Source organism: Elaeis guineensis, chromosome 15, assembly GCF_000442705.2.
Source record: "Elaeis guineensis isolate ETL-2024a chromosome 15, EG11, whole genome shotgun sequence".
Taxonomy (NCBI): domain Eukaryota; kingdom Viridiplantae; phylum Streptophyta; class Magnoliopsida; order Arecales; family Arecaceae; genus Elaeis; species Elaeis guineensis.
The window spans coordinates 62814958-62887046 of record NC_026007.2 but is presented as its reverse complement, the minus strand read 5'-3'; the positions used below and the strand labels follow the sequence as shown (position 1 = coordinate 62887046).

General features: G+C 36.5%; 1 protein-coding gene across 6 annotated transcripts; it reads left to right on the top strand.

The window, feature by feature from the left end:
* The first annotated feature begins 19456 nt into the window (after positions 1–19456).
* LOC105058187 (conserved oligomeric Golgi complex subunit 3) lies at positions 19457–68289 on the top strand. Of its 6 annotated transcripts, none has more exons than XM_073249173.1 (26): positions 19457–19617; positions 19853–19936; positions 20137–20244; positions 24040–24084; positions 24177–24251; positions 24389–24484; positions 27681–27758; positions 31763–31848; positions 31981–32047; positions 32182–32244; positions 32326–32427; positions 32650–32754; positions 32841–32933; positions 34653–34741; positions 35381–35600; positions 35695–35778; positions 36148–36264; positions 36355–36387; positions 37730–37816; positions 37928–37990; positions 40347–40463; positions 41145–41237; positions 41973–42098; positions 42167–42267; positions 42698–42863; positions 67290–68289. In XM_073249173.1, the coding sequence occupies exons 1-25, from the start codon at positions 19546–19548 to the stop codon at positions 42825–42827; spliced, it is 2334 nt and encodes a 777-aa protein (XP_073105274.1). In that variant the 5' UTR covers positions 19457–19545; the 3' UTR covers positions 42828–42863; positions 67290–68289. The 6 variants fall into 6 exon arrangements, with proteins under 6 accessions (XP_073105274.1, XP_010939337.1, XP_073105275.1 ...); XM_010941035.4 differs by lacking the exon at positions 67290–68289 and adding an exon at positions 62753–63054; XM_073249174.1 differs by lacking the exon at positions 67290–68289 and adding an exon at positions 59687–61012.
* The last annotated feature ends 3800 nt before the right edge of the window (positions 68290–72089 follow it).

Here is a 72089-nt window from a genome sequence, read left to right as displayed (position 1 = left end):
ATTGATTTTAGAGTTTTTTTAAGAAAAATCTTATCGGTTTTTTATTCGACCGCCAAAATCTATTTTGCTTGTGGGCCGGCGATCGTGCCGGTCGGTACCGTATGATGCATGCCAAATGTATCTTATGGGGGTTCGAAGTTCATGAGACCTCAGCATCACAAGGAGTTGAGGCGTCATGATTCATAGGGCCATTCGATTGGATGGATCCGCAACCTATATATTATTCTGTAATTAGTACAAAAATGCTATCGACTTAATTACATGAATGCCCATGTTAATATTTAGGCAACTACGGTCATTAAGTCAATCATTATAACCACAAGCAACACACGTGGATATTTCTTTTCCTTTCCTTCCAGCTACGGCAAGTTTGGCTTTTTTTTTTTTTCCTTGGTTTCGTGGGGGGTGGGGGGGCGGTGGTCTTTAATAAGAGAAAGGATAAGTTTGCTATTTTGAATAACATACTTGAGAATAAAAAAAAATCTGATACTACTTGTTTTTTTTTTTTTTTTGGTAAAAGAGAGAACTTTATTAATAGTAAGTTGAGACATACATCAAGAGCACAAAATTGGAGCTTATTACAAACAGTAAGGTACTCCTATACTTGATTGGAAACTTTACAATTACTGAAACACCACCTAAAAACTGTAACCAAAACAGATGGAAAGTTGTAATATAAAAAGCATACATGGTATGGTAAACCAAAAACCACCTGATATGCTGTAATTTATGCTTCAATAGAGTTAGACTGATCGAGTGCATCAAAGGTTGAGCCAGTAAGATAACCTTGTAATAAAGACCTGCCAAAAATTGAAGATTGAAGAGGAGTGCCTTTGGCTTGGATAGAATAATGGTGATCATCACACTACAACCGAATGATAAGCTGGAAATGATAAGAGTGTCCACCGGGCACATAACTAAGTAACCAGGACGTAGAGCCAGTTAAGTAGAGAGGCAACCAGAGCTTTGTAATATTCATAATATAGCTTATCTCCAACACTTTGCTGTGGGGAGAAGACTGTCTGATTGCATGTGTTGAAATAAGACAACCTGAAGCACTTATTCGAGATCCAAAGAAAAGTATCAAAAAAATTTGATCTCCATGTAGAGATGATATAAAGCACTGCATACGCAATATTACATAATACCAAGTGTGAATCATGCAATCCATAGAAAGAAAATCAGGAACAAGATCAGTGAATTGTAACGGTAAACCCTACATGTAAACAAAGAACAAAATAGTTAGTACTTTGCTCTCATCACTCTTCTTTATTCTTTTATAGATTTCACTCAATTTTTCCCTGCTCAGTTTTTTTTTTTTTTTTTTTGATATTTTTTGTTTTTTTTTCCCTCAAATCTTTTCTGTATCACAAGTTTTTTCCTTCTCTCAAAATTTTTTATCATTTTGTCTTCATTGTTGAGCATAGAAATTTGCATCTGCAGCATCTGCGGTTGTAATAACATTTTTCCACAGCTAACTTTCACCCTCCATATTGAAGACCCATAGAGGATCATATGAGTAGCATAAGCCATATAACCATAAATCTTAAAACAATGAGAGACAATCCCTTCGCCATTTAACCAACTGAAATAATGGATCATCAGAATAGGTAAAAGATTGCCAACTAGATTCACTGCATTTCTTCGAAACTGAAACTGATCAATAGGAGAATCTGTTGAAGAGTTATTGTTTGTCCGCTTCGTTGCTAATTTTCCATGGTTACCATATTTGCAGGAAAACTGTATAAAGATAGAAGCTGCAGTTCTGTGAGTATGAGCTTCGAAGCTGGACTTAGTGTAGAATAGCCCTCCCATCTTGCAGTAAAATCAGTAAAATGAAGCCAACAGTATTAGTGATAGAGACACCTTTAAGGACGGATGCTCTGAATGCTTAGACTATTCTGAAATTGAAGGAGAAGAAACAGCTTTTGATTGTAAGATGAGTGAAGCCGAAGGTTAATTTGAAACTTAGTAATACTCCACTGCATTAAAATTAAGAGCCCCTCAGTGACAGAATGGTTCATGATCATCAACTTTGTGGTTCCACTTTACAATTTTATACTCTCACAGCAATGATCAACTTCTTTAGCCACCTTATTATTTTCTTGATTCAGTCTTAAAACCACTCCTTTGCACTCATGTTTTTGCTGTCGCTTCTTTTTTATCATGAAAACGGCAATATCATAATGGTAGAGGAAGTTAACCACCAAACCACTTAACTGAAACTGATAAGGAAGGTGCACAGTAGGAAAAATATGAGAGATCAGTATATTAGAAAAGCGTGTGTGCGCATAGGAATAAACAGAGGGTTCAAAAATAGATGGACTTCTTGTATGATTTCTGTGTTTGGATGGAAAGGTGAAGTAATTCGGAACAGGCAATTATTGGCAAAAGGATTATCTACTATGATCCACATGTAATCTTTTCCATTAGACCTGCAACATAAAAGCATTAATAGCAAATCGGGGATAACAGCCAGCATACCCCTTGATAAAAGGGTTGGAGTTCCCTTACGAAGGTACTCTTGAGCACCCCATTTAGCTATATCTATAGAAATGAAGGCCATAGGAATCTACATTAAGGAGAAAAATATACGGTAAGTCAACCTGTGTAACGTTATTCCATTGAAAATCTCCTAACCTTGTCTTGGTAGCTAAATGATCAGCAACTTGATTGGCCTCCCTATAAATGTTAGCAGCTTGAAAATCGGAAAGTGGGCTCTTCCATTTCCATAGATCCTATAATAAAGGAATATGCTTTAACTTTGAGGAATTATAAGACTCAATCCAGCGGATAGCGGTGATTGAGTCTCTCTCCAAATGAATGTAGGAAGCATGACACGAGGTTATGGCAGCGTAAACACCTAGCCAGGCAGCTTTGAGCTCAGTACGAGGAACAGAAGTATTATACAATTTCTTACCTCCTGCTAGCAAAAATTGGACATTGTGATCTCTTAGAATTCTGATACTACATATTTGATGACAAACTTTGCGATCACTGAAGAAGTATAGTGCTTCACCGATTCGTCCAGATTATCAAATCTAGGAGCAGAGTGTAGGGGTGCAAATAGGTCGGATCGGATCATGAATGATCTCGATCTGATCCGATCCTTTGATTGGATTCTACTGTTGGATCCAAATTCAATCGAATAAAAGATTAGATTGGGTTGGCTCCGATCTATTGACAAAATTTTTGTCTCAATGAATCATTCGAGTTGAATCGGATTCATGTATAACTTGATCCTAATCTAAAATATTCAGTTTCGGTTTGGATCCGGGTTTATAACCCCAAAACATGCCCTATAAGCTGCTTCTATAAAGCTTAGAAGTTTTAGTTTACTTTTGAAGTACAACTCTGCTCTTTTGCTATAGGAATCAGCATCCCCTTCCAATGAGTTTGTGCATGGATCTCACTCTATCCTCCATCCCTTTTATCGAGTCTACCAAGGTCAAATATTAGCAATGAGAGTGCACACATGTTTGCTATATGAAGCAAAAGTCCACAAGAATTAAAAAGGATAATTGTTGGAAGGTTGGACCTAATTAGAAATGTACTTAAATAAGGATCTTAGGATATTATTCCTTGGCATATTCTTATATTCTCTTTCTATATTTAAATCTACATATCTATATTTATAGGCTCCTTGTATACCCTCTTGATTATTGAAAAATAAATCTTTCTCTCCACATTCATCATGGTATTAGAGCTCTCAAGTTTTGATCCATGAATTTTTTTTTGACACCGGTCCCATGCTCAATTCCTAAACCTAATCCCTAATCTCCCTGCCCTTCCCTTCTCCCTCTCTTGTCTCTGTGCCACCCTCCCCTCCTCTGCCCTTCCCTCCTCTGCTGCCACCCAGCAGTTGACCGTCCACCATCATCCCCCATCGCCCCCATTGCCCACCATCGCCGTCGCCGCCCTCGGCGCCACCGCCGCCCCTCCTTTCTCATCCCCCGCCTCCCATATACCCCTCCCTCATCCACCCCAATCACCAGCAATGCCTCCCCCCCATCCACTTTGATCACCAGCAACAGCCCCTCCCCCCGGCTTCGGACTCGACGCCCCCTGCTTCTTTCCTTGACCAATAGAATTCACCCGTGAACCACGGGATCCAGACAGCCCCTTTCTTCTTTTATAGTTGATTTTCTTATCCAAAATAAAAGTAGAAGAAAAAAAAGTATAATGTTATGGCTGGATGCTTAAAAGTCTATAGTTGAGGAGTATGTGGTGATTGATCGATAGTATGTCGGTGAGATTGTGCGTAATTTTTTTTTTGAAAAAATGTCTAACCCAATTACTGTGCAAGACCTTGAAGGTCTACTGGATCGGTTTATTACAGTAGCCACTTAATCTGATGGTTCATCAAGAGACAGTGGGTCGCTGAATGCTCTTTAGGTGACTTTAAAACTTGATGGCCCAGCGACATATCTGCAATGGGAGAGGAGCACTCGTCTGTTTGTTCAAGGATGAGGCTTGGAAGGATATCTCACCGGCATGAAGAGGAAGCCTACTACTGGTGAGCAGGATGTGGCAATAGAGAATAGAAAACTCTATTGTTCTGGCATTTCTTCTCAATACCATGATACAAAATGTGACCAAGAGTGTGCAGCTATTGGAGATTGCACATGAGGTCTGGGAGATGGTAGCCCAAATATTCTCACAGAAGCAGAATTCCATCCAAGCATTTGAGATACGTTCTCAAATGCGTTAGCTCCGTCAGAAAAATTTATCTATTACAGAGTATGCCATCGAGTTGAAGCGTCTCTAGTCTGAAGCAGATCATTATAGAACTTTTGTTCCACAATGCTCTATTGATGTTGATGGATTCCAGAAGTATTTAGAGAAAGAACAGATTCAGGACTTTCTGTATAGTCTGAATCTAGAATTTAAGTCTATCAGAGTTCAACTTCTAGCCAGAGATACGTCGTCTAGTTTGGGTCAAGTCTTCTCTACTGTTTTGAGCAAGGAGACACAGTGATGAGTGACCTCCGAATCTAGCAGTCCTATAAGATCTACTCCTACTGTGCAGCCATAGTAGTTGGATGAGAAGGTGGAGTTCCTAAAAGGAAATAAGGCTTGTGGGCGAAGGGAGAACCCGCTTGTCCTTCAGAATGGACCCCGTCAACTGGCTGATGCAAATCTTTTAGTGCTTTCCCTTTCATTTAGAGGTTATCCTTGTTTTGTCTCTCTTTACTTAGAACTTTTAGGATGAAGAGAGTGGCCATACAAAAGCAAAAAGGAAAGAGAAGCTATAGCTATAAAAGCAGTAGCAGCAATAGCATTAGGAGTAGGATTCTCATAAAGAGAGAAGAGTAAGTGAATGAATAAGGAGTTCTTCAACTAATGCGAGTGACCCATATCCATAGCCAACAAGGGCTTTCCTCACCACTTCACAAGTCAGTTTCGTCTTTTCTACTCCAAAAACTCTTCTGAGGAAGTATCGATAACTAGAGTATCGAAAATATTGGCGGGTTCTTCTTACCAGAAGCAAGATAAGCGTGGAGAGTCATATTCATATGAACTTCCAATGACTACCGTTCTTATGAAAATGGGAATGAAAAACAAGAGATACTTTTTCTAGAAATATGGACTAATGAAAGTTTAACTCCTAAGGAAACACTTTATGAAGCTTCTCGCAATTTGATTGATTTATTTATTCCTTTTCTACATGCGAAGGAAGAGGACTGCCATTATAAAAAATCTAGACACACCAAAATATTTTGCTGGGATCTCCATGGTCGTCCAAATCAGCCTAGGTGTGGTAGTCGAGGCCATGGTGATAGTGATGGTCGTTGAAGAACTGGAGGTCAGAGTCATAGTCATCGACCTGCCCAAGCCAATCTCTTTGAGAAAACTGAAGGTGCCACACATAGCTTATCTGTAGAGAAGTATCAGACCCTTCGATGAATGATAAAAAAGTACGAGTCATCTTCTCGCACTACATCCTCTGCTCTGGAGCAAGCGGATATCTTGATTCCTCTTTTTTTGTCCAATCAAGTACTCCATATAGTTTAGTCCATGCATTTAATTATGTAGATGGGACATCCAACTCCTGGATAATAGACTCAGGAGCATCCAGTCACATTATAGGTGCATCTAATAGTTTCATTTCATATTCATCATGTTCAGGTCGGGATAAGATCCGTATAGCTAATGAATTCTTTACCTTTATTTCAGGAAAAGGATCCATTGACTGTATCCCTAGTTTGAGATTGTCATCAGTGTTGCATGTCCCATATTTTCCCACAAACTTACTCTCTATTAGCTCTGTTACCAGAGATTTGAATTACTCCGTCATATTTTGGCCTTCTCATTATCTGTTTCAGGAGCTGAAAATAAAAAAAAATACTTGGAGGTGGTAGGCTGCACAATGGACTATGTTACCTAGAAGGTGGTGAGAGTAGTGTGGAGCTTTCTTTGAAGGGGTATGCATTGTCTGCTGAAGGTGTCATTTCAGAACTTGTGTTACACCATCGTAAGCTAGGTCATATTTCTTTTTCTATTCTTAGTTATTTGTTTCCTTCTCTATCGAATAATTGCAATAAAATCTTGTTAGTTTGTGATCATTGTGAGTTGGCTAAACACACTATGGGAGTGTTTCCAATGTCTGGGGTTAAAAGTTCAGAATCTTTTGTTATAATTCACTCTGATGTATGAGATCCGTGTAGCACTACTACTACTATGGGCCATTGATGGTTTGTTACTTTTATTGATTGTTTTAGTCGAATAACTTGGATATATTTGTTGAAGGAGAAGAATGAAGTTTTAAACTACTTCAAGGAGTTTCATAAACTGGTGGATACTTAATTTGGTGCCAAGGTTAAAATTCTGTGTTCTAACAATGGCACCGAATATATTAATTAGTAGTTTTGTGCATACCTTCACACTCATGGAATTCTTCATCAAACCACCTATGTTGATACTCCTTTTCAAAATGAGATTACTGAGCAGAAAAATAAGCACTTATTGAAGGTAGTTCGGTCCTTACTTTTTATCATACAAGTTCTTAAGTTTTTGTGGGGTGAGGTTGTTTTGACCGCTGCATACTTAATCAATCATATGCCCCTCAGAATACTCGAATTTAAGTCTCCTATATAGTGTTTGAAAGAGTCTACCGATTATGTGGGCCCTCATAAAGTGTTTGGATGTGTTTGTTTTGCTCGGGATCATAAACCCTCAGTAAGCAAACTGGATCCACGAGCGATAAAATGTGTCTTTATTGGTTATTCTGCTACTCAAAAAGGGTACAAGTGCTATTACTCTCCTAGTGGTGAATATTCATTACTATGGACTTTACTTTTCGAGAAAATGAAGCCTATTATGAGAGTCGTCCATCAGATAGTGGGACATCAGAATTACTTCTTCTGGAAGAGTTTCTCTGCACTCTTGGATATTCTGGTGTCCAGAGAGAGTATCGTAATGATGATATCCAGGGAAAGCCTGATATTGGGATAGCTGAAGAGTCCAGTGTGCATCCACCAACTGTCCAAGTACCTCTACCGCTTGAAGCTTCTTCTCCAGAGTCTTCTTCTCTAGAGTTTTCAAATCATAATGGTAACACTATTCCAACTACTCCTTCCACTTCTGATCTTAACATTCCTATTACAAAGTAGAAGGGTACTCGCTCAATTGTTTCTTCTGCTCATTACCGTTACGATATAGCTAACTATGTTTCATATAAAAACGATCATCCAGAAAAATTTTTCTGTCACAATGGAAGTATGTACTGGATTTATTTTCTGAGACTGGGATATTGGGGTGTAAGCTTGCTATTACCCCAATAAACCAAAATCATCAGCTAGTAATAGATGGTAGAGCTCTAGTTGATTGAGAGAGGTACCAGCGACTAGTTAGAAGGTTCATATATCTCTCATATACGAGACCCGATATAGCCTATGCTATCAGTGTCATTAGTCAGTACATGCATGATCTATGAGACTCTTATATGGAGGGAGCTTTTAGAGTAGTGCGCTACCTAAAAAAATATCCTAGTCGTGGTTTGTTGTTCTCCTAATACAACACCTTTCAGGTAGAGGGATTCATTAATGCAGATTGGACTGAGTCACTGAATGATAGACAGTCTACTTCTAGGTACTGCACATATATAGGGGGTAATTTAGTTATCTAAATGAGCAAAAAACAGTCAGTGGTGGCTCGATCATTAGCAGAGGCTGAGTACAGAGCAATGGCCCTTGGTATATGTGAGCTTCTCTGGCTATAGAAGCTGCTTCAGGAGTTACAACTCCGAAACAAATTTTTTCTTCGACAGTATTGTGACAGCAAGGTGGTAAATGAGATTGTGAGTAATCTTATACAGTACGATCGTACCAAACATATTGAGATTGACCGCTACTTTATCAAGAAGAAGATTGATCAGGGCCAGATCTGCATTATCTTCATTCGGTCATCCGGTCAGATGGCGGATATTTTAACCAAAGGGCTTAGCCTATCCTCTTTTTCTAGATTGGTTGACAAGATGGGGATTCATGATATCTTCACCTCTTCTTAAGGGAGAGTGTTGGAAGGTTGGACCTAGTTAGAAATGTACCGAAATAATGATCCTAGGATATTACGTACTCCTTGGCATATTCTTGTATTCTCTTTCTATATTTGGGTCTACATATCTGTATTTATAGGCCCCTTATATACCCTCTTGATTATTGAAAAATGAACATTTCTCTCCATATTCATCAATAATCATTTTAATCATACATTTTTTTGGAAAATGTAATCATATACAACTCTAATCACCGATAAAACTATGTTTAACTGCTAGTAAAAGAAAATAATTTTGTAAAAAGGGATTGTGTTAAATAGAACGGTGCATGTAATCCATCAGATAAAAGTAAGTATTATATTTTTCTAGGCAGCCAAGCCTGGACAGGTATGGTTCAGAGCTAAACAGGACCATTAAATTTGCTTCAAAATCTTAAACGCCACTCGTTATGGTACCCGCAAGCTTGATATTTAGAATCAGGATATGTTAATTATAGTCCTCATGCTCGGTAGGGCTTCCAGAAGATTCCTTCTTGGCATTTAAATTGGTGGGCCTTGGAGAATTGGGCCTATCATAGTCTACAAGGACAACCTCAACCTGGAATCCTAGATATGGCAATTTTTTCTGCATGATGAAGTTAGACTTTATGTGAATATTCAGGAAGATAATGTTCAAAAAGGCAGTTATAAACAATGAAATATCAGCAAAAAAAAAAATGTGCATGAAATAAGCTAAATATAATTTTTCAGGTTTGGGTATTCACAGGTTGGGTCAGGTCTCTATTCTCCAGACAGAGGGATTTGGATCCAATATTGAGGTCAAGTTGAGTCGGATTCTTGAGTATAAGGTTCTAATCAAATCATAAAACTAAATAGATTAGATCGGATCAAAATTCAGTATATTCAGATTCCATCTAAAAAATGGAATATGTCCAATTTTAAAATCCCACCACCTTATGGACCCTTTAAGGGATAGGGCAAGGCAGATCATGATTCGGCCCGGCCCATTTGTAGCCTTAGCATAGTGACAAAATGAAGCGTTTGACAACATCCAAGTTGCAGGCCTCTCTTGCATCCGCTCGTTCATTCAAATCTTTCCTCCATCTCGCTGTTTTAATGTTTCTCTCTCGCTTCTTGAGTTTCTTTTGACATAACCATTCCATTTTCTTAGTAAAATTCATTAATAAGTGTCACATATTTATATGGAACACATATAATATATATATATATATATATATATATATATATATATATATATATATATATATATATATTAATGGAGGCTTCTGCATTCACAGCGCCATCATTTGACACATATTCATTTTCATGCATCGTACCTGCTAAATATACACAGCGGAGAATAAGACTGACTGTCATATCCCGAATCCAGCATCCGAATCCGACATGTGATGACCGCACACTTTTTAAGATAATACTTTAAAAAATATGCAAAGCCTATCTTCATATCAATACGTCAATCCAATTCAGACAATGGTAAAAGCAAATTTCTAATTCATTTATTGAATAAAATGATTCACAAAGTTTAAGTAAAGTAAATAAACATTTATTCTAGAAATACAATAAACAAAATGCATTTAGGATCCTACATTTCTCATAGCTCCTCAAGCCCCATAAGTCTTTCTGGATCTATAAAAAACTATAGAATATAAGAGTAAGTTTTACGGGCTCAATAAGTTATCAGAACCTCTAATTTAATAAGTATTTTAGATAAAAAATAATTTTTAAATTACATGATCTTTTCATAAAAATATTCTAACATATATAGAAGCATGCCATATCAATCAACATGAAATTTATAATATGCAAACACTCAAAATAGATTATCCGGATAATCAAAGATCGGCCTTCCACTCTCACTCTTCTACTCCCTCTGATTATGATCATGATCGGCTCGTGACTAACCCTGAAAGAGACTAGTTTTCTGACTACAACATACCGTCCATCGGTCATGTGCTAGCGATCACCTCACTAGATGCCTGGAAGGAAAACTAACTCTGATATTATATGGATAAATATACTCTCATCAATATGTGCCAACGATTAGCTCCGTCTAACTAGGTCCGAAAGAAAAACTAACCCCTGACTATAATATATGGTTCGTCGGTTGTGTCGGTAATCGCCCCCCTGGAAGCCCAAAAGATGACTAGATTCTGAATCTATATGATCATAATTGGACAAGAGAGCAGTGGACCAATACACACAACATATTATAATGCAAATAAATATAATTAATTTTTTACTAAAACATATATATTTGATCAAATATTCTACAAATCATTTTCATGTAAAGCATATAAGATAATTAATAATTAATTTAAACAAAATACCATAGGAACGTACACATCAAATCTTATGCACAATAAAATATATTAGGGTTAGAGGTAACTTACAATTCTTATCCTAAATTCTCGTGAAACTTCACCAATCAGAAAAACCAACCAAAACCTAAAATATTAAAATACCTTATTAAACTTCTAATGTACACCATTGAATTCGATCTAACATCCAGGGATCTCGACTAATCCTAGGATCTAAATATTTAGGTGGAGAGCAAGGTTACCAGTATGTGATGGATTTGATCACGATCATATCTCCAAATCTGTGATTCACTTGATCAATTTAAAAATCCCAAAGTCAAATCTAATTTTATAATTAAAAAATTAGAAATTAAGACTCGATCTGGTTCAAGTAAAATAGAAAGGAGAGAGTGAGAGAGAGATTTGGGTAAGATCAGAGTCAGGGCCTGATCCACCACAATATCCTAAGCATGGATCAGGAAAAGAAGATTAACAAACAAAAAAAATGAATTTATGAAAATTAATTAAACAATAAAGGAAAATGGGAAAATGGGGGAGAAGAAGGAGAGGGAAGGGAAGAGAAAAAGGAGAAGAGAGGGGATCCATGGCCAAGTGGGGTTGTGGTGGCACAATGAGTTCTACTGGGGCGGCGACGATAGTGGCAGCGAGGTGGTCGCCAACCAACGATAGAGGCAGCCTAAAAGTAAAGCCAAAGGAGCAAAAATATGGGGTTCAAAATAGTTTAAAATAATCTAAAAAATATGGTTGAGATCCAAGAAGAATAGAAGAGAAGGGAAGAGAGCTCATCGGCGTTCAACAGATGTGATGATTCTCGATCAATGACGGTGGCTTTTCGGCATTTCAAAAGTCATGAAATTGGGCCAAAACAGAGCAAGATGGAGGAAAAGGGGGGTGTCTTAGTTGGCTGGACAGCCTGGACTTGGGCTACGCCGGCTCATCAATCACTGGAGAGGATGATGGAAGGGAGAGGAGGGAGAGGGCTTGGTGATGGCTCGATCACAAGGGAAGGAAGGATTTAAATAGGGCTCGATCATGGAATAGATAGGGCCGGCCTAACATCGGGCATTCATCGGTTGCACTGGCCCCCAACGATCATCGACCAGTTCACACCGGCTTGGGATTCCTGCACTGGCCACCATTAGGTAGTCTTAACCACTTAGCAATGGAGATCAGTCAGAGGATTAGAATCTCCTATTTCGATCCTAAATTTTTTTTTTGAAAAATCATGATGGAAGTCGGAAGTGGATTTGCCAATTTTAGAAGAAAAATGGCCCAAGCGAGCTGGTTTTCACATTCTCCCCTTTTTAAAAAAAAAATTTATCCTCAAAATTTGAGAAATTTAGGCCTTTCAAAGTTAAAACTGAATATATTATCATACTACTCAAATATTTACAAGCAATCTAATCGCTCAGATCAAAAATAATGCTCATATGCATTTCTATACTAAAGCACAGACTTCTTAAGATTGTTTCACAACTCAAAATCTTTATGCCAACTCAAAAATTTTGCCCCTTAAATAATATATAGCTCAAGATCTTATCCATCTTTCATTAAAATCAGTGCGATAGCCCTAATTGGATCAATTATCAAAAGTTTTTCATCATATTCATGATTCAAATATAGATTAACAAGATTAGCATTAAATAAGTGATCAAGAGTCTAAGATCAAAATCACCATCATGATATAATGCATATTTATTCAAGATTGGATTGGATTTAATTGGGTGCAAAATCGCATAGCAAGATCCATTATTAAAATTAATCATATTTGAATCAGACTTTGAAATGAATTCGACACAAACACAATAGTGAAATTTTGATTCCATAAAAGATAATGACTAACCTTGATTATAGTGTTGATGTGGATAACAAGAATCTATCATAAAGTATGAAAATGATCAATATTGAATTATAAAAGTAAGCCCAAGAAAATAAGGCACTTGATGGCATGATTTCCATGTTAAAATTGAGATTATAAGGAAACAACGAACAATACATGATTGATTCAAATTAGATCAGATAGAGTCACTAATCAACTCTAGATATAAGATGCTCAAAGTTTTTCCTCGGCGCAGTCTACAATTGGACATATCTGAGAGAATAACATACACACATCACTATTAGCCTAAGAATCAAATCCTCTTTCATTACAAAATTAAATCTTCTATCATAAAATATTTCTGAACACTACCAATATGTTTCATTAGATTTTAAATGACTCAAGCCACCATACTTCTGCTGCACACTCTGATCAATATTCTCTGAAATTTTTTAACAATATCAGATCAAAAATTTTTATAAAATTCAAATAAAGATTTTTTTTACCTTACTTTTTGAATACATCGGGCCCTGATTAACCCTCAAGATAATTATCATAAAAATTATTATATTCTATATCTAACTCTAGATTATCTCGACAATTCAATCAGACAATTCAAAATCGAGCTCTCTATCAAGAATGTTAATTCTATGCTCCAATAAATTATAAGATCCCAAATTAACTTATAAGCATACTTGACTCACTTAATCTTCTATGCAAGGTCAAATCTTTTTAAGCTTCTCTCCCTTTTTTTTGTGCTAACATGAAATTCTACAAGCAATTCAAAAATGGTGGAGCAAGATCCATATCGATTCATAAACCTGATATTTTGACTTCCAAATAATTTTATAAAAATCCAATAACTTGGTTCTATCAAGATATAGGCTCTTATAATTTTACTATAAAATTTACTTCATTGATAAGAAAAATATGTTTATTTCTAGTATCACTAGGATAATGGTGAAACTAGTTTACTTATAGGATCCACTCAAAACATCAAGTAAAAGAAATTGTTCATCCTTTTTAATTACCTTCATTTTATTTTATTTTCACAATAAGAGAACCAGATTCTTCAAATTTTCCATAAATTCCATATTGCATCCAAAATTTGCCTTTTTCTCTCTTTTTTTTAGATAATCCATAATAGCTTTCAATCAAATTGAAATTGTTAATATATTCCACCATTATATCAAGATTAGATTTTTAAATTAAATACTAACATAAAATAATATAACTCAAAATATACCTCAATATATCAAATATTTAGCCTTTGATTACATTCCTTTTGAACTAAGTTTTGTACACTTATTCAGAATTTTATCAATGTAGACCTTCTATGCCTATCTTAAGTAAAGTTTTATATAAAATATAGATATTATGAGATAATTCATTAGACTTTTAGTATCAATAATTATTTTGAGATATTAATCAAAATCTTAAGTTCTACCCTACTCTCATTACTACTCTAAACTCTAAGATCTTGATCTTAAGTTCTGATACCACTCTATCATATCTCGAATCTAGCATCCAGATTGGGTACGTGATGGCCACACACTTCTTAAGATAAAATCCAAAAGAATATGAAATGCCTGTCTTCATATCAATACGTCAATCTAACTCAGACAGTGGTAAAAGTAAATTTTTAATTTATTTATTGAATAAAATGATTCACAAGATTTAATTAGAGTAAAGAAAGAAATAAAATAAAATAAAATACATTTAGGATCCTACGCTTCTCACTGCTCCCCAAGCCTCGTAAGTCAAAAAATATAGAATATAGAAGTGAGCTTTATGGGCTCAGTAAGTTAGTAAAATCTCTAATTCAATAAGTATTTTATATAGAAAATAATTTTTAAATTGCATGATCTTTTTATAAAAAGATTTCAATGAATATAGAAGCATGCCATATCAATCAACATGAAATTTATAATTAAATACAAACACTCAAAATAGATTATCTGAATAATCAAGGGTCGGTGTTCTACTCTCACTCTTTTAGTCTTTTTGACTATGGCTATGATTGGCCCATGGCTAGTCTCGAAAGAGACTAGTTTTTTTGACTACAACATGCCATCCATCAATCATACGTTAGTGATCGCCCCATTGAAGGTCCAAAAGGAAAACTAACTTTGATATCACACGAATAAAGATACTCTCATCAATATGTACTAGTGATTAGCCCCATCTAACTAGATCCGAAAGAAAAACTAGTCCCTAATTACAATAGACCATCCATCAAGACATGCGCCAGTGATTGCCCCATTGGAGGTCCAAAAGACAATTAGATTCTAAATCCGTGTGATCATTGTCGGATTAGAGAGCAGTGGACCGACACACACAACATATTATGATGCAAAGAAATATAATTAATTTTTTATTAAAATATATATATTTGATCAAACATTCCACGAATCATTTTCACATAGAGCATATGAGATAATTAATTTAAATAAAATACCATAGCAGTAGATGAATGTACAAATCAAATCTTATGCACAATAAAACACATTAGGGGTAGAAGTAACTTATAATTCTTATCCTAAATTCTTGTGAAGCTTCACCAATCAGTTAAACCAACCAAAACCTAAAATATTAAAACACCCCATTAGACTTTTAATTTACACCATTAAAATCCGATCTAACATTCAGGGATCTTGACTAATCCAAAGATCTAGATATTTAGGTGGAAAGCAAGGTTACCTATATGTGACGGATTTGATCGTGATCATATCTCCAGATCTACGATTCACCTGATCAATTTAAAAATCCTTAAGTTAAATCTAATTTTATAATTAAAAAAATTAAAAATTAAGACTCGATCTGAATCAAGTAAAATAGAAAGGAGAGAGCGAGAGAGAGACTTAGGTAAGATCAAAGTCAGGGCCTGATCCATCATGATATCCGAAGCATAGATCAGGGAAAGGAGATTAACAAACAGAAAAAAATAAATTTATGAAAATTAATTAAATAATGAAGGAAAATTAAAAAATATGGGAGAAAGAAGAGAAGGAAGAGAAGGAGAGGAAAGAAAACAGAAGAAGGAGAAGAGAGAGGGGATTCATGGCCGATTGGGGTGGTGGCGGCATGATGGGCACTACTAGGGTTCGATGACAGTGGTGGCAGGGTGGTCCGCGCTTAGTAACGGCAGTGGCGACAGAGATGGCCCAAAAGCAAAGCCGAAGGAGCAGAAATATAGGTTCAAAATAGATTAAAATAATCTAAAAAATAGGGCTGAGATCCAAAGAGTATAGAAAAGGAGGGAAGAGAGCTGACTAGTGTTCAAAGGAGGTGATGAATCTCGTTGGATGGTAGCGGCTTTCCAGCATTTCAAAAGCCTCAAAATTGGGTCGAAACAAAGCAAGAGGGAGGAAAAAGGGGATGTTTTAGGTGACCGAACTTGGGCTACACTGGCTCATCGATCGTCGGAGAGGGGGAAGGAAGGGAAGAAAAGGGAGAGGGCTTGGTGATGGCTTGATCATGAGGGAAGGAGGGATTTAAATAGGTCTCGACCATAGAATGGATAGGGCCGACCATTTGTCGGTTGCACCGACACCCAATGGCCATTAGCCAGTTCACCAAGGCCACCGTTAGGTGACCTTAACCACTCATCGACGACGATCAGCGAGGGTTCAAGATCTCTTATTTCGATTCCAAATTTTTTTTTGAAAAATCATAATAGAAGTTGGTATTGGATTTGCTGACTTCAGAAGAAAAATGGCCCAAGTAGGACGAGTTTCACACTGACAAGAGTCTTCCAAACGGTAGACTATAAGATGAAAATGCCTATTTACTTGGTGGAGTGGCAAACGCGGAGCCACTTATTATATTATTAATAACACCAATATGCCATTTATAGGCAACAAAAGAAAGATATGGTCAAGACTCAAAAACATAAAATATACTCTACAGATATCTAATCTAATCATAAATAAATAAATAAATAAATAAATAAATATATATATATATATATATTAAAATGGATGTTGGCACGATCGATGATCTTATCCTCGTGGATGAGCTGGAGGATAAGCCAACAGCTTTATAGGTGGATTGGTAGCTGACCATGCTCTTGGAGACGATGTGGACCTTTAGAGTGGAGTCAATGCCCAGATCGTGGATGTGCAAATGGGTATCGATACTCTCGATCCTATGAGGTCTCGACTCTATGAGAGCATCTTAAGCTCTGCCATGGCAACGGAAAGGAAGAGGAGGGAGTGAGCTCCAAAGGTGAAGAGCAAAGCAGGTGCAAAGCTTGGATAAGGGCTTTGGTCTTGGACATTTCGAGGAAGAAGAGCTTGGAGTCGGAGACAGTGGCGAAGAGGGTCTCCTAGCCAAGCGACTTAGTGAGGCCCATGGTAATGGCGATCTTGCCAGTGCCAGGCTGCCCGACAAGAAGGATGGCATTGCCAACGATCTTGCCCTCGTGGATGAGCTAGAGGATAAGACCAATAGTCTTGTGGGTAGACTGCTAGCTTACCATACCCTCGGAGATGGTGCAGGCCTCCAGAGCGGAGTCGAGGCTCAGGCCATAAATGTGAGAGTGGGCACTGATATACTCGATTTGAGTGAGGTTCCAACTCTCCAAGAGCCGCTTGAGCTCCGTCATGGCAGTGAAAAGGAAGAACAGAAAGTGAGCTTTGGAGGCAAAGAGCAAAATAGAGAAAAATAAATGCTAATACAGGAAGAAGGTAAGGATTTTAGGAGGAGCTAGACGGCAAGAGATCCATAGAGAACTCCAAATTTAGAAAAAAATAAAATTGATTATAATCCATACTATACATAAAATATATTTTTTTCATTATTTTAATTATTTTTGAAATGCATATATAATAGATATTAATAAATTAATAAAATAAAATATTTTTTCAAGAAAAAAAAATCATACCTTATGCATGCGAGGTTAGCTGGTAACTATAATAATGGAATCATTTGAGAACTAATGTGGGATCTTACCACCGCCCTCGGGACTCATGCTCAGGAGCTATCGAGTTGATAAGAATATCGATATGAGTCTTAAAGGTTGACCTCATCAGGAGGTCGATCTCATAAGAACGTCGACCTCATAAGAAGGCTGACTTCATCAGAAAGTCAAGATTATTAGAAAGCCGACCTCATCAGAAGGCTGAGATCATCATCATCTAGGCGCGTGGTAGTAGATCATTATCTGAGTTAATGACACTCTCAGATTATATCGACCTCGAGTCGACTTGACTCTTCAGTATTATCTGTTAAGTTGATTTAGTTCAGAACTATTAGTAAGCAGGACACTCACCTCTGTTATCTGTCGATCTCCTTTAACCGAATCAGCTTATGTCGGTTTCTGACTGACCTGATTATCGATACCAAAAGTATGGCATACAGTTCAGATATTTATCGATATTAGTCATTCTACATCGATCTATTATCCATGTGCCATCAGAAGTACGAATTGTTATTTGACAGCTGTCATCTAGCTTAGCCGTAACTATTTTTCAGTTGTATTCCAGCTCATTTGCCACGTGGGCAGCTGTTTCACGATCTCTGCACAGCGGGTCATTTTGTTACAATAATCTAACGGCCTAACAAATCTCTAACAGTCTAATAGATTTCTAATAGTCTAACAGTCTAACAGACTCGAATAGTCTAACAGTCTTTTCTTAAAGCTTAAGCAAGCTCCCTCTATAAAAAGGAGATGAGGTGCTCTCTGGAAGGTAAATCCAAGCCGAGCCTGAGTGAATAAAGATAAGACTCTGTTAAAATTTTTATTAAGGAATCAGAGTTTTCTCCACTTATAATTTATTCTACTTCTCTCCACTCACAAACTCTCATCTCATACTTTCTATTTCTCCATTTCTACTACCTGTTCTCAAGGTCTCGGCTGATTTAAGCATTGGAGGGTCCTAAACCAGAGGGCACCCAATGATTTTGGGACTTCTTTTATAGGTTTTGCTCGCGGTTCACGTTGGCGCAACTCTCAGCTCTCCAGATCAGTTAATTGCCGACCTTACCTCTGGAGTCTTGCAGCAATAGGAACCTATAAGGGTCTATTTGGATGTCCGAGCCCAAAGTCCTATTAGTTTTATGATTGGACGATGATAATTAGCTAAATTAGACAGGCTAAGCCTATCTTTATGAATATTAAAATAATCATTAGAGTTAAGGTCTTTTTTTGTTCCTCTTTGGGATTCGGACCAATCTACTTTAGAAATTCTTTGGATTCTTATAAATATGAGTCTAATTCAATTTGACTTGATTGTCTTGGTCTAACCCATGAATCTCGTAGGATTTTGAGCTTATACATCACAAGCTCATGGGAATCATGGGTTTGGGCAAATACAAACATCTAAATGAGGTCAGACCAGATCCGTCTTTATAAATATCCAGAAAATCATTGCAATGTACTGGTCCAAATCCTATAAATAGAAAAAAACCTAAGTAGATCTAGGTATTTATAAAAATAGATGGGGCTAGACCTCATTTAGACGGTTATATTGGCTCAAACTCATAATCTCTATTGAATTTTGGGTCCGGCCACGCAAACAGATCCTAAATAGTTTTGCTGACACTACAATCGAATATCTGCATGAAATTTAGAATGTGTGACCCGTAAGTAATGACATATTCCATATAAAAACTGCCCCTCAATTGCAGTGTCTATATGAAATTTAAAACATCGAACCTGTAAATAATTGATTAGCTGGTCAGGGACCAAGAAGTAATTTATCCTGACAAGTTTGCAGCCTTTTAGATGCAAGCATGGAGCCTGGAAGGTAGGGACCTTTAGGAACTTGCAAGTCCACTTTGGGAGCTGGAAGTAAATTTAAAGCAATTAGTAGTTCGATGCGGTAAAGCTCTTGCTGTATCGTTCCCCCTTTGCGTCCTACTTCCCTTCGCCTCATTCCACTCGGATCCATGGCGACCACCACTCTTCCCAAATCCGAAGCCGTCTCCAAGGGCTACAACTTCGCCTCTACATGGGAGCAGGTAATGGATCCGAACCCTATGTCTCGCAAACCCTCGTCCCCTCAATTCCTCGTCCGTCCAAGATCTCTGTCTCGCAAACCCTCGTCCCCTCAATTGCTCGTCCGTCCAAGATCTCTGTCTCGCAAATCCTTGTCCCCTCAAAACCCTAATGGCCGCGAGATCTATCGATGGTTATCTTCTATAATGCTGGATCTCCTCGGAAAATCCTTAAATGTTACTGGATCTTGCTTCGCAGAACGCTCCATTAACAGAGCAGCAGAAAGCCGCGATCTTGGCGCTGTCCAACGCGGTCGCGGAGCGGCCTTTTCCTCCGAATCTGGTGAGCGCTCCCAAAATACCTCTAGTTATCTACTAAGTGACTGTTTTCATTTGTGATTCTCATTTTTATTGGATTTTTTTTTTTTGGTGGGGGTTTGGGGTGGGGTGGGGGGGGGGGGGGATGCGATTTCATGGTCGCTTTGAGAAAATGATATGTCTAATGACCATAATTTTGTGATGTTTTGATCGTATTTGTCGCAGTCTCAGGATCAGGTTCCAGGAAAAGATTGTAATTTATCGATCTCCACCCAAGATTCGACCGCGGAAGAGACGGGGGCCACGGATGCAGTTTTGGTCAATACTCACCAGGTTCTCCTTTCCCTTATTCGTTATGCCATGGTGTTCTTACGATCTCGTTTCTTGTAGAATCCTTTGCACTTGTAATCGTTTCTTAAGCAAGAATAAGAAATTTAGTGTTTTTGCTGTCAGCTATATCTTACCTTGACAATGCCCTTGCTTATGAAATGTTTCTCATTAGGGAACTCAAAAGCCTCTTTGTGCAGTGATGCAGATATTCTTTGTAATTCCAAAAACTCATGCTTATCACAATTATAGCTTCTGCTCCAATTATGCATGATAATTTTATTACCAGAATGTCATACTAGGGCCTACACTGAGTTAACCAGATCTATGATAGATGGAGGCACAAGACATCTGGAAATATCTAATATCTTGCTATGTTAATCTAATAATGAGACATTGTGGTTTCAGTAACCTAGGACCTCATCCAAAAAGAGGTATTATTTGAGTTCCTTAGTCCAAAATAAGTATCCAAGGTCTAATCAGCGAACGACTAATGTGAGACCTGGCACATGGTGGCAGGGGTCCTCACACAATATTAATTGCCTAACGCAATAAGAAACACAATTGGTTACTTTACTGCCACAAGTAAATAGAGGGCCTGTTTGGTATAACTTTTCTTTCTTTTTTTATTTTTAAAAACAAAATCACAGATATCAAGGCAAAAAATGTTTAGTGTTTTTGATTTTATTTTTTATTTTTCAACGATCATTTTCATTATTTCTAGAGAAAGAAAGAAATTTTTTCTTTCACTATTTTCAAAAATGAGAAATTCATGTCTTTTGCCACCACCACCGAGCCCATCTCCTTTGCTGTCCTTGTCATATTAGCCACAACCATCACCACCACTATTATCGTCATTGCTGCTACTAGTGCCATTGATATGCCACCACCACCACCATAAATGCGGCTGTTGTCACTCCTATCACTTCTGCCCCACCACCATCGCCACCACAACCTTTGCCATGCTACCACTACTGTCATGGTCACCATCACTATATCATTGGTGCTCTCATCACCATTGTCGCTCCCACCACCATTGTTGCTCCCACCACCACCCCTTTGCTATCACCCCACTGCTAGCACCCTGCTGAAACCACCACCACCCCCACCACCATTGCTATTATCATGTTTTTAGTTTTAGGATTAAAAAAGGAGGCAAAAATTTTATTTTTCTATTTCTGAAAATAAAAATATGAAAGTGATGCCAAACAGCACCAATGCATAATGTTTCCCATATTGTTGTTTGCATTGTTCTTCTGACTAAACTAAACTAAAGAAGCTCACCATTTTTTAACTTTGACCCCTTGTTGTAAATACATGTTCGCTTTGCTTTATTGGTTTGAGAGATAATATATACTTCATTATCCTTATTTTTTATTGAATGAGCATGTTGCCTCTTTTTCACTGTTGTCAGACATGAGTATAGCTACCTCTTGATGCTTGTAGAACAACAACTTTGCAAACATCTTGAATTGGCCTATCAAAACATGCTTGTCTTGTTCTCTGACTCAAGCTACAAAAGATTAGGTTGTTGCTTTGCCTGTATGATAGGTTTGCTAACACTAGATCACTCGTAGAGCTTCCCCTGTATCTGTTGTGATGAGTGGTGTTCTACTTTTTAAAACTAAAGACCAGTTGTGTCATCTTGATTCTTGAATATAAATTTCATAGATTTTGCAACCAATTTTACTTTGCCCTCATGGATAACAAACTTAAAGATAATTTAAAATTTTTTTCTGCATATCCATTAAAACTATGAAACCTGATTTAATTAATCCTTTGGAAGTTGTTGCTTCCCCTTATCTCATTCCACTCTTGTCTCATGTCATAATGCCTTTTTTACTACTTCGGCATGACTGCATTCCTGAAACATTATAAAAATATGTTCCAACCTTTGACAGCTGGTACCTTGCTAATAAAGGATCCAAATTAGAAATCCAATTGAAGGTGGGCCTGATATTTATCTTTCTTTACTGGTGAATTTATTTTCTCATTGAACTTTACGAGAGAAAGGTTAACGTTGTTGCCCACCATCATCATATTTCATGCCATCTACAATCATCGGTATGCAGCTATTCACATACATCAGCAGCACTGCTGGGTAAAAGAATTAGAACTAACTTTTTGCTATCTTCGTCAGCTGAACCATCGTCTTATTTCTTTGATTTTTCTGCTTTTGTTAATCAATCAACATTTCTTGATTGTTGGTTTATCCATCAACTTGTGATTAAGTGAATCAAGTCATGTTTCCTTAAATTTCTAATAAAGAAGAGGAAGATCATGCCTTGTTGATTTTTCAGGTTGGCTCTAACTAATCAGCCTATGTGGCCTTAATGTTTTCCAATATTCCTTCTAGGATCCAGATATTCATAATGCAACTTTACCTTCTCTTGTGAATGGGTCTATTGTCCCATGTCAAGAAAACTTTATAGCTTGATGACTGTGCAAGTGGATTTCTTAAATCTGCCTGCTTAGTGAAGTTGAAATAACAAATAAATTTCAGATTTCTGTTTTTCTAGAAGTTCAGGCAATCATTTCATGTGGTATTGTTTCCTTGGTGACCCTTAAACCTTACATTTTTTCACCTTCAAAGAAGAAGAATAAATAATGACTACATATAGTTATTTTTTCAGAAGAGATTATTATAGATGCTGTCATTCCTCGTCTCAATAGCATAAACAATCCGTATTCTTTCTTAATGAGGATAGCTTTCCTAATAAGCCTAGAAACTCCCCAACTGCTTACAATATTAATTTTACTATGTTAGTACATATGCAAGACCGCGGACTACTAGTTTGAAGCTTAAGTAAGCTATTAAGTTTTTAGCTAGATAACAATGTTCAAGTTATGATCCAAAAGTTGCAACTTAAGTTAGGGTAGGGCTCTTAATGCTTTCTTGAGCTTAAGCAAGTTTAACTCGTTGCGGGTGTTGTACGTTTAGCCTAAGCAACAAATCTGGGAACTACCACTTAATTTAGGTCTGGTCCATTACCACAGGCTTCATTTGTTATTCTGTGATTTCAGTTGTTTATTGTGTCTTTAATCCTGGATCACCATAACAACTTTGTTTCTATTACTTAGAGCCTTCGGACAATCTAATAGAACTTAAATAATGCTGCTGAATGCAAAATATGATATAAAATCTTCTGAATAATGAACAAAAAGAATCAAATTCTCTAACCATTATCCTTCCTTCTTTTATCATCTAGAGACAATCTTCCATCTGATATTGTAGAATTCCAAGTTATTTGGACCTAGCCTTTTACCTTTCTTCTTCACAACGAACACACTTCACAAGCTGAAGTAGGAAAAATATTTTTCCAAATCCATTAACCTTTTCTCCTGTTTCTGTCTGGAAACTGATACAATCCTTACCAACTGAAGTTTCAGTCAAGCAGCTCTTAAAACAATCCATATCTTGCAAAAAAGACTGAGAAGGAAAAATACTAACATTTATGAAATAATAATCTTTGGTGACACATTGAACAAGCAGATATTCAGAAGTGCATTCTTTCTTCTCTGTGTTACCAAGAAAATGTTCTTTATTTCAAGAATAGAAGGTTTTCTAGGCGAGCCAAAAAAGCACAAAGATTGTACAAGTTCAAAGCAGTCTCTTCAGTGTTTTTCCTTTTTTCTTTCAAACATATAAACATGCATGCATGCATCTGTGCGTGCATGCACACACACACACACACACACACATACATACATACATACATACATACATATACAAACATGCATGCATGCATACATACAGTTTTGATCAATTTCACTTAATTATTTTTGTTGATTTGATTGTAGTTTTACAAATGGTTTACAGATCTTGAATCAGCTATGAAGTATGAGGTTGGTGCTGAAAATCACTCTTTTATTAGTATAAATTATAGAATTTTTACATTGTATCATAATGTAACCTCAGTTTTCTCATTTTATTACAGACAGAGGAGAAGTATCGTCTCTATGTGAATACACTGATGGAACGCATTCAGATATGTGATGGAATACTTCAACAGGTAGGTTTATTGGATCTTATAATTACAGGTTCTTTCAGTAGCTATTCCACACGAATATTGGTGCAAGTCCATAAATAACGGTTGTTAGCTGATGTCTTTTTCCTTGAATCTGGTTTAAGTAGCATCTTGTTGTGCAGGTGGATGATACCCTCAATTTATTCAATGAACTACAATCGCTGCATCAGACTGTTGCTACAAAGACAAAAACTTTGCATGATGCATGTGACCGATTAGTATGTCCTCCAGCATGTTCTTGTTTCCTATTCTTTATATTCTTTTCCTTCCCTCTTTGTGAATTATCATTGATTTCTTATGTGGATGTGCTTTATGATGATAGCATATCTCTGCAATAAAGAGTAATCTGTTTCCCTGGCTCACTTTATTTTTCAGTCTCAAAGAATTATTATTAGCAACTGTTTTTGCTAGTCAGCATCTGCACATTCCAACAAGGAATGAAAAGTTAATATGCTAATATATATTTATCATCATTTTTATGTCGCAACCAACTTCTTCTTCCGAGCATGTGTTATCAGCAATATTTTGGGAAGTAGTCAATCTAATAGAAAATGGTGATGCTGATTTTTAGTCTTGATGACTAGGCCTTGAACTTTACCATGTGGAATTCTGTTGGATGGTCTGGAACAATTGGCAGGTGTTTATGCAAAAATAGCAACAATGTTGAGGAAATAAGAATTTCTGACAAATGCGGGCTATCTAAGGAGAATGCTATATGTTCAAAGAGGTTAGAATTGGTCTAGCTAGAAATTTGGCAACTAATAGTAACGTTCTGAATGGCAATTGATTTTAAATTCTGGAGGATCTGAAGAAGGTGGATATTGGATAGAGCTTAACAGAGAGTTCAGAAAATGGTAGAATGATAAATGAAGGATGTTTATATTTGTGCAGTTGAAGTGTGTAGCAATTACTATTATTATTGTAAATAGATGGATAAAGGTGTTGTCGATATGTTTAGTCAAGAGACTAGGGTACTTTGTGGTTACTTTGAATCAGGTGTAGACATGAGTCTATGAAGTGCCAAATATTTACTGATGTAGATATTACAGTTGGTTGGTATACTGTTTATTATATAGACTTAGAAGATTATCAGCATTGCTGCAACTCTTGAGATACATAGATGGTCATTCAATTCCTTTTAAAGTAGATTCTGGACATAAATTGCAGTGTTGTCAATTGTCATCATGATTTTGGTTTGCATGGTGATCAGATTGGAGATGCAGAATTTTGATAAGATGTAAGCTAATTTGAGGTGTTGGGTCAGTGAATTTGTTGAACCTGGTGATATCTTGATAATCAAGAGTTTGTTAGTGAATGTGAGGTTACTTATTGTAGTGTATAACAGCCCTGAAATTTACAACCTAGTTTTGATAGGGCTGCAAGCCAGTGGGGATGCTAGTTGGTGTTCAAAGCACAGCACAGGAAATATTCGAGTGGGTTATGAATGAATTTCATGGAATATTTTTGGAAATTAAGTCAAGGTTAAGTCTTCTTGCTACTCAAAGTGATTCTTCTTTCACATCCTTAGTAGTATGAAACTTCTCTTTAGGGTGCTGCACCTGCTTCCTAAGTGCTTCTTGTAGTAGTAGTTGTTGTTGTTGGTTTTTCCCCAAGATATACTGTCAAACTGCTTCCACACTCGATACTGCTCTTGCACATGCTCCTGCTTCTGATAATTAAGATCAGGCCGATGGAGGCAAATGGTTGTCATATTGCTCGAGATTTTTTGGATCTCACTATTGTTGACAGAGGACCATCCTATGAGGAATCTAGGTGCACTTCTATTAGGCGCAAATATAGAAATTAAGGAATTTTATTTTATTTAAGGGAAAAAAAATTATTTTTATGTGAACTCTACGAGTAGAATTTTATAGACTCTAGAATTAGAATTTTGTAAGGACTCTGGTATTTTGTTTTTATGTGGACTCTCATTATGGTTTTGGGTTGCCTATATAAATCCATTTTATATAATGCAGAACTTAATTTGCATTATTAAGATTTGAGAATATAGAATATTCGAGCTTGTTCAGTCCTACGTCAATTTGGTATTAGAGCTGGTTCTGTCTTGGGTCAATTGTATTACTTTTACAGTACATATTTGGGGAGTGCAAACATCAAGAGAGAGAAATGTTGACACAAATTTTGTGCAGCCAAGAGTGGTTGAGTATTTTAATCTGGGAGCAGATAGACCCCTATGCTCATAATCAAGAGACACAACTGATTTACTATTGCATAATATGTATGTTGGTCTGATAAATATTAGGTAACATTAAGTATCTTATTATGTAAATTGCATACTTTGTTATTTTAAGGCCAGCCAATTTTGTAGACGTATTTATCAAGGAAAGAGTAGATGCTGAAGTTTCCTGGTACATCTATGTGGCAGTGCTGGGGAAGGGGGAAAAGGCGACACAGTACTTCTTTAGCACATGGAGATAATAATAGAATATTTGTCATTTAAATTTTTTTATTGATGATGCTAAAGAGAGAACTGATATCATGCATAAGATTTATACTATTTATCTAACTTGCTTGTTCTGTTAAAGCATGCATGTGCACATAAACAACAAGATGAGTGAAATATCAAAATGCACACACATGGGAACATGGAAAGATTTTCAACCTGTGGAAACTGGAAACATGTTGCACATCCAACAATGTGCTTGGACAATTTACCTTTTATTTTAAAATGGGCTAGCTTTTATGAGTTAGTTACTGAGAGCTGGTATAAACTTTGAACATTTTTGCTGATGTTAGAAAAGGAAGCTGAAAATAAACATCTGGGATACCAAATCAATTTTCTAACATCAAATAACACAGTATAATGATCAGTATAATAAAGTCAAGCAACTTGATCTTTTGTGCAAAAAAAAAAAGTTTTTTTTTAATGATTGCAAGTTATAAAGTTGAAAATGGTTGAAAATTGAAAGCCAATTGACACACTTTAATCATCAGGACAGTGCCAAATCTCTCCTATCTGTCATCATCTTATGCATGAAATATAAATGTTATCTTTTTAATAATGAAAGACAACTTCTAGGAAACTAGATATCATTTGGTAGAAACTATAGATATTTAGGAGATCTATGAATGTCCTTGTGCATGTGTGAGAGGATCACTTGTGAATGCATTCATAATGCTAATAGATAAGGTTTTGTCCCTAAAGTGTCATACGTGTGTCAAGAAATCTGACAAAAACTTATTTTATTTGATATTTTTTCTGTGTAAATTTGTGTTTTGTAGCCCTACCAAGTGTTCAAGTTATAAATGCTTAAATTTCCACCTTTGAGTTTTACTATCCTCTTTCAAGATCTATGCTTTTGTGTTTCATCTAGTGATTATAAGGAATAAGGTGCTCTAACGTGATAACATTCCTGCAGCAAATAATCAAGTTCTTATCTATTGGTATTGTAGTTGATAGAGAAGCAAAGGTTGATAGAATTTGCAGAGGCACTTCGAAGTAAGCTCAACTATTTTGATGAATTGGAGAATGTAAGGACTGAATATTTGTTCTTTTGAATTTTTGTAGTTTATCTTATAGTATGCAGTTCTTATATTTTTATATTGTCTAAATGATATCAGGTTTTCATCTTTTTCATAAAATATGTGAACATGTAAGCTTACTTAGATTTTGAGGCCTTGTACTTTGACAGCCATATTTTTTCTTTATTGTATAAACATTAATTACATATTGTGCAAGCATCTTGTTTGGGTCTTATACAAGGGTATTATTGTAAATATTTGTTCCGTTGCATCACAAAACACCATAAAAAATACTAGATGAGGACATGATTGATGCATTTATGATTGATGTATTATGTAAATATTTGTTCCATCGCATCACTAGTTGCTTTTTGAAAATACTGACTGGGTGGTCCAAGTTAATTCACCCCTACTAATGCAATCATCAGGCTGATCAAATTGCATGATCTAGCTAAAAATGAGAAGTAAAATAAATGTACAGACAAAAATAATTTCTAAATCCAAAACAAATAGAACAATTTCCAATGCATTAGCCATAAAATTCAGAACTTTAATTTATGCCCGGTTTTTACCTGCTAAATTCAAATGATGAATTTGGTTTTAGTCAATAGAACTTATTTTTTGGTTCTTTTATTTTATTTTTTTTTAAAAAAAATCTAGAACATGCATTCATCGGCTGTTATTGGTAAAATGAAATGTGCTTGTGGATGCTTGCAATGTAGATTGACTGCATGACATGATCAAACTAAAGTGACTATATCTTGGGCTGAAAACCTCATATAATTCTTTTGTATTGATGATTGATTGCCTGGAATTTGATGTTGATTTTTTTAAAACTTTCTATATATTATCTATAGTCTACAGGCTGAGCCTTTTTAATGCTAGATGATGGTGGAAAAATAATTTAATCTTTTAAACTCCCAGCCTTAGTATTTTATGTGTAAATTTTTTTTTCCAAAGACCCCATTTATCTAAGGATTGTAGTTCATGTATTGAGCTATTAGTCCAAACATAAAATGGATTCTCAAATGAACAACTCCTCTTAATAAGACGATGTTCATTGAAGGGCTGTAATCAATTGTTTGGACCATGGTTCTCCAGGATTAGGCAATCTTGACTTCAAACAAAATGACAGAATTGCGGAAACTTGGAACGGTTCTTCTGAACCACACTATCGAAGAACTTGTTAATTACATCTCATAAAAGATGACCCCTCATTAAGGAGTTCAGCTTATAATACAAAATTTTCTGGTCATTGTACATCAAATATATGTTAAGGGTATTGGATCCTTAGGCATAAAGGCCTTGACCCTCACCTTGGCTACAAGGGGAAGTTGAAACAACACTCTAAATGCAGTTTATTTGTTGCCTTCTTATTGTCTTGAACTCAGAATGTCCTGGCGAATATCTGTGTAGATTGTCCTCCTTCACCCTTCCTTTTTTTTTTTTCCCTATTTATATATTTAGAGGACGTGGTGGTTTGGGTCATTATCAAATATGCCATATGGTGGCTTTGGCTTGTGTCAGATGAAAGAAATGACGAATGGTTTTCATATAGTTAAGCTATGTGGCAAGAGAAGTTCCATATCAGAAAAAGGTACCATGTGGCAATTACTTTATGCCACATGGCAAGGAGTAGTTGTGAGACACATGGCGATCTTTTTTCTTGCATCATGTGAGGATAAGAATAAGTTGTGTATGAGAAAACTGGAATTTGCAGTCTAATTTTATGCTGCATGGTCTCCAGGAGATATGTGTATGAATTAAGATATGTGGCGCTAGATAATTTTATGTCATAGTGGCTGGGAAAAAATAAGACATATGGCTCTTGGGAAAATTAGACCATGTGACCAGAAGATGGGCAATTCAGCCATTTCTGAACCTCATTTAATGTGTCCAGAAGTTGCTGATATGAACCTCTTTTCAAATTGTAAAATGCTCTAGTTGAACTCCGGATATGAGTGTTCAAGCCATTCTGTGAATAAAGCTGATAGTGATGGTTCTGCCCTTGTCGAGCCTTTGTTGAGCAATTTGGCTTGATTGAGACCTCAGATTGCAGTTTTCTGGCTGTGGAGCTTTGGTCATGGATCAGCTGTATAATTTATTTGGGCTTACTTTGATGCCCTAGTATTTTAAAAAGCAATTTGTTTTTATGTTGTAACTCTGGTTATAGTGCGCTTCCAAACTTATTAGCATAAGCACACCATATATGCATGTTTGATGAATAGAATCCACTCATTCAGCATCAAAAATAATTTTCCTATTATGTTTCTGAAAAATGGAAGCATTGGTAAAAATAAAAAGTACCTATCTGCAAGTGGATGGCTAACGTACATGAACTCAAACAAGGTTGGTTTTGAATGCATTAGATATGGATGGGTAGAGTACATGAACTCAAACATACTGATAGAGTGGTGGTTGACATGGCTGAGTTGGTGCCAATCCCCCTTCTGCATGCAAAGTTGGCTATACCAGTATCGGGACTTGTCCCAATTGCTTGGCTGTATGGTATGGTATGGTACCATACTGTGCCATCTCGATCCGTATTGACAAAGGGAGAGCTGGAGAGGTAGGGAGAGAACGGGGAGAGAGAGGAAAAGAGGGGGAGGGGGGGAAGCCGAGAGAGAAATCGAAAGCCCCATTTCATCCTCTATCTGCTGTCTGCAGTGGGTTGCCCTTATTTCGAATGAAACATGGATCATGCCCTTTTTTTTCTGAATTCACATTTGAAGTCGACAAACGATTTGCCGACTTCACTAGGCAAACCATTTGCTATCTTAAGCTGTGAATTCAGGAAAAAAAATTAGGACATGCAGTTGGCGGATGGAGGATGAAATGAGGGCTTTCAAGCCCTCTCTTGGCCTCTCCTTCTCCCTCCCTCCCGTTCCCTCATCGGATTTTGCAGACTGAGGGGGGAATTGTGCTGGTCCGCCTTCAGTAGAATTTGGTATGCCCCACACCGGGCTGTTTAGGGTGGTACGACATTCCCTGTTGGCATGTGACATTGGTGTGGTATTGGTTGCATCTTTCTACTTGGCATCTATTGTTCTAGTGTGCTCCAAGCACTAGCACAACATGGTATGGACCATGTCAGTGCCAGGCGGCATGACACTGACACGTGATCTTTCAATCCTTGATATCAATAATAACCTTCCTTTATAGGAGATGGAAGGAAGATTCTCCTTTTTAAGTATTTATTCATAGATATATTCCACCATTTTGTTATTACTAAAACCACTTCACTTAATCATAATGATACCCTCCCAAGAAGCATGATATTTACTGAAAATTTAAGAATGGTATGGAGTGACCTCCTATGATAAAATAAAATGAGATTGCTTTGTGCAATAGAGTCATTTCTAGAAACTGAGTCTTCAACCTAAATGTCCTTAACTATACAAGGCAAACCATTCCATTCTAAGACTTGGTGTTTCCAGATTTCTGGCAAAGCTTTAGTCATATATAGTTTCATATAGCCATTTGGTTTTGGATAAATATATAATCCAAGCTTTTGCTCATTTTGGATATAATTATGCCATACCTGGACAATTCTGACACTTCTGTGCCTGTAATCAAATGCAAATGAGGGCCTATTTAATTGTTTCAGTAGCCAACACTTGCGGTTTACTCATTTTTTCTGGCATTGAGGGAGGTACCAGATGAGATCTCTCCATTCAATTTTCTCTTGGATGAGTATGCTTTGAATGAAATTTGGGCTGCCACCAAGTTCGTTTATTTCTGTTTTCTATTTTCTCAGATGAGTTCATGTTTGTGCACTTCAGTTTATTGGTAGATGCATTATTAGCAATTGTTAACAGATGATAGTTACCCTATAATATGTGTGCCTCTGGCCTTTTTTTTCAAGGAGAGAAAATGAGCTATTGGCTTCAGTTATGTCTAAATTTGGCTTTGGATTTTGTATGTCTAAATTTGCATAAATTATCTATAACACAAGCAAAGAATTTTTGTTTATTTCTATGGCAAATTTTAATTCAGTTATGCCTTTTTAACAGGTTTCCACCAGTTTCTATTCTCCAAACATGAATATTGGGAGCGAACAGTTTCTTCCTTTGTTGAAACGTCTTGATGACTGCATTTCGTAAGTAAAAGAGTAATTCTTGTCACTTATGATCTCTTCTGCTTTTAATTGTTTTGTGAAAAGAATTTATTTCTTTTTACTGTGTAGTAACTATGAAGTTTGATTTGATACCTTTCATCATGACAAGCCTAGGTATATTGAAAGCAATCCACAGTATGCAGAATCTGGTGTTTACTTAGTCAAGTTTCGACAACTCCAGGTACTAGATTATAGATTTAAAAAAATTATAAGCTTGGTCATAGCATATGAGCTTCTTCTTAAAACAGTATAACAATTTCCTTTGTGGAAGTACTCAAGCTTAAAATGGTGTGCTCATAATGTTCTTTTATACAGTCTCGGGCATTAGGCATGATTCGATCCCATGTGCTTTCGGTTCTTAAAGGTGCTTCTTCTCAGGTAATTTTCTTGTACATCAGGAAATATCAATTTAACACAAATATAGAGTATACAGAATTCATTTTATTGTTTCCTTTGCAGGTGCAAACTGCCATTCGAGGTAGTGGTTCAAACAAAACAACTGTTTCGGAGGGTGTTGAGGCATCCGTTATTTATGTTCGCTTTAAGGCAGCAGCTAGCGAGGTATATATTCTTTGTTACATAGCTTTCGTGATATTGTAGGGTGTTAAAGGGTACAACTTATCACAGTGAAATCAAACAAAGCTTTGGTGTGGGAGCTACATCGGTTGATAACAACTAAAGATGAGAATAAAATAGAAAACATAATAGCCATGTAATCATACCTTTTCACCAAGATGCTTCCATAGGAGAGAGTTGTAACAACAGTGTTTTAATTTTTTGCAGCTAAAACCTCTGCTAGGGGAACTTGAAAGTAGATCTACTAGAAAAGAATATGCCCAGATTGTTACAGAATGCCATAGATTGTATTGTGAGCAGAGACTATCATTAGTAAGTTGCTGGCTTATCTTTATTTTTTTTAAATCATTTTAATAGTATTCTTTATTTCTTGATAACTGGATATATATGCTATTTAGGTGAAAAGTATATTGCAGCAGCGGATATCTGAGTTTGCAAGGAAAGAGGCCTTGCCATCATTAACTAGGTCTGGATGTGCATACTTAATGCAGGTAAACCAAAATTTTAGTTAAGTGTAATACTTCCAAGTAATGGTAAATAATGAAAATCTGTAGCCTGTTTGTTTCTTCGGACTGTCTTGTTCTGTATCGCTGCTGACCAATACTTCAATTAGAAAATTAAATGGTAGGTGACAAACTGAAATTTCTTATTTTTTATATAAAGTGAGAGGCCTTCTGTACAGCACTGCATCAATATAGTTGTATACCCACATTATCTTACAATAACCTGCAAAGGTACATGAATAACAGTTTAATTTGATTTTATTATTTGTTTACATGTAATTATGTGTTAATACAACTTCATGGCAATATATTCATAGTTATTTGAACCTTTACAAACTTTGAGTTGTCTAAATATATGGTGTAAGATGAGTTGAATCTATACTTTATGAAATAAAGCTATAACTTATGGATCTCCAAAAACAAAAAGATGTAATGTATGGATAACATAATTATACCATTTCAATGTGCCATCTTGTTATGTCCAAGCTGACTCTTTTTTCTTTTCCAGTGATGTGGAAATAATTGTGGTATGTAAAATAATGCATACTGTTGTGATATTTGGAAGTTTTTTCACTTTATTGAATTTTGTATTTCAATAAACTGATATCTGGATATTTAGGAAAGCTATTATCACAAGTTTGCTTTTCTATTTGTTAATATCTTGAAGCTTATGCACAGAATGATAAAACCTGTGCTATAATTATCTTCATTATGTATGGAAGTTGAAATTGGCAGTGAGTATATATGGCAACAGATCAGCTTTTGTGGGACCAAGATTCAAATCTGAATAGGAAGCCCATTGTGGGTGGAGGTTAGAACTTGGAAGGGCTGCTGCAAATGCCAATTCACAAAGTGTGAAAGCTCAGTGCTAATTTGCAAAAGCTGGATGGTTGACTGTGAAGGCTGTTCAGTCAATCACACAGCTTGATTACAGATTCAGTAAGGGAGGAGGATGTGAGATGAATTGCAAAGGAGATTTCTAGGTTTAATAGGAGCGGACAATGCATTGTGATGGCTCCATCTTTGCCCCTGAGAGAAAAGGGGGAAGATTTAGGTCAGTTGGGTTTTGAGGCTTGTTGGTAGTCATGGGGTTAGGAAATTTTCTATAGGGGAAGGGCTGGGGGATAATTCTTGCTTATTTTTGTTTCTTTTTTTTTTTTTGGGTTTTGGGGGGGGGGGGGGTGTATTTGAGGTGGTGGGGAAGGAGTATCTTTCCCATTTTCTTATCTTTCCCCCCTTTTCTATAATTCTATTAACATTTTGTTCTAGTATTAAATGCATTTTAGTCAAATGGATATGGAGAGGTGGACCTGAGGGGGATGCAGGAAAGCAGTGGCTAGTAATGGAGTATATTGTTGAAATAGTACCATTCTGCCATGCGAAACATGTGTCTGTGTCAAGTCCATCACACCTATAATGCCTTCGTGTGTGATACATGCTATTTGGCTGAAAATATGATGTTAAACCTGACTTTCACATTGTAACGAAGATTTGAGCTGCAACTGGACCATAGGCTGTGGTTTTTTCTCCGGATCACGCATGTGCTTTGCTTCAGATGTAGATTTTTTTTTTAACTTCTTTCTCCACCTAGCATCTCTTGCTCATTTGCCTTCTACTAGAAATTATGTCTCTTGAGCTTAGTATTTTCTTTTGTTGCAACAACTCATATATTTCTTATTCTTAAGTATGATTTGCAATATCTACCAGGTTTGTCAGCTTGAGCACCAACTCTTTGATCATTTCTTTCCGTCAACTTCAGGAGATGCCTCAAATTTGGCTCCTCTAATAGACCCCATGTAAGTTATCATGCATGCTCTTGTGGAAATTTGCTTTGTAGCTTGACATGAATTCACATGGCAAGAATGGTCTTTACATGAAGGCAGAGAGTCAGCTTTGAGAATTTAGAAAATTCATCCTGAATTAAAGCAGATGTAGTAATCTTTCCAATACTCATAAAACAGAAGTATATAAAAATATAAAACAGAAGTATATAAAACAGTAGGAAATATCTTAACTTGAACTGATCAAGTAACTGTAGGTTGAAATTTATCTTGTATGAACAGATCGATACTATGATGCTTTTGTGGCATACTGGTTTTACATGTAAAGAATAGACGATTGAAATAATGGGCGAAAGTGAGAAAGCAACATCAATAGTTTTAAAATGCCTTGTCTAACAAATCAGTGACTATTTTTTTGGGAAAACATCTTCTCTTATTGTCAAATAATTTATTTTATTTTCTTTGCAAGTTTGTACACCTTTCCTTCTTTTTATATCATCTCTTTCCTGCCCTCAAGCTTCCAGATGTTTCTCATGTTTTGTTTGATCTCATTGTATATTGACAAGAGTTCTCGTTGATAAGATTTTTGTGAACTTTGACTGCAGTTTTATAATATGATTACTATATAGCTAATTGGTGCTGCCTAATCTGCAGGTGCACATATTTGTATGACACGCTACGCCCCAAACTTATACATGAAGCAAATCTTGATTCTCTCTGTGAACTTGTTGACATCCTAAAAATTGAAGTGCTCGGAGAACAGCTTAGCAGACGTGGTGAGTCACTTGCAGGATTGCGTCCCACGCTACAAAGAATTCTAGCGGACATTCATGAGAGATTGACATTCTGTGCTCGGACACACATACGTGAAGAGGTGATCTTCTCAGAATCCATTGTTTCTTTGATTGGATAGTTTGTTTCTTGCCCTGTTTAATTAATAAGCTGTAATTTGATGTTCGTTTTGGCAGATAGCTAATTACCGTCCTTCTGATGCTGATCTAGATTACCCAGCTAAACTGGAGAGATCTACTGAGACAACTTCAGACACCACCGTCAGTAACTTTGTCCAGAAGCCTCTAATTTATTCATCTTAAATATAAAGCTATACCCCCCTCCCTCCCTTTTCTTGCTGCTTAATTTTACATTTTTAATTAGTATATTTGCTATCTTGGCATATATAAAATGTCCACTTTGCAGTCCATTTGTTTCTCTTTTTTAATTTGTGGGCATTGATGTTCATGTGTAAATTCATTCACTTCCTGGTACTGATTGTAGAACTTTTGGTTCAAGTAGAACTATTTTCTGTGCTTTTCGTGGTTTTCTATTTTCTCCATATTTGTTATTGAATACAATAGAGAAAGGAAGAGAATCCTATTTCAGATATGGTATAAAATTTGCCTAGTTCTCTTATCGGTCTACAGGTTGATGATAACTCAGACATATTCAGAACCTGGTATCAACCATTGGAAAAAACAGTATCATGCCTGTCAAAGCTATACCATTGCTTAGAACCTGCAGTTTTCACTGGTCTAGCTCAGGTATGCAAATCTGGTTTTGCAAGTCTCATAGGCGCAGATCCAGGCTTTAAGCATTTTTCCTATAATCTGACCTTTTGCAACCCTTTTCAGGAAGCAGTAGAATTTTGCTCAATATCCATACAGGTTTGTGAGCTCATTCTGATCTTCTTTTAACTCCAATAAGTATTTTGGACTCCATTAGAACAGAAAAAAATGTTACAGACAAATTGAGGAGCCTGCTGCACATTGTCATAATCAGTTTGTATGCTGCAATTTAGAAAAGAATTGTTCTGGTGTTCCTGTGTTATTTCATGGACTCCTTGTATAATGTTCTTTACTGAAAGGAAAACAATCAAATTTGAAGGTAAGCCATCAAATTTATTAGGTCTACTTCTAAATAGGCTCAGAGTATGCCTTCTGTAAAGCTTGGGTCTCCTAGAGACTCCTCAACTCAGAACTGCACTATTATTTATTGTTAAGCTCAATTAAATTGATGGTTTTTGAAATTTTTGTCATCTTGATCATATGTATATATTGCTATCATCTGCATATTAAAGTCTATTGATTTTTAATTTATACATGTTTTAATATATCTGGATCATGATCAATAAAGTGCATTCTCAATTTAACTGCTCTATCATGTATTTTAGCATGCTAGCACAATGGAAACTGTTCATTTTTGCACCCATTAGATGCATAGGTTAGAGACTGCCGATATGTGATTTTTGATTTCGTGGCATTCTTAGTGGTGTAGAGCATGATCAATGGTGTGGATATTTGGTTTGGATGTTTCATTATTCATTTTGGAATCAAGAGGAATAGATACCCTGTCCATTCAAGAGCATACCCTTCTCCCTTTCTCACCTCCCCCCCTCCCCCTCTCCGTCTCTTTCCATATGTATATTTACATCACATGGCAACATGTTAAATGATAAAAGTAACTTCCTAGCATCAATTACAAAGAAATTCCAAAAATTAGTTAATAATAATAAATCCAGTATTTCTTAACTAATCATACCAGTACTAGTATACCATAGCAATTATGAGGCTATGGCTTCCTAGACATGTTGATTTTATAACAGACTATTACTGTTTATCTTTATCATGCACTCTGCTAAAATAATATTTCTAATTATAGCCTTTGATGTAACCAATTTTCTTTTATTGCAATTCTCATTGAGTGGTTAGGGTTCTCTGACGAATACCAATGCTTGACAGTTGTGACCTTTCATACGGTTGCCGTGGATAAGCTTCCAGAATATAATTAATCTGTTTGTTTGGTCAAAATCATTTCAGTTAATGACATAGAAATAAGTCTGCACAAAAAAAAAAAAATTCCAAGGGGGTCCTCTTAATGTTGAATATGTTACTATTCATGTATATGCATGGAACAATGCCTGTAGGAGATGAGTGTTAAAATTGTGATTTCTGTGGCATTTTATATGATCTGTTCTGTGGCTTATTTTATCACATGTATTGCTATCAGAATGCAAGCAAATCTATTGCAAAGAGATCTACTCCGATGGATGGACAGCTTTTCCTCATTAAGCACCTTCTTATTTTGAGGGAACAGGTTGGCTGCATCATATCTTTTCAACTTTTGTGTTTTAAATTTTATTTTAACAGTAAGTGATCAGTGAGTGAGGCTGTTATAATTGCAATTTGCAATTGTTACACTTTCCAGATTGCTCCATTTGATATTGAATTCTCTGTCACCCACAAGGAGCTGGATTTCTCTCATTTGCTGGTTAGTGCAAGCTGAAACTTCAGATGTTTGGACAACTTGCTTCTATGATCATTATGTACTGAATGGTTATTCTCTTAATCTGACTAGAAGTACAATTTCAAACTTTCCTGTCTTTTGCTAAAGAGACATGGCTCCCTCTCTCTCTCTCTGAGGATCAACCCATACATCCATACGTGTCTCCATTACTGACTCCATTGGATAATTACAACTCTGCTGAAAAGTAATAAGACCAACAATTATATAGGTTTAGAATGTTAGGTCATAAAGGGACCCAAGCTAAAAAAGGACATGATGTAGATATGAATGTTGGGATGGATGTGTCGGAAAACTAGCAAGGAGTTGCAGAAATGAGTGATGACCAATTGTAATGTTATGGCCCATGGTTCAAAGATCTAAGTGGGCACTTTAAGACTATTGTTGAATGTCCAGAGAAAAGAGAAGGCTTAATGTTATGCAGATGGAAGTTGTGAAAGGATTGGAGATGCTTGCAGTGAAACTTGGGATATCCTTAATGGTAAGAATGGTTGGTGAAGAATTTGTGGGGCCACTCCTCAGAAGGCGGTGGGGATAGGAGCTCATGATTATGTTTGAGAGCTCAGTGCAAGGCAATGGAATATCTGTTAAAAGAGGAGAAATAGCATATTGCTATTTGGTCATATTCAGTGTTGTTAAAGGTCCTAGGCGCACGTAGGCACTAAGGGTCCCTGGAGCTTAGGCGCAAGGCGCAAAGCGCAGGCGTGCGCTTGAGAGAAGTTAGGCGCCAAAAATAGAAAAACAAAGAACTAGTTATAGGCTAGAGTTCCAGCAAGTAAAAACTAGCATCCTGTTTTTAAAAAGTAAAAACAGAAAAAGATCTAGCTATAGACAAGAAGTCTAGCATGTAAAAACTACTTCTAATCTAAAAACAATCAAATAAGTGCTTTCTAAATTCCTAATTGGCTAATTCTCCTCATCATCATCAAGCAAACTAGCTTCATCATTTTTTTTTTGTTCCTCTCCAATATCTTTCTCATACTCATCATCTGTCTCCTCCTTTGATTCATCCACAAGCTGTACTTGGGATGGTGTTAGGCGATGAGATGAGATGAAGGTGCTTCTTAGGCGATGAGATGAGATAGAGTCTCATGGAGACGCTTCAGTTTCTGTCTTCTGATTCTTTTAGACGATTTCAAGAGCCTCATGTAGGTTTTTAAAGTCCGTTTGACTTTCAATGATGCCTTCCAATTTCTATTTACTATAATTGATCTTTTCTATGTACTATAATTGATCTTTTCTATTTCTTAGAAACTAAAAATTAATATTGTTAGAATTCTGTGCCTCGTTGCGTCTCTGAATAATGCAGAGGTGTGTGCCTGAGGCACCTAGGCTACGCCTGAGGGCTGTCGCCTCGCCTAGGGGGGACAGAGGCAGCCCTTGTGCCTAGTGCCTTTTGCGCCTGAGGCGCGCCTTTAATAGCACAGGTCATATTAAAGTTTCTAGTTTTAGTGGTGGCTAGTTTCTTAAAATGCAACCCTACCAAATTTATGCTTCCATTTTTTCGGGCTTCCGAAAGATATCATTCTTATCATTTACAGATAATGTACAATTTCATATAGGCACGTTAGTGGGCTGACCCACAGGCTTCATTTCGTATTGTTTTGAACTGGTCATTGGGTTGGACATACTCAAAATTTTGCATGTGTTGTTACTCTGACCTTGCCCATTGACATCCCTAATTTTATGTGAATTGAATCTATTATAAATATGGATCATTTCTCTTATAATTAATGTTTTCCTCTAAGGTTGTTGCAAGATGTAAAGTTTTAAGAACTGCCAGGTGATGCAGAACAACGCATTTAGGATGACATAATTATGCGCAAAAATGAGGAGGGTAGGACCTCATATAGTAAAAGGCTGGGGTGAAGGTGGAGGGAAAGTTTGAGAAACAACTAGGTGAAGAAGTTGTAACAATGAATTTAAGAGAGCTAAATGAGATGTAGCCCCTTCACAAGAATGAAAAGAATAAATTGTTCTGACAGCTGGAAAAAAATATCTTGTGCTAAATTGTCATGTTTTATTTTGTAAAACAATGTGAGTGTGGTCTGATATTTGAACATTTTTTTAGAGGTTGTGGACCATAGATAAACTTGGGCGGCCAAATCGTTCCCTTGGTGACTGCTTCTTTGAAGGGCAGTTTTTTAGTTGTTCAACCATAATTGTATTCCGTAAACTAATCTTAATCATGATGGGTTGAAAATTTGCATCATATTGAAACAGTATAATTGGTAATATATAAAAACATATTCCTATTTGGAACAGAACATATATTTCTCATGTTTTTTCTGGAAGCCTTAATTTTATCTTGATTCTATTGCAGGAGCATTTGAGGAGGATTCTAAGAGGTCAGGCCTCACTATTTGACTGGTCAAGATCAACTTCGTTGGCTAGAACTTTATCTCCTCGAGTTCTCGAAAGTCAAATAGATGCTAAGAAGGTAAGTTAATCGGTTTAGTAATATGTATACGTATACACATATATATCTATATATATACATGTATATGTGTGTATATATATACATATAACTGGTCTGGTTTGGTATGCTTGAACTGCTCGATTCGGCATGGTTTGGAGATCGTTGGTCTTAACTTTCTTAAATATCATTAACTAGGTCATCCAGTTCACTAGAATCAGTCGGTCAGTATCTGATACTTCTGGTAAATGGGGCTTGATTCTGCAACGACAAGTTCAAGCTGCAGAACTAATGCCTAGTTAAACAGAAAAATCAGATGCTGATTGAGTGATTGATTTCAGTGATTTGACTAGCATCGTTAACATATTGAGTTGGCAGAAGGTGCATGTGTTTGCATGGTTGGAATTACAAATTAGTAAAATTAGCAAGCACCAAACCTTGGTTTATCTTTATCAGATTGGAATTTTGACTCAATTCTTGTCCAGCTAAACCGGCTGAGCTCGGTGGCACAGGTTATAAAAACAATGGAGTGTTCTTGTGCCATTTTTTTAAAAAAAGAAAAATCAGTGTAGATACTCTCTTGTGGCTTATTGTTATCTATCATATTTGCAGGCACTCGAGTAGTGTTCTCATGCCATTTTCTTCCTACTTAAAAAAAAATCTGCTGGAGAAACTCAATGTGGCTTAGTGTTATCTTATTTGCAGGAACTTGAGAAAAACCTCAAAGCTACATGTGAAGAATTTATAATGTCTGTCACTAAGCTAGTTGTTGATCCGATGCTTTCATTCGTCACTAAGGTAATAAAAACTTGACACTGAATTCCAGCATTGCAAGTTAATTGAAAAAGTAATAAACATCTATCTTCAAAAAATTATATAACCAATGAATCTCAGCAGTTTCTTTTCATCTGTAATTATGTCTGCTTATCCCATTTTGGATGAAAAATGTAAATTGTCAGAAATTTGAGAGAATACAGTTGGTACTATAATAAATTATTGACAAAATGATTTAACTCTCTCTGTCTCTGTCTTTCTCTATCATTATCTATCTCTCTATCTATCACTTTATATGTATGTGCATATGTGTATACACATGATTGTGTTCATTTTGAGCCCACCTTTGAAGATCATACACACATGCATGTATATATGTATGTATAGGTATTTCATCTTTATATATATATATATATATATATATATATATATATATATATATATATATTTATTTATTTATTTATTTATCTGTGTATGTATGTATGTATATTATGTGCATGCATGTATACGTACTTCATCTTTGTTCTGGCTGCTAATGTTGACAAACTCCTGATATCACCTGTTTTTTTTACAAGTTGCTCATCCCTCAGCCCTTGCTTTGGCATTAAAAGATGGTTCTTTGTAGTGGAAGAATCATTTTAAATCTATCAATTGTTTCTGATTTCATGAATATTAGGTCACCAAATCACAAAAAAGTGGATCCGATAATTGTAATTGAAAATCGACTTGTTTATGAATGAGATAATATTTGTTTACTAGGTTACTGCTGTGAAAGTTGCATTGTCCTTGGGCAATCAAGACCAGAAATCAGATTCTGTTCTAGCAAAACCCCTCAAGAATCAAGCATTTGCTGCTCCAGATAAAGTGGCTGAGCTAGTTCAAAAGGTATGCCATGTATGCTGCCAATCTGATGGCTTTGTCATGTGCTGACCACAAGAAGTGTCATCTGACAGGTTGGAACTGCTATCGAGCAAGAATTGCCAAATGTTATTACAAAGATGAAGCTTTATCTGCGAAACCCATCGACACGGATGATCTTGTTTAAACCCATCAAGTGAGATGCTAAATTAATATATTGCTTTTGAAACTTATATTATGATCAGCATGTGTGCTATATTCTTTTAACAACTTAATTGGGTCAAAAACAAATAAAGTGGAAAACATGAATTACTTCGGCTATTGAATCTTGTTTGTGATGAACTCTAAACCCCAAAATTTTGTCTGTTCTTATAATGTGAAGGTAAGGTTTAGGTATTGGAACTGATAGACAATTGCATTACTTGGTTATACTTGTTCCCCTCTCTCTCTCTCTCTCTCTGACACACACACACACACGTTGCTGATCATTAATGCTGCTGTTATTTCTGGAGCCATCTAAATTTTTTGCCTTTGGATTTTCTTATAGACCTGGCTTCTGGAGTGTTAAGCTGAATTCAGCGATCACACAGATCTGTAACTTTTGGTACTTTTTTTGTATATTGTAGGACAAATATAGTTGAAGCTCACTTACAGTTACAGAAGCTGCTAAAATCGGAATATTCGGCGGAAGAAATGCAGCGTATTGGCTTGGTGCCAATACAGGACCTGCAGGATCGTCTGGACAACGTTCTGTAGATCCAGCCATGTTTCAGATGATACATGTAACGTCAGGTAATATTCCTATCATGTTTTACACCGGCAGCTGTTTGACGTTTTTGGAATTTCATGAGATGTATCAGAAATATCCTTAATATAATTCTTACTTGGTTCAATCGAAGTGTGTGCCTTCTATCGTATGGTGGCATTGGTAGACAGAAAACCAGTGAGGTTGCTTATTTGGTTGCCTTACATTTGAAACAAATCGCAGCCACTAACCTCGGGGCTCCAGCCGCCCCCAAATACGCAACAACAGCCCAAATTTGCTGTGTTTTTGTCGACAGCTTGGCTTCATCCACCGCATAAGTCGAAGTATGGACTTCCGTATTCTATGCTTGAAATATTTGTTAAGTCTTTTCTTTGCTTTCTTTTCTTCTTTTTCTTTTTAGCAATTTTGTGTGACAAATAAAACTTCGCCCAACTTGCTTTAGACTGCAGTTGGGTAATGCAAATTTGTGGATCAGGCATCTTGACCAAAATGACAAGCTTGTTTGCGCCTGTTGCGACCTCCACCTAGTTTGTTGTCATGAGTCTATTTGAGCAATTAGATAGAGGTGCTCCCGGGGGGTTCATCTCTAAATAATTGATCCTGGGTGATTGGAGCATAGGTAGTTTCTTCCCTTTCTCTGAAAAAAATGAAGTCCAGAATTGCAAAGTTTGTAACAGATTAGACAGGGAAGCAATATGTGGCATCCATTGGTTGTGGTTGGGTTAGGTTTCAGTCAAGCCTACCGCTGTTTTTATGGCAAGTTGAGCTTTCCCGGACAAGTTATCAAGCTGATATCGCAGAAAAAGAGTCCATGAGCTGATTTGATGATGGTATGGAGAGTAGAGACTTAACCAATCCTCCTTGTAGCGCATTAATGCCTGAAAATTGCACCAAACGCTTGCATGTGACGCAATCGGCATTCCATCATTACGAGGAAAAACAAAAATGCGGGTTGTGCGCAGTATATGCAAGGGAATGTACGTATCTGCCCGATTTTTTTTTTTTTTTAATTCAAGTATTTTTGTTGTAAGCTAGGGCGCTTATTTAGATTTTTTTTTCCTCCTTAAAAGAGGACGAACCATCCAGAACTGTTTTCTTTTTTAAAAAGATTTCTCTAAGAAATTTTATTTATTTATTTATGAATGATAAATCAGTCTCTGCGCAGTATTGCGCACATCGGTGGGTCCCCAGTGGTTAGCCACTGGTTCTCACCTTCTCCATGCTTAAATGGATATCAAAAGAGCATCATCATGATTAGGCTCCTGGAAGCATGCGTCTCTGTATTCTTCTTGCTTTTCGCAGTTCATGGAATGGTGCTGGGATCATCTATCCACATTGTATTCTCCATTACAGACATGGAGTGTGTGACATGTAGAGCTCTGACATACCTTCTCCTTAGATTTCCGTCTACTGCACTCCGTTTTCTCTCTTCTCGTATTTTAATTTCCCTCGTTTCTCTCTCTCGCGGCGCCGTAACCCGTTTTCTCTGTATCTCATATTTTACGGCGCCGTTATCGATTTCCTCTATATCTCACATTTCAATTTCCCTCGTTGCTCTCTCTCGCGGCGCCGTAACCCGTTTCCTCTATGTCTCGTATTTTCCGGCGCCGTAACCCGTTTCCTCTAGGTCTCATATTTTGCGGCGCCGTGACCCATTTCCTCTATATCTTAGATTTTAATTTCCCTCGCTGCTCTCTCTCGCGGCGCCGTAACCCATTTCCTCTATATCCGCGGCGGTGACGCTGAAGTGGATTTCCTTTCCAGTACAGAGCGAGAAGATCGTAGCGAGAGTCCGCTGCGTTAGTTATATTGGAATATTTGATTGGGGCTGTGAAGCTGGCCGAGCTGGGTTGGCTGACATTTGGCCTATGTTCATTCAGAATTGGCCCGAGTCCAAGTATACAAGTTGAAGAGACGTGTAAGCAAGGGGAAGCCGTGCCTCCAAACACTGCCGTACCCTGGAAACCACTATTGATGGTCTATCACGAACAAGAAAGTTCACTAGCTTATAGTCCAAACCCAGCTCAAAGACCAGGCTGGGCTGAAACAAGCTTCCGCTCAAGATTGATTTGTTAGCATTCGTAATTCTTTTGGTGTCATTAGATTACTTTCATCATGTCTACCCTCGTTTTGCGATTAGACAGATGTAAGAAACAATAATGTATCAATGTGGTCAAGGCAACAGCCCAATGGTTGGCACTTCTCTCTATCAAGGAGGTTTTCCTCTCAAAAAGCAATATAATTTGCACAATTCGCACCCAAGTAGTTTCAGCATAAGAGGCAAGTTTTGGTCTTAGTTTTGCAACGAGTCGGAATATTTCTATAGCAATTCCACTCCCACAGAGCATGCGTAAAAGGAGTTCAATGTAAGAGGTGCAGAATACTGCAACTCTATACAAGTTTGACATGATTTGGGAGTGGTTTTTCACAATCCGATGTTGAGTATAGTTGGTTTAACACCCTTCTTAGATTGAGAGAGGGGGGAAGGGATTCAATCGTTTTGACCTAGATCCAATTTTTTAGATAAACCATTCAAGACTCCAACTTTAAATCTCCTGGCGCTAGACAGACAGGTATGACCAACAAAGCAACTCCCAGTAAGAACTAGTGGCAAACTCAAATGGATCGTATGTATTGCATATTTAGCCCATAAGTTATCTGAGAGAATTCTTATCAGAACATCCAAATTAATATAGATATATAATGCCATCGTGGATGGATGGTGGCTTCTAGCCCTTGTGGCGTTTCTTCTGTTGCTGTGGTGTACCCGGGCTGTCACGTACGCCCTCAGCCCCTTGGTGACACTCCTTTGATCCAGGAGTGCGGGACCCAAGTTGAGGTGGCTTTAGCCCGTTTCATCGATCAAGCTTGGTTTTGGAGGAGTCTGCCCCTCTGCATTCCAGCATTCCGTCTGCTGCTTAGCGGGAGGATTTGCAGCGATGCTGTAGCCAGGTTGTGGCTGTCGGAGATTTGGAGGATGGGGTAATGAAGGTGATGGCCTCGAGCTTGCGATGATCATCCAACCGGTCCCTTGGGCGACTCATCAAAGTTTCAGTGAGGTTGTTGAGCTCGACGCCTCAGAAGGGTTGGGGATGATGCGACTGAGCCAACTTTGCCAAGAGCTAGAAGGTCCTAAAAGTAGACCGAAGGCCGTCGGGGCGGTTTCGGGAAGCTACCTCCAAACTGCTGCCGGCGAGAAGAAGGAAAAGGGATGTAAGGAGGACCTACCGGACCCTGCTGGACTCGGAGGCAGCCAAGGCCTCGATTAAGGGTGTTTAGCGTTCTTGCTTTGTGTAATACCACAACACAATCAAAACAACCACACACACTTCAAAGATTAGAACTCCCGAAGGAGTTTCTTCCTTCTCCGACTGAGAGACAAAGTTCGATCAAGGTTGAAGTCTTACTAGCCTCAAACCTGTCACACTCCTGATTCGAGATTGTGAATCGAATGTTATGACAATCGCCGCATACTCACAGAAAATTTTTTCCATAAACATGCAAGGCATTTCATCATGATATTTTACACATAAAATTAAATAATTTTTTAATTTTTAATAATCAAACCTTAGTTCAAATAACAAATCAAAACTCAGTGTCCAAAAGAAAAATAATTGTCTGACAAAGTCAATACTTAAAATAAAAGTCTTGAATCAATTCTGAGAAAATCCTAAATCAAATGAGCTAACTCCATCTCTAATCGTTCTCCCAACCGAAATCCCGCATCATGCTAATTTTCTGGATCTGTAAAGAAAAATATAAAACTCATCATGAGCTAAATAGACCAGTAAGCAGTATATACCTTTAATTGAATAAATCAGACAATAATACTGTATATGTCGGTTTACTGATAATAACAAAATCAATATGTAAATTCATGAAATCATAATCATACTATCAATCATATATAAAATTTCAATTCATCATAATTTTAAATTATGCTTATCATCTTAAATTCATCGATTTTGTAAGTTCTTCTTACCAACCATGACTATGACCACATTTTCCCTGTGGCAGGGTCATAATACCGCGTATCTGCTTGCAGTAGGCTGCGAATCATCTGGCAGCCAAGTCCTTTGGAACCGCTGGTCTCGCTGGCGGTTTGTCACTGGTCTCTCCGGCGATATATCGCTGGTCTCGCTGGCGACATAAACCTTCAGGACAATCAATTGCCAACGTATATGTCCTCATTGGTGGGGTCCTTTACATAGTCAGGTTGCCAAATTCATATCATCTTCCAATTCATATATTATTTTTAAAAATAATTTAAATAAATAATATTCGAATCAAATCAATCATATCATTCTTTATGATCATACGTTATCATAATAATTTTTCAACAATAACTTCAATCATAAATAATTTCAACAAATAACTTCAATCATAAATAATTTCAACAATTATTTTCAATAAATATTTTAAATCACAAGCATGCCATGAATTTATTTAATTCAGAATTTATAATTTAGCAGATAAATTCAATAAAAATAAACACTACTTACCTCAAAAGAAAATCCAAACTAGGAATTCTAAAAATTTTGAAAATCCTTCTTCAAACTTGATACGTCAAATATCATATTTTTTGATCAAAATTTCATCGAATAAAAAAATTAAAATTTGTTAAAATCCAATGTCCCCACATGGATCAACTTGACGACAGCATCTAGGATTTTCGGATTGATCCATGAAAACTCTTCTTATATTTTTTTTAATTATTATTATTATATTATTATTATTATTTTTTTAATTTCATAAATCTTAAAAATCTAAGAGAGAGAACAGAGAGAGAAAGTTTCTCTCTCCCTTTCTTTTTCTCTCTCTTTTTTTTTTTATTTTCTTTTCTCTCTTTTTTTTTCTTCTTTTTCTTTTCTTTTCTTTTCTTTTCTTCTCTTTCTTTTCTTTTCTTTTTCTTTTCTTTTCTTTTCTTTTCTCGGGCTCCTTCCTGGTCGAAACAGGGGATCGGCAGGTCCCCTCCCTTGATCGGTCGTTCAGGCCATGGCCGACACGGCGAACCCAATGGCAGAGGGGGGCAACCTCTCTCGAGTTTGGAGAGGCAAGACCGGCGGTCGGTTGTGATCGTCGGTGCCGGAAAACCAAAGGGAAGAAGAGACCAAACAGGGATCCCTTCTCCGACAAAAATCGATGACACCCGTCATCGGTAGTCGTGCACAGAGACACGGGAAGAAGGAGAAAGAAGAGAGGAAGAGGAGGAAAACTTACTTCGGCCTCCGGTGACCCTGCCAGTGAGCAATCACGGCGAGAACAAAACAAGTATCCGCGGCTCCAATCGAGGAAATCAAGGAGGAAGAGAGGGGAAAAGGATCGGTGGTTGGCTTCTAAGGAAGGGGAGAACCTATTTTATAGAGAGCCCTAGGACTCTGGGGGGTCCTAGGACTCCCGATCACCATGGTCTCATCGGAGAAGAAGACTCCTATCGGGAGTCTTCTTCCCGATTTCTCCTGTTTCTATTTTTTTTTTTTTTGGGCTTGGGCTTGGGTCTTGATAGTTGGGCTTGGGCTATAACATTCTTCACCCCTAAAAAAAATTTCGTCCTCAAAATTTTTCATACCTGTGGTCTCGAAGAGCTGGAGATATTTTTGCTTCATTTCATCCTCTAGTTCCCAAGTTGCTTCTCTTTCCGAATGTCGACTCCACTGTACCTTGACATAAGAAATGTTGCGACGTCTCAGCATCTGTTCTTTACGGTCCACGATTCGTACAGGATATTCTTCATATGATAACTCCTTTCTAGCTTGCAATGGTTCAAGTTCCACGATGTGACTTGGGTCTGGTAAATATTTCTTTAACATAGAAACATGAAAAATATTATGAACTCCTGCAAGTGAAGGTGGTAAGGCAAGTCTATAAGCCACCTCACCAATTCTTTCCAAAATCTCAAACGGACCCACATATCTAGGATTCAATTTACCACGAATGCCAAATCTTGAAATTCCTTTTGAAGGAGATACTTTGAGAAATACATGGTCACCAATTTGAAATTCTAATTTTCGTCTCCTGTTATCTGCATAACTTTTCTGTCTGCTTTGTGCTTCCCGAAGTCGTTCTTTAATTAATTGAATCTTCTCGACTGCTTGTTGAACAAGTTCGGGATCCAATATTCTCTGCTCACCAACATCATCCCAGTGAATCGGTGATCGACATCTTCTACCATATAATGCTTCATAAAGTGCCATACCAATGGTAGCCTGATAACTGTTATTGTAAGCGAACTCAATCAAAGGTAGATGCTCATCCCATGAACTTTTCATATCCAAAATACATGTTCTCAACATATCTTCTAAGATCTGAATAGTTCTCTCTGACTGACCATCAGTTTGTGGATGAAAAGCTGTACTGAAGTTCAATTTTGTTCCTAATGCCTTGTGTAAGCTCTTCCAAAACTGTGATACAAATCTGGTGTCTCGATCCGATACGATGGTCACTGAAATTCCATGTAGCCTTACAATTTCTTTCATATATAATTTTGCTAGTCTTTCCAAAGTAAATCCAACTCTAATTAGTAGAAAGTGTGCAGACTTTGTCAATCGATCCACAATCACCCAGGCTGCATCATTTTTACTTGGAGTCTTCGGTAGTCCAGTTACAAAATCTATAGTGATATGTTCCCACTTCCATACTGGAATATCAAGAGGTTGAAGTAGTCCTACAGATCTCTGATGTTCAGCTTTAACTTATTGACACACCAAACATTGAGTCACAAATTGAGCGATCTCTCTCTTCATATTATTCCACCAGTACATTTTCTTTAAGTCTCTATACATCTTAGTACCTCCCGGATAAACTGTATAACCGGTCTGATGTGCTTCCTGAAGTATTTCATGCTTGAGTACTGAATCATTGGGTATGCAAATTCTGTTTTCGAACCTCAATGAACCATCATCATGTATCTTGAATTCAGATTGAACACCAGCTTCCACTTAATTTCTTATTTTCGTTAGTTGTGGATCATCATTCTGGGCAACTATAATTCTTTCAATGAGTGTTGGCTGAACCCTCATGTTGACTAATCGTACTGTTGAGTCATATATTCGGATGTCTAATTTTAGTTTTCTTATATCTTCTAATAATTGGCTTTGATGTGTGATTAAAACCGCCAAATTTTTCAGGGATTTTCTACTAAGGGCATCAGCAACGACATTAGCTTTTCTTGGATGATAATGGATTGTTAAATCATAATCTTTCAACAGTTCTAACTGTGATAACCCAGCCCACTAAGCCCAGTAAAAATTCGGCCCACTAAGCCAGTAAAAAAAAAAAAAAAAATAGAGCAGGAAGACTCCCGATCGGAGTCTTTTTCTTCCCCGTTTCCGATCAAAAATCGGAGTCCTAGGGCCATTAAAAGACCCTAGGATGAGCTCTATAAGAACCCCCTCTTCTCCTCTAAGTGTAGATCCAACAGTCACCGACGGTCGCCGGAGTTTTTCTCCAATTTTTTCGTTTGAAGCCGCGGCCCCTCGACCTGTGCTCACCGCGATTTCACGTCGGTGGGGGTCACCGGAGGTTGTGGTAAGGTCTCCCTCCTCTCCCTCTCTTCTCTCCCTTCTTCTCCATGCCTGTGGGCACGATGGCCGGCGACGGGTGTCGCCGAATTTTGTGGGAAAAAGAAAATCCCTGTTCTGACCGATTCTTTTCTTCAATTTTTCGGCACCGACGGTCACCACCGACTGCCGGTACGAGCCCCTCCGAACTCGGGGGAAGACCGCCCTTGCCGCCGGCCATCGCCGGGCAAGGCGTGGCCGTGAACGGCCGGTTTAAGGAACGGGGACCTTTAGGTCCCCTGTTCCGGCCAAAGAAGGCCACAGGGGGAAAAAGAAAAAGAAAAGAAAAGGAAAAGAAAAAAGAAAAAGAAAAGAAAAAGAAAAAGAAAAGAAGAAGAAGAAGAAGAAAAATAAATAAATAAATAAATATATATATATATATATAATCAAATAATAATAATAATAAAAAGGAAAAGAAAAGAAGAAAAAGAAAAGAAAAGAAAAATATATATTTATAAAATAATAAGAATAAAAAAAAAAAAAAAGAGAGAAAGTTTCTCTCATCCCTCTCTAAAGTCTTTCTCTCTCTAGAATTGGATTCATTCTCTCTCTACTTTCTCTCTCTTAAAAAAAAATTTTCTCTCTCCAAAAAATTCTATGAATCCCTTATTAGGCTATTTTCTCCACTCCTAGGGACCTAGGGACCTATGACCTTAGATCGGTTTAGAGCCGAAGGAAGAGATTTAGTGGACTGATCATCAAATCGATCATTTTTTTATATTGTAAATTTTATTAAATATATGAAATAAAATTTATTGATGATTTAATATTTTAAATAGGACTGTCTGATTCTTTTAAGGAAGATTAAAAGGTCCTGGACGATCGAGGTAAGTAGATCTTATGCTCCTTATTTATTTTTTTTAAATGATCATATTTTTATGCAAAGAATTGATATTGATGAAATCATAAATTTTCATAAAATAAGGATCGGCATATGTGATATGAAAAAGCATGTTTTATTACGATCATTGATTTCATGAATATGTCTTATGAAAATAGCATGATTATGAAGTATGAATTTCATTATTTTTTCATCTATGTATATGTATGCTTTAAGAAAAAGATATAATGATTTCAAAGGCTCTCAGATGGCTATGAATGAATCCCTACGGGAATGTCGACATCCGGAGCTAGCATCCACAAGAAACATGGCCCTGCCAGCGGGTATAAAGTTGGCACATGAATTAAGAACTCTGTTGATTAAGAAACATGGTCCTGTCACGGGTATAATAGTGACCTTAGCACGAATATCTGTGAGCAATATTTTGAAACATGACATGAATACATGATAAAAATGATTTACGATTCATAATTATAAAATATACATGATTTATGCATGCATGATGAGCTTATAACTTGTTTTATTATATGCTCTATGAAATATTTATTTTCGCAATAATTGATATTTGCTAAATGATGCATTATCATAGAAAACTTATGCTTGATCCGGTAAGGAAGCGGAAGTCTACTTACTGAGCTAGTGTAGCTCATATTCTTTTTGGTTTTCTTTTTCATGTACAGAGAAATAAGGCTAGGACCGAAGAAAAGGGAATCCAGGCTTGGGGATCAGCAAAGCAAGCTTGGAAATTTTGTACTAGGAATTCAGTTTATGTTTATGGATTGTAGTCATTATGAATTTTAAGATTTTGATTATTTCATCTTTGGAGCGTGACACTAACCACCTTCTCTGTCTCATGTTTAATTCTTTCTGCGTAAAAATATACTTCAAACTCTTATGATCAGTAAACACTTCACGCTGCGCACCGTATAAGTGATGTCTCCAAATTTTTAGGGCAAAAATTACTGCAGCTAATTTCAAATCATGTGTTGGATAATTCTATTCATATGGTTTCAATTGTCTTGAGGCGTAGGCTACTACCTTACCATGTTGCATCAATACACAGCCGAGTCCCTTTTTAGATGCATCACTATATATTGTGAATCCTTCATCTCCTGTTAGTATAGTAAAGATAGGGGCTGAAACTAATCGTTGTTTTAACTCTTGAAAACTCTGTTCACAATCTTCGGTCCACTCGAATTTAATCCCTTTTTGAGTAAGACGAGTCAAAGGTGCAGCTATGTGGGAGAATCCTTCTACAAATCGTCTGTAATAACCTGCCATTTTTAGAAAGCTTCGGATCTCGAAAATATTTGTAGGTCTATTCCACTGCATCACAGCTTTCACTTTTGTTGGATCCACAGAAATTCCATCTTTAGACACAATGTGTCCTAAAAAGACTATTTTGTCCAACCAAAATTCATACTTCTTAAATTTGGCATAAAGCTTTTCTTTCCTCAATATTTGTAGTACACACCGTAAGTGTTCTTCATGCTTCAATTTGCTTCTTGAATATATCAAGATATCGTCAATAAATACGACAATAAACTTATCGAGATAGGATTTGAATATTCTGTTCATTAAATCCATAAAGGTCACTGGAGCATTGGTTAACCCAAATGGCATCACTAGAAATTCATAATGTCCATAACGAGTTCTAAATGCAGTCTTTGGTATGTCCTCTGTTTTGATTTTTAACTGATGATATCTTGAACGAAGATCAATTTTTGAAAAGACTTGTGCACCTTGCAGCTGATCAAACAAATCATCGATTCGAGGTAGAAGATACTCATTTCTGATAGTGTTCTTATTCAACTCTCTGTAGTCGATACAAAGTCTCATACTACTATCTTTCTTCTTCACAAATAAGACTGGAGCTCCCCAAGGAGATACACTAGGCCTTATAAAATCTTTATCCAACAAATCCTGTAATTAATCTTTTAACTCCTTCAACTCCATAGGGGCCATTCTGTAAGGAGAATTAGAAATCAGACCAGTATTGGGTGCCAACTCAATGGTAAATTCAATTTCTCTGTCTGATGGTAGTCCAGTTAAATCATCAATGAATACATCCGAAAATTCATTTACGATAGAAATATCCTGTAACTTCAATTCATCATATTCTTTATTCTTTATTGATACCAGGTAACCTCTACATCCCTTTCTTAGCATCTGTCTAGCTTGCACAAATGAAATAATACGTGGAGGGATGTTTCCTGAACTTCCATCAAAACTGAATATTAATTCTTCCGGTATTTGAAAGTTCACTCTCTTTCCATGACAATCCACAGAGGCATGATAAGTAGCAAGCCAATCCATTCCTAGAATGACATCGAAATCATGCATATCTAGGACCACCAAATCTGTCGCTAATTCTCTTTCTCCTATTCTGATACTACATGACTTGCACACACTTTCGGTACTCAAAATACCACCTACTGGTGTCTCAACATATAATTTGGTTTTCATAGGTTCACATACTATATTATATTGTCTAATAAAAGTAGTGGATATAAAGGAGTGAGTAGCACCAGAATCAAATAAAACTGAGGCATAAACACCAGATACAGGAATGATACCTGTCACCACAGCATTAGAGGCCTGAGCATCCTGTTGTGTGAGTGCATAGATCCTTCCTTGAGTTTTCGGCCTTTGACCTCCATCCTTTGTTTGTGTGGGTCTATTTTCATTCATCTGGGGGCAATCTGCAATTTTGTGTCCTTTCTGTCCACAGCTAAAACAAGAACCAGTATTTCATGGGCAATTAGAAGACTCATGCTCTCTTCGGCCACATCTCGAACATCTAGCTGCCTCATTCTCACGATTCTTATCATTTGCTGGCTTCTTTGCTGGATCCTTATAGTTCTGATTTCGTCCTTGAGTTTCACCAAACCTATTTCTCTTCTTCTGATTCCGTTCTCTCTCCACATGTGCTTCATTAACTTTCCTCTCAATTATTAGAGCTTTATTCACAACTGAGGCATAAGTAGTTAACTCATAGGGTACAACTTGTTTTCTAATTTCTGTCTTCAGTCTCATTTCAAATTTATGCACTCTGTCTTGCTCAATCTCAACTAATCTTGGAACAAACTTGGCTAACTCCATGAATTTAGCTTCATATTCTGCAACGGATCTGTTCCCCTATTTCAGATGAATGAACTCCTGCTCTTTCTGTATTCTGACCTTTGAGGGAAGTACTTGTCAAAGAATTCATCTCGAAATCTCTCCCAAGTGAGTGGTATCCTATCGTGTTCATATTTTTGTTTAAGTATACGCTACCAGTTGTATGCCTCGCCTTATAACAGATATGCTATGTAGTGGATCTTCTCTTCATCGTGGCATTCTTGCACGGTGAATGCCTTCTCCATTTTCATAATCCAGTTATCTGCTTCCAGTGGCTCGATGGTCCCTTTGAAGGCTGGAGGGGCTAGCTTCTTAAACTCGACGATATTGTTTCTCTGCATCGGATGTTCTCTATGTCCAGGTGTCGGTGGAAAATACTGATGTGGCTGTGCATGTTGTTGTTGAAATAACTGTTGTTATATTTGAACTACTCCGATCAAAGTTTGCATTAGTTGAGTCATGTTCGGCTCCTCCTGTACTGTCGGAGTATTTTCGATAGGATCAAGGCTTCCCTCCTGCTGAGATGTGCCATTATTCAATTGGAGAGTGTTATCACCAAGTGGATTTGATGTCCCTCCTACCGCTCCTTGAGTATTCTTCATTCGTCGTGGAGGCATTTTGACCTATGACAAATTTGAGATGATAACTTATCCTTAATACGGTTATAAACTTACTTGAGACAGGTCAGATCATAATCATCATAACTAACCTCTCAAATTTTCTAATATCTACCCATCACTCGCTCATTTTATTCTACATGTCTTTATCTATTTACTTATACTTTGATACCATATTAATTGTCACGCCCCCGACTCGAGATTGTGAATCGAGGGTCATGGCAACTGCCGCATACTCATAGAAAATTTTTTCCATAAGCATGCAAGTCATTTCATCATGATATCTTACACATAAAGTTAAATAATTTTTTAATTTTTAATAATCAAACCTTGGTTCAAATAATAAATCAAAACTCAGTGTCCAAAAGAAAAATAATTGTCTGACAAAGTCAACACTTAAAATAAAAGTCTTGAATCAATTCTGAGAAAATCCTAAATCAAATGAGCTAACTCCATCTCTAATCGCTCTCCCAACCGAAATCCCGCATCATGCTAATTTTCTGGATCTGTAAAGAAAAATATAAAACTCATCATGAGCTAAATAGCCCAGTAAGTAGTGTATACCTTTAATTGAATAAATCAGGCAATAATACTGTATATGTCGGTTTACTGATAATAACAAAATCAATATGTAAATTCATGAAATCATAATCATATTATCAATCATATATAAAATTTCAATTCATCATAATTTCAAATTATGCTTATCATCTTAAATTCATCGATTTTTTAAGTTCTTCTTACCAACCATGACTATGACCACATTTTTCCTGTGGCAGGGTCATAATACCACGTATCTGCTTGCGGTAGGCTGCGAATCATCTGGCAGCCAAATCTTTTGAAACCGCTGGTCTTGCTGACGATTTGTCGCTGGTCTCTCTGACGATATATCGCTGGTCTCGCTGGCGACATAAATCCTCATGACAATCAATTGCCAACGTATATGTCTCTATTGGCGGGGTCCTTTACATAGTCAGATTGCCAAATTCATATCATCTTTCAATTCATATATTATTTTCAAAAATAATATAAATAAATAATATTCGAGTCAAATCAATCATATCATTCTTTATGATCATACGTTATCATAATAATTTTTCAACAATAACTTCAATCATAAATAATTTCAACAAATAACTTCAATCATAAATAATTTCAACAATTATTTTCAATAAATATTTTAAATCACAAGCATGCCATGAATTTATTTAATTCAGAATTTATAATTTATCAGATAAATTCAATAAAAGTAAATACTACTTACCTCAAAAGAAAATTCAAACTAGAAATTCTAGAAATCTTGAAAATCCTTCTCCGAACCTGATACGTCAAATATCATATTTTTTGATCAAAATTTCATCGAATAAAAAAATTAAAATTTGTTAAAATTCAATGTCTCCACATGGATCAACTTGACGACAGCATCTAAGATTTTCGAATTGATCCATGGAAACTCTTCTTATATTTTTTTTAATTATTATTATTATTATATTATTATTATTATTATTATTTTTTAATTTCATAAATCCTAAAAATCTAAGAGAGAGAACAGAGAGAGAAAGTTTCTCTCTCCCTTTCTTTTTCTCTCTCTTTTTTTATTTTCTTTTCTCTCTTTTTTTTTCTTCTTTTTCTTTTCTTTTCTTCTTTTTCTTTTCTTTTCTTTTCTTTTTCTTTTCTTTTCTTTCTTTTCTCGGGCTCCTTCCTGGCCGAAATAGGGGACCGGCAGGTCCCCTCCCTTGATCGGCCATTCAGGCCATGACTGGCACGACGAACCCGACGGCAGAGGGGGGCAAACTCTCTCGAGTTCGGAGAGGCAAGGCCGACGGTCGATTGTGATCGCCGACGTTGGAAAATCAAAGGGAAGAAGAGACCAAATAGGAGTCCCTTCTCCGATAAAAATCGACGACATCCGTCGCCGGCAGTTGTGCACAGAGGCATGGAAAGAAGGAGAAAGAAGAGAGGAAGAGGAGGAAAACTTACTTCGGCCTTCGGTGACCCTGTCGGTGAGCAATCACGGCGAGAACGAAACAAGTATCCGCGGCTTCGATTGAGGAAATCAAGGAGGAAGAGAGGGGAAAAGGATCGGTGGTCGGCTTCTAAGGAAGGGGAGAACCTTTTTATAAAGAGCCCTAGGACTCCGAGGGATCCTAGGACTCCCGATCACCATGATCTCATCGGAGAAGAAGACTCCTATCGGGAGTCTTCTTCCCGATTTTTCCTGTTTTTATTTTTTTTTATTTTTTTTTGGGCTTGGGCTTGGGCTATAACAAAACCGTTGGTTGGCCTTTCCATTGAGGTAGCCATCAAAACCATCGTTGATCGGCTGCCTTTTTCTCCTCTCGAAAAATCAATATATCGTTCCTTGTGCCACCAAAAAAATTGGGTCGTCGATTGCCGGACTGAAGGTAAGGACCAACTGCTTCTCTAATTAATCCTTTCTCCTATCTTTTTAGGTCATAAAATCATGAGATTTGATTGAAACCAAGCTGCCCTGTTTGAATCCCCTGTATTATCGCATTTTCCTTAGATTGATTTCCTTGTTTCCCTTGATTGTCATCGGTGGTAGCAGCCACTTGCAGAACCATTATATGCCCTAGATGATGGCCTCTATTCACTACCACAATCCAGCCTCAAATCCTTTTGTTTTTCCTTTGGATTTCAGCCTGACATTTTGTTTTTCTTGTGCTTTCTTCCATCAGACAATCACCATCGCCGGCCACCTACTCGACTGTTCTCGGGTGGGTAGCTGCGCAATTGCCGGCCATGAGGGTCTCTCTTTTTTGTATGTTCTAGAGAGGGGTGGGATAGTCTCCCTTGTTTTGCCAAAGAACCATCGAGAAGAAAGAAAAAAAAAAGAAAAAGCAAGAGAGAAAAGTTTCTCTCTCTTTCCTCTTTCTTCTCTCTTTCTCTCTCTCAAGTTGTTTCTCTCTCTATTTTCTCTCTATAAAATTTCACTTTCTTTCTATAAATTTCTCTTTCTATAAAATTTATCTCTATAAGATTGATCGAGTAAAAGATATTCTTTCAATAATTTCGATCGAGTTTAGTGAAAAGATCTTAATCCGTGATTGCTGGACAGTATGCCAGCATCTATCTTAGTTAATCTAAATATCATCAAATTGAATCTATTTGATCTCTATGAAGCCAATTGTATTTTAATCTAATCTTAATTGGATAAAATTATTTGATCTAACCTTTGATCGCCAAGCATTGTGTTGGCTTCTATCTTGATTTTTATTGAATACTACTGATTTGATCATTCTCGATCGAATAAAATTAATATGATTGGACCGACTCAGATGGTAGGGTGCGACTCTTATCAGTCATATCTTTTTTATTATTCATATCTTTTTTGATTATTGGATTTAATTATGATAGGAGTGTAGTTGTCTCGATAAAAAAATGTCCAGTAATGGAATACTGTAATATAATCTATAAATTGAATAATTTGAAAAAAATTATAAAATTATATGGATTTGTTGAAGTACGTATGAGATAAGTAATATTTTATTTTTTTAAATTTATCAATAAATTATAAAATATTTTCTACATTGAATTATTTATGATTTATAAATCCGATGCAGTGTACTTTGGATTATTGATATGTCATTTTTCAATATGTCAAATAATTTATAATCGATCGCATTAATTTTACTATAGATTATATCAATTGATTTTGATGTTGCCTGGTTTATGACTTTTCAAATTGGAATATAAAACATTGTTTGATCTAAAATGAATTTTGACTTATAGTCTGACTATATATCGAATCCCACCATTAGGAGTTAAATATTAGTACTTTGATACTCTACCATTAGGGATAGTATGCTGGTACTTTAATACTCTATCAATGGAGGTTGTGTGCAAATATTTTGATACCCTATCAATAGGGGTTATGTACTGGTATTTCGATATCCTGCCAGTGGAGGTTGTATGCTGATACTTTGATATCCTACTAGTGGAGATTATACGCTCGTATTTTGATATCCTACTACTAAAAATTATGTATCGGTATTTTGATACCTTGCTATTAGGGTTTATGCAGTAGTATTTTGATTTAATTCATGGTTGTTGAGATGAACGTGATGTTTTGAAAGAAATCGATTTATGAACGAAAATAAATTTACATAGATTTTATTTGATTAGTATTATATATTTTAAATTGATGCACCTTGCATGCTTATTTTCAGCATATTATTATTGCTGAATTTATCTAGCTAAAGTGTACATTGCTTACTGAGCTATTTAGCTCATTACTCTATATTTTACTAATTTTATAAGTCCAGATGACTAGCTTGTCTTGAAGATTCTATATGTAAAAGCAAATAAGAAGCAGAATTTGATATCTTTATTTTAGACTAGGACTTATTGAAGTCGATAGAAAATTATGAAATTTTATTTTGTAAGATATTTGCTTTGATTCTTTGAATTAAAGTTGAATATAAATTATTTGGATTTTATTCCACTATTATTTTATGATATCATGATAGCATGCTTGTGGAGAGAGTTCTTCATAAATATATAGTGGTTGCCATGATTCCTGACTTATGATCTTAAGTTGAGGGTATAACATTTTGTGTAGTATTGTGGTATGCACTTTGGGTCTGGGCAACTTGTTTTGGTCTTGTTTGTGTCTTGGTAATATGCTATGAAGCTAGTCAACTTTCTTTTTTGACGTCGCTTCCTTGGGATCTGTCTATCTGTTTTGCTAGGGTTTGGTGCTTGGCTCATGCATGGTCTTGTTTCTGCATGTAAAAGTTTGTGTTTCAGACAGTGATGTTTGCTGCTCTTATCTGAACCTCGCTTCCTTGTCTATGGCTTTCCTGTGGTAGTAGATAGTTGGATTTGTGTTGCAATTGTGTTGGTTGTCTCTGTTGCTGGATGTGTTTGTCCGTGAAGGGGTGAGCTGTGTTTGTTCTCTCATGTGGGGCTGGTTCTCTTTCAGTTGGCACCAACCATAGTTTGTTCGATTGTGTTGCTGGTGGCCTTCTTGGGTATTGGTTGACAAATACAGGATGTCTATGATTGGGAGGCTTGAGTTAGCTGTTTCGTCTGTGGTTCGGATTGTTTTGATATGCTGATTATCTCTTGGAATGTGAGGGGTACTAGTATCCCTGAGAAATGAAGGGCTTTAAAAGATCTTATCATGGATTCAAGCTTTGACATTGTTATCCTCCAGGAGACTAAGATTGTAATGCCTTCATTTAGTTTTCTCTTCTGTATTGGCAGCTCTAAAACTGACTGTTGGAGTTGTCTGAATGCTTGTGGTTCTGCTGGGCGCCTATTGATTGGGTGGAACTCCAGAAAATTCACCATCAAAAACACCATCAAGCACACCTATTCATTGTCGGTGGAATTAGCTGAATAAGAGCATTTGCTTGACCTCGGTCTATGGGCCGTGTGATAGATAATTTTGAGAGACCTTCAAGGATAATTCTTGGGAGAACCTTTCCCTGCCTCCACTCAAATTGCTCTCACTAGTCAAGCCTCTGATCATGTGCCTATCGGTCTAGATTGCAAATTGAATTTTCGGTCATTAAAGATCTTCATATTCGAAAATTGTTGATAGGAGGATCCAGAGATTGAGGATTTAGTGGCAAGCAGTTGGAGGAACATCAAGGGCAGCGGCAACTCTGCACAAGCATGGGTAAGCAACCTTAGAAACATTCGATCGGTGCTAAAATCATGGTCCTGGCAGAAGAAGGTTGTGAACAGGGATCTTAAGTCTAAGCTGTTACATGATATTGAAATTCTTGACAAGAACGAGGAGCTTGGTGATTTAACGACCCCTGAGTTGGTGACCAGGCGAGTCCTCAGGGATTCCTTGTACCTAAAGGAGGAGATCTCCTGGAGGCAGCATGCTAAGATCAGTTGGTTAAAAGAATGTGACAAAAACATTGCATTTTTCCATAAGATGGCGTCGAGCAGGAGGCGAAGAAACCTTTATCTCTTCATTAGCTATTGGGAATGGGGGGCTTATCTCATAAGAGGAGATTGCCAAGAGATTCTGCTTATTCTATAACAATCTGTTTGTGTAACATCCTGAACCGAAAATGTGGTGACATTTGAAAATCAAATTTATATGAAATATTTATTTATATATATCATAACACTTCTTGAGCATTTGAACCTTAATGGATTAGCATTAATGAAGCTTTAGTATAGATGCCAGTTAAGAAGGAAAATGACTGAGGAATGGGATCAATAGCAATGGCATTAAAGTTGAATCTTGGTGGGAATTGAGTATAAAATGAGTGATATTTTGAAGGATAAGTAAAATAATATATGTGTGTTTGAAAATTTTGAAGTATAAATTGATGATTTATAGTAATTTTTGAAATCCGGGAGACTGGGTTGACTCAATTTTAAGAAGCATCGGCTCAGTCACAGAAAATAGAGAGCATATCAGAAAGAATTATGGTGGCACGCAGGTGAGTCGATTAAGTTTTAGATTAGTCGATCAAGTCTGAGTCGACTCAGTCTCAGGTTAGTCAACTAAGCAGCGGGAAAGCTGGAGCGGTGGGATTCTGCAAAGTTACTGAAACTTTGGAATTTAAAAGTATTTTTCAAGGACTTACTCAGAAGCTATTTTGTATAAATAAAGGGATAGAAAACTAAGTAATTTGCTGGCTTTTCATGGGTTAGACACCTAGCAAGGTAATTCTTTAAATATTTTCTTTTCAAAGGGGTTGTCCATCGATTTTTCATCTTGTTAGCTGTTTCGAGTCTTCAGTGGAAACAAAAGCGACAGAAACGATAGAGGAGAGTGAAGGCCGGAAAAAGGAGGTGTTTTCAATGAGAAATTGAAGGGGGATTCAACTGGGAAAGAGAGAATTAATGATAAATTCTTTTGAAGGAAAAGAAGTACTGTTTGCGAAAAAGGGAGAAGTTTATGTAGATAGCAGTCGGGTTTCACTACTTTAGGAAAGGAAAAGAGATTGAAAAGGAGTGTTTTCAATGAGTTAAGCATCATATAACAGCCATAAGAGGTGAGTGATTTCTATCTAACTGCAGTGTTTTCATTATTTTTTGTTATGAAAAAGATTTATTTTGAAAAGAAAGTTAGTCTCTTATTGTTTTACAGTTTATATATATTTATGTAAGTATGGACACAGGACATGATTTTATTGACAGGTTACTCATGAATAAATATGTATAAATGAAACTATTTTGGACAGCCGAGCTTTTTTATCTTGAAATTGTATTGTATCAGCTTATTAGCTTTTTGATGAGATTTATTAAACATATTTTTTTAGCAGACCATCCATAGGAGTGATCAACCTATGGGATACTAGATGAGTCTTATCGACTAGTCAACAGTAAAGTATAAGCCTATGGTGATGAGCCTATGACGAAACTATAAGCCTATGGTGATGAGTCTATAGCGAAAATATAAGCTTGTGGTAAAATAATATGCCTGTGGTGAATGAGTATACCTGTGGTGAGATAATGTGTCCGTAGGGGCTTAATGGTTTTAAGGGTATGTTGTGGTGTAGTTAACGGTAATCAAATGCTTGTGTTTGTTATGGTAATCAGATGCTTATGTTTGTTATGATCTTTTCCATGGTTTCATCCTTATTCAGCATATAGATAGTCTTTTACATAACTTTTTCCTTGTTTGGTATATAAAAGTATTGGAGCTATATTAGTTTACTCCAGCAGTGCATGATATATGATAATATGTGTGTTAAGCTATATTTTTCTGGTATCTTCACTGTTAGATGGATTATTCATTCACTAGGACTTTAGTCTCATTATGTGATATTTTTTTTTGACAGATTTAGAATATCCTAACTCAGCATAGAAGTTGCATTATCAGCACTCATGTTAGCAGGAATTGGTTGTGCCAGCTAGTGGATGGGGCCTATTTGCTTTTGGTTATATTAACCTGTGAGAAGATTATAATTTTGTGATGTATTGTATGATAAGTAGTTTAAATTTAAGTGTAAACAAAGTACCTATTGAAATGTATGATATATGTTAAGCTATGAAAATCAGTAAATGTTAAAGGTATCTTACTTTTGAACTATGTGTACAAAGCATAGTTTGATGAGTGAAATCCTGAATTGATTTTGAGAAATGATGAGTTAATTAAATTATTTGTGTTAGCAATTCAAGTTATAAATTTTGAGTTAAATGTGAATAGGTTATCAGCTCAACTATAGTTTAGTAATTTTCTTTGTCTTTTCTTAAAGGTGGGATGTAGCACGCTCGTCTGATTTTAGGGATGGGGTGTTACATATTTGGTATCAGAGCAAAGATTTATAACTACATAGGATTGTGGTATGGATGGAATCAAGACTTAAGATTATGATCGCTAGGGATGTAATAAAATAGTATCAGAATTTAAGGATATGATTATTGAGGATGGATAATTTGCTGGATTATGAAGGATATACTTGGGCATATGTATTACATAATTAGTTCACTTCGATTGCTTAGCAAATAACATAAAATGAGTTGAGTGGTCTTGGAGTCAACCTAACTGATTAATGAGTCGACTCAATGTCTTTTAAGAGCTTTTTTCATCGGGATTTGTTTCTAAATTTATATTTCAATTCGAGATGTTCTTAATTTGACTCAATTTTATTCTAATAGTATTCTTCATCGACAAAAGTATTTTAGAGAAAAAATTAAGAGAATAATAATAGATATTTTATTTTGAGATTTGCTTATTATTGGGATCATCTTAAAGGTTGATAAATTTGATTATGTCAATTACATCTTGTAGGAAAATGATGCATATAAGATCAAAACTTGGTGGAGGGCAACTACCCCCAGGTCGGGGTAGAGATTGAGGTCAGGATAGACCAATAAAAATTGATAGGGATGGTCAACCTCAAAGGGTATCATCTTATGCCTCATCTTTTACCCCGAGAGCAGAGGTAGAGGATTTACAGTTGTATAAGCATGTGCATGGTTCTCCATTTATTACACCAGTATCCACACCTCCAATATAGGCACAGGCATCTATTTCTGGACTATAGAAATTGATAGGTATAATTACTCAAACTGTTGTTGCTGTCGTAACTTTTGCTCATAATGTACAATTTTAAAGTTCAAATAGAAAAAGAAATTTTGAAAGGGCTAGAAAGTTGGGGGTAACGAAATTTTTGGATACTACAGACCCAATGGAGATAGAAAATTGGATCCAAAAATTAGAGAGGATATTTGCATTAATGAAAAATACTGATGTACAGAAGGTGAGCATTGCTACCTTTCAACTGGAAGGTCGGGCTCGACGTTGGTGGAAATCCTATGTTAACAGGCAGCCGCAGGGTTATGTTATCTCTTGGGATGATTTCAGAAGGGAGTTTTATCAGCAGTATTACTTGATATCAAGATCAGAAGAGAAGAGAGTTTCTCAATTTGACATAGGAGAGAATGACAATGACTGATTATGAAGCCAAGTTTGTTGAGCTGTCCCACTTTGCTCTAGCATTTGTTGTGGATAAAAAGAAAAAATATCGATTGTTTCAAGATGGACTACGCTTTGAGATTAAGGCAAAAACAAAAATGTATAACTATGGTAGTTTTGCAGAGTTGGTTACAGGAGCTATTAGAGCAAAGAAAATTGAGAAGAAATTTTATAATTGTAAGCAGGAAAGGGATAAGAGAAGTATGTAGAATTTTTTTCTGGGTACAGAGGGAAGTCAGTCATCAAAGAAGGTTGAAGTATTTAGACAGCCTAATCAGAACTTTAGTGTATCAGTAGAGTCGAGCATGGGTTCTTTTTCTTTTACCAACTCGAAACAGAGGAAAATAGAATAAAGGGTTATACCACAATCAACAGGAAGTAGGGTGATAGAAAGAAGAGAGAATCAGGGCAATTTTAGTAGGAATGCCAGTCCAATTACCACTTTACTAAGCCAAGTCCCTCAATATGGTATTTATGGAAAGTTCCATCGTAGAGAATGTAAAAGTGGATCTAGAAGATGTTTCAAGTGTGGTCAAAGAGGTCATCAAAGGAAGGATTGCCCTAACAAAGCTTCAGCTAGGGGTCTCTCACCAAAGTCAAATGCTTCACGAAGATTTTAGATCAGGGATGATAATTATATTACTGATGTACAAGCAAGTAAGGTGGAGACTGGTACCTATGGGCCAGGTGCTATACTAGCAAGATCGAGCACTGAGCCAAGAGTGGTGACAGGAGGCACAGGTTACTCTTAATGGGATGTCAGATATGACATTTATAATCGAATGGCTGATTATATCTCTGATTTCAGCAAACAAGATTTGATCGAAGTATAAAAAGGAGTTGATCTTTGATCTTAGGTTGTTAAATTGATACATCATAGTATAATGTGTATACCTGATTAATTGTTATTTAGTTGAAAAAAAAAGAAAGAAAAAGAAAGAAGACTAAGCAAAGTTCTAAATATTCCATAGATTAAATCAGAGTGCGTAACGAAAGCATAATGATTTGAATTGGTTAAATTTATTGAGAGGATGTAATTCTAATTCAGAGGATGTTATAAAGGATTGAAGGTTCCTTTTAGATAAAGAGGATATATGGGAACTCAAGGCTAAATAAGAACTTTGTGATTTTAATATTTTGACCTTGTAACATACCAATTTTGAGGACGAAATTTATTTAAGGGAAGAGGAAGTGTAACATTCCGAATCGAGAATGTGGTAACATTTGAAAATTGAATTTATATGAAGTATTTATTTATATATGTCATTGCATTTCTTGAGCATTTGAACCTTAATGGATTAGCATTAATGAAGCTTAAGTATAGTTGCCAGTTAAGAAGGGAAATAACTGAGGAATGGGATCAATAGCAATGGCATTAAAGTTAAATCTTGATGGGGATTAAGCATAACATGAGTGATATTTTGAAGGATAATTAGAGTAATATATGTGTGTGTAAAAATTTTGAAGTATAATTGATGATTTGTAGCAATTTCTGAAATTTGCAGGACTGGATCGGTTCAATTTTAGGAAGGATCGGCTCAGTCACAGAAAATAGAGAGCGATCTGAGCTGACTCGGTCTCAAGTTAGTCGACTGAACTGCGGAAAAGCTTAAGCGGCGAGATTCTGCAGAGTTGTTAGAACTTGGGGATTTAAAAGTATTTTTTAAGGGCTTACTCAATAGCTATTTTGTATAAATAAAGGGATAGAAAATCAAGTTATTTACTGATTTTTCATGGGTTAGACACCTAGCAAGGTAATTCTTTACATATTTTCTTTCCAAAGGGGTTATCCATTGATTTTTCTTCTTGTTAGCTGTTCCGAGTCTTCAGTGGAAATAGGAGTGACAGAAAGGATAGAGGAGAGTGAGGGCTGGAAAAGAAGGTATTTTCAGTGAGAAATTGAAGGGGGATTCAATTGGAAAAGAGAGAATTAATGATAAATTCCTTTGAAGGAAAAGAAGTGTTGTTTGTGGGAAAGAGACAGGTTTATGTAGATAGCAGTTGGGTTTCATTACTTTAAGAAAGGAAAAGAGATTGAAAGGGATGTTTTGAATGAATTAAGCATCATATAGCAGCCATAACAGATGAGTGATTTCCATCTAAGTATGATATTTTTATTATTTTTTATTATGAAAAAGATTTATTTTGAAAAGAAAGTTAGTCTTTTATTGTTTTATAGCTTATATATATATGTATGTAAGTATAGACACAGGATCTTATTTATTGACAGGTTACTCGTGAATAAATATGTATATGTGGAATTGTTTTGGACATTCTAGCCTTTTTGTTTTGAAATTGTGTTGAATCAACTCATCAACTTTTTGATAAGATTTATTGAATTTATTTTTTTTAGCAGACCGCCCATAAGAGTGATCAACCTATGGGATAGTAGATGAGTCCTATCGACTAGTCAACAGTAAAGTATAAGCCTATGGTAATGAGCCTATGGTGAAACTATAAGCCTATGGTGATGAGTCTGTGGCGAAAATATAAGTCTGTGGGGAACTCTATGTCTGTAGCAAAATAATATGTCTGTGGCGAATGAGTATACCTGTGGCGAGATAATATGTCCGTGGGGGCTTAATGGTTTTAAGGGTGTGCCGTGGTGTAGTCAATGATAATCAGATGCTTGTGTTTATTACGGTAATCAGATGCTTATGTTTGCTATGATCTTTTATATGGTTTCATCCTTATTCAGCATATAGACAGTCTCTTACATAATTTTTTTCTTATTTGGTATATAAAAGTGTTGGAGCTATATTAGTTTACTCCAGCAGTACATGATATATGATAATATGTGTATTAAGCTATACTTTCTTGGTATCTTTACCGTTAGATGGACTATTCATTTATTAGAACTTTAATCTCATTATGTAGTTCTTTTCTTTTTTTGACAGATTTAGAATATCCTAACTCAGCATAGAAGTTGCATTATCAGCACTCATATTAGCAGTAGTTGGTTGTGCCAGCTAGTAGATGGAGCCTATTTGCTTTTGGTTATGTTAGCTTGTGAGAAGATTATAATTTTGTGATGTATTATATGATAAGTAGTTTAAATTTAAGTGTAAACAAAGAACCTGTTGAAATGTATGATATGTATTAAGCTATGAAAATCAGTAAATGTTAAAGGTATCTTACTTTTAAACTATGTGTACAAAGCATAATTTGATGAGTGAAAATTTAAATTGATTTTGAGAAATGATAAGTTAATTGAATTATTTGTGTTAGCAGCTCCGGTTATAAATTTTGAGTTAAATGTGAACAGAATAACGGCTCAACTATATTTTAGTAATTTCCTTCATCCTTTTTTAAGGGTGGAGTGTAGCACGCTCGTCTGATTTTAGGGGTGGGGTGTTACAGTTTGGATATTCAAGCTTGCTAAGATTGGTTTCAATTGGGATTATTGCTTTGATGAATCATTGATGGATTTATAGACCCTTGAGCAACAACTCTCTTTGAAGGAGATCAGAGATATTTTGTGTTCTCCTTTGATGACTCCAAAGCCCTTGGGCCGGATGGGTTTTGTTTCCTGTTCTTTTAGAAGTTTTGGTATACAATCAGAAATGACTTGGTGGTTCTTCTTGATGACTTCTACTTTGAGAGGTTAGATCTTGATCAGCTGAAGGCTCCCTGGTGGACACTGACTATAGGCCTATTAGTCTCCTTAACGGCCTTTATAAAATAATCTCGAAGATACTTGCTAGATGGCTTACTTCTTTTCTTTCATTGCTTATTCAGGATATGCAATCTACTTTTGTTAGGGGAAGAAATATTGTGGAATAAGTTTTGAATACTCATGAGATGTTTGTCTATTGTAACAGATGAGACGAAGAAGAAATCTCGTATAAATTAGATTTTGAAAAGGACTTTGATAATCTAAATTGAAACTTCTTGATAGAGGTTCTGCGAGCTTGGGATTTTCCTAACAAATGGATTGGCCGAATCTCGAGCTTAATTTCATCGGCATCTATTGCTCTATTAGCAAATAGTATCGCTGGCTGGTGGATAAGGTGCAAACAAGGTCTCAGATGGGGTGATCCCCTTGCACTAGCCCTTTTCATTCTAGTGGTGGATGTTCTAGCAAGGGTGCTTAAACGGGTTGGAGAGGGAGGCCTTTTGGAGGGTATCGGCTATTAGAAGAGATTTTGTGGGATGTTGGGTCCCCAATTTGCTGATGACACTTTACTCTTCTACACCAGGAATTGGTCAAATGTGTTGATGGCTAAGAGATTCTATTGGCCTTTGAAGGTGCTTCGGTGTTGAAGATTAATTTTCATAAGAGCTCTATCTTTTGTTTAAACATGAGTGAAGATGAGGCTAACCAATTTGCATCCCGGATGAATTGCAAGCTAGGCTTTTTTCCATTTACATTCCGGGGGCTGCCTCTGTATCATAAAAATCTGTCGAAGGAGTGCTGGATGCCTCTGATTGATAAGGTGCAATCATAGTGAGTGTCTTGGAAAGGATGACTGCTTTTTTGGGGAGGTAGGCTTACTCTTATTAACTCTGTTATGTTTGCACTTCTTTCATACTATATGTCAGTGTTCAAATTGCCAACTTGGATTGTTAGAAGAATGGACAGATTGAGGCATGCCTTTCTTTGGAAGGGGTGGACAAGGTTAGCGGCTTTTATTGCCTTGTGAACTATGATTTGGTCTGTCAGAAGCATCAAGGTGGTTTGGGCTTGACCAACTTGAGACAGATGAACTAATTGCTCTCGGTGAAAAGGGCTTGGAAATTTCTATCTAGATGCCCTAAACCTTGGAGAGGATAGGTTATGAGAGCTTATTATGCTAGGAGGGAGATGGGCATGAGATTGAGGAGATCAAACTCAGGCTTCTCCCCTATTTGGAAAGATGTTAGCCTAATATACAATTTGGGGAATGGTGAGGCGATTCACTTTTGAAAGGATGCTTGGTTGGATGCTACTCTTTGCTCCCGATTTAAGGAGCTCTTTAGCTGTGTGTTGTTCTTGAGCAAACCTATCTTGGCTTATTGGGGTTGGGGGAGAATGGAATGGTGCATTAAAGTCAGAAGACCTTTGATGCAAGTTCAAGAGCGCCACCTGAATGCGTTGCATCATCTCCTTGCTCCTCTTAGACCTTCCCGTCTAGTGGACACTCCGATTTGGAAGCTTTCGAGTATGGGTACTTTCACTGTGAATTTTTTCTACAAGTTCCTAAATAGTGGCGGTTTGAGGTGTCTGTTCTCTGGTATCATTTGGAAGACCCTTTTGCGGAACTAGGTGCGAGTCTTCCTTTGCTTGCAACTGAGAACAAGTTGCATATAGGGGGAAGTTGTAGCGAAAAAAGGTTGGAACATTAGTTTGGGATGTGTGCTCTGTGGAGCTACTGTGGAATCAAGGAACCATCTATTCTTTAGATGTTGGTTTGCTATGAGTTTGTGGAATGCTGTTGTAGTTCAGCTCAAGTTAGAGGGGCAGACCCTCCTCTTTCGATCATCTTTGGATGGTGTGGATTAGGAAAAATAAGAGAAGATTGTGCAACAAGGTGAGGCTGTTTGTTGCTATTTGTTGGTTGATTTTAGAGATGACAAAATCGATCCGATCTGATGGATATGCATCCTATCCAAATCCGATCAAACTCGAAAAATAGGGTTTGATTGGGTTTGGGTTCGAATTTGGGTAAAATCTGAAAACTGTAGCACGGATATGGATAGGATATGTGTAGTATTGTTTTCTATCCAAATTAAATCCGAATCCGATCTGAATCTACGGGTATGGGTAATACTCAAATCCATACCCGAATATATATGTTTATAATTCTGTTTTAGTAATTCTATTTCGGTTGATAATATGTATAAAATTATTCTGGTTATTTATATGTTCTACGTTGAATTATAATTCTATTTCTATGTTTGATTTCTATAAATCTGGACTTATAAATTATGTTCTATGTTGAATTGGTAATTCTGTTTTAGTTGATAATATGCATAAAATTATTTTGGTTGTTTATTTTTTTGGGTATGGGATAGATATAGGGTGGATATAAGTTGGATATAGAAAAATGGATTACCTATGGGTATCTCCGAACCCATTGAGTATGGGGATGGATATCTTTTTTTTTATCCGATCGGATATCGAATAGGGTTTGGATATAGAGTATTAAGTTTGAGTTTGGGGATGGATAGTACATTACTCGACCCAAACCCTATCCGTTGCCATCCCTAGTTGATTTGGAGAGAAAGGAATACACGGAATTTTCTTAACAAAAGGACCCCCATAAAGACTTAGGAGACTTTTAAGATCCATTTGGTTGGGGTTAATCATAAAAAAAATAAATTTCATATCAGATTATCGTGTTGGGTATAAAAAATGAAAGAGAGAGATGGCAAAAAAATTGGTTGTCCCATGTTTATTTTCCAAAAAGAGAAGTTAAAACAAATATCATGGGAGGTTGTTATTTGGTAAATTTTCAAATAGTGATAATCCATACTTAATAAAAATATTTTTAATATATTTAATAAAAAGATATATAGAATGAGATATTAATGATAATGAAAATATTGAGAAGGATAAATCTTAGAAAATAGAGTACATATGTAGTCATTAAATTTATTTTAGTATCTTTTTAAATTTATTCAATAAAAAGCTTTTGTAAAAAAATTAAGATGCAAATAATATTAAGCAAAGCGTTATATGATTTTAATCATCATATAAAAATTGATTAGAGATGACAATACTATCCTAGTGTTAAAAAAATATTTTATATTGATGGGCATATTTGTAAATTTAGCTATATATAAGATTATCTTCAACCAAACATGGTATTCTTTTTTCGATTTTTTCACGCATAATTTTTTTACCAACCAAATATAGTAAATATTATTTTCTTTTGTAATCATTGTCTTAAATAAATAATTTTTACATGTCCCAACCAAATGAATTTGAAGAGATTAGAGAAACCTCTATCCTTTAAAGATTGACGCCAATCATTTAGCACTGTGGGACACCGTGAAGTCACTCATTGGCTCATCAAGCTCATAGCTCTGTACTAGGGTTGTTCTGTGTATCCTCTTTTGATTTTGGTCTCACTGTTTGAATGGATCTGTAAATTACTCCGTATCCCTATATTTCTCTAATAAAAAGGGGTATCTCCCAGCTGCCTTCTGTTTTCTTTCAATATATATATATATATATAACACGTAAGAGTTTAGCGTAAGGGTTTGCATTGCTTCTACTTTCTAATTGGCTTCAATGTAGATCACAAGAAAAGCATGAGAATTGATAGCTCAATGAGTTGATGTAGCCTTTGTTTACTAATATATAGATTCTCCTGGATTTTAATCTTATCGTACATTATTCCCCACTTTGAAACGTGTCACATTCCAGCCAGTTCCGTCTCTATTGGTTAACGTAGGTATTTTAAAAGAAGAAAATGGGCGGATGCTTGCACGTCTTCCACACACATCAATCTTTCTTCGTCATCACCTCCTCTGATTTACCTCAACACCCCCTCCAACACCCCCTCCAGCGGCCAGTGGGAGAACAATATGTTACCATATCATTTCTTTGGTAAGTAAAATTATTTTTTCTCTACTAATACATCTAAAATCCTTAAGAGACTTACTGACTAAGGCCAATTCTCTATTGAGATGCATCCAAGATGACATGATGAGGTTGCACCAGCAATGGACCTAGAATAACTACTAATTCAGCCAACCACATGGGTGAAGAC

Coding starts and splice junctions, on each gene's coding strand:
- LOC105058187 (XM_073249173.1), top strand. CDS start 19,546: ATGGCGACCACCACTCTTCCCAAATCCGAAGCCGTCTCCAAGGGCTAC. Junction 32,428..32,649: donor TTAAGGCAGCAGCTAGCGAG/GTATATATTCTT, acceptor AATTTTTTGCAG/CTAAAACCTCTGCTAGGGGA. Junction 41,238..41,972: donor TGCTTTCATTCGTCACTAAG/GTAATAAAAACT, acceptor TTTGTTTACTAG/GTTACTGCTGTGAAAGTTGC.